The sequence below is a fragment of the Brassica napus genome, chromosome C7, assembly GCF_020379485.1.
Source record: "Brassica napus cultivar Da-Ae chromosome C7, Da-Ae, whole genome shotgun sequence".
Taxonomy (NCBI): domain Eukaryota; kingdom Viridiplantae; phylum Streptophyta; class Magnoliopsida; order Brassicales; family Brassicaceae; genus Brassica; species Brassica napus.
In genome coordinates, this window is record NC_063450.1 from 43,649,102 (window position 1) to 43,711,602 (window position 62,501).

The 62,501-nt window shown below is 33.4% G+C and overlaps 7 protein-coding genes and 1 long non-coding RNA gene across 14 annotated transcripts; 4 read left to right on the forward strand and 4 right to left on the reverse strand.

Moving 5' to 3' along the window:
* Positions 1–2,247: 2,247 nt before the first annotated feature.
* LOC111207525 lies at positions 2,248–8,326 on the forward strand. 6 transcript variants are annotated; one of them, XR_007325832.1, is made up of 5 exons: positions 2,248–4,070; positions 4,167–4,447; positions 4,758–4,812; positions 7,945–8,042; positions 8,231–8,326. XR_007325832.1 is itself a non-coding variant. In XM_022705672.2 (3 exons), exons 2-3 carry the CDS (start codon positions 3,007–3,009, stop codon positions 4,438–4,440), a joined length of 1,338 nt encoding a protein of 445 aa, XP_022561393.1. In that variant the 5' UTR covers positions 2,249–2,482; positions 2,579–3,006; the 3' UTR covers positions 4,441–4,812. The 6 variants fall into 6 exon arrangements, 1 of the variants encoding a protein (XP_022561393.1); XR_007325831.1 differs by having other exon boundaries at positions 7,945–8,307; XR_007325829.1 differs by lacking the exons at positions 7,945–8,042; positions 8,231–8,326 and adding an exon at positions 5,386–5,634 and having other exon boundaries at positions 4,167–4,613.
* A 13,281-nt stretch (positions 8,327–21,607) lies between these two features.
* Positions 21,608–23,294, reverse strand: LOC106409064. Its single transcript, XR_001281914.3, has 2 exons — positions 22,002–23,294; positions 21,608–21,909 (listed from the first exon to the last, which is right to left on the reverse strand). It is a non-coding gene; the product is annotated as an uncharacterized LOC106409064 (long non-coding RNA).
* A 6,099-nt stretch (positions 23,295–29,393) lies between these two features.
* On the forward strand, positions 29,394–32,666 carry LOC106407323 (cytochrome P450 714A1). Its single transcript, XM_013848164.3, has 4 exons — positions 29,394–29,900; positions 30,990–31,470; positions 31,563–31,953; positions 32,017–32,666. The coding sequence occupies exons 1-4, from the start codon at positions 29,597–29,599 to the stop codon at positions 32,440–32,442; spliced, it is 1,602 nt and encodes a 533-aa protein (XP_013703618.2). The 5' UTR covers positions 29,394–29,596; the 3' UTR covers positions 32,443–32,666.
* A 4,709-nt stretch (positions 32,667–37,375) lies between these two features.
* Positions 37,376–38,152, reverse strand: LOC106355293 (glutathione S-transferase T3-like). Its single transcript, XM_013795271.1, has one exon. It carries the CDS (start codon positions 38,150–38,152, stop codon positions 37,376–37,378), a length of 777 nt encoding a protein of 258 aa, XP_013650725.1.
* A 115-nt stretch (positions 38,153–38,267) lies between these two features.
* LOC111211316 lies at positions 38,268–39,598 on the reverse strand. Its single transcript, XM_048761961.1, has 2 exons — positions 38,834–39,598; positions 38,268–38,762 (listed from the first exon to the last, which is right to left on the reverse strand). Exons 1-2 carry the CDS (start codon positions 39,020–39,022, stop codon positions 38,580–38,582), a joined length of 372 nt encoding a protein of 123 aa, XP_048617918.1. The 5' UTR covers positions 39,023–39,598; the 3' UTR covers positions 38,268–38,579.
* A 7,289-nt stretch (positions 39,599–46,887) lies between these two features.
* BNACNNG28890D lies at positions 46,888–48,185 on the forward strand. 2 transcript variants are annotated; one of them, XM_013820405.3, is made up of 2 exons: positions 46,888–47,441; positions 47,522–48,185. In XM_013820405.3, exons 1-2 carry the CDS (start codon positions 47,125–47,127, stop codon positions 47,907–47,909), a joined length of 705 nt encoding a protein of 234 aa, XP_013675859.1. In that variant the 5' UTR covers positions 46,888–47,124; the 3' UTR covers positions 47,910–48,185. The 2 variants fall into 2 exon arrangements, with proteins under 2 accessions (XP_013675859.1, XP_013675924.1); XM_013820470.3 differs by having other exon boundaries at positions 46,896–47,441; positions 47,525–48,185.
* Positions 48,186–51,504: 3,319 nt separating this feature from the next.
* On the forward strand, positions 51,505–55,407 carry LOC106355318 (tryptophan synthase beta chain 2, chloroplastic-like). Its single transcript, XM_048764287.1, has 2 exons — positions 51,505–51,541; positions 51,621–55,407. The coding sequence occupies exons 1-2, from the start codon at positions 51,505–51,507 to the stop codon at positions 52,295–52,297; spliced, it is 714 nt and encodes a 237-aa protein (XP_048620244.1). The 3' UTR covers positions 52,298–55,407.
* A 1,431-nt stretch (positions 55,408–56,838) lies between these two features.
* Positions 56,839–58,518, reverse strand: LOC106371796 (cilia- and flagella-associated protein 251). The gene has a single exon (XM_013811902.3). It carries the CDS (start codon positions 58,291–58,293, stop codon positions 57,046–57,048), a length of 1,248 nt encoding a protein of 415 aa, XP_013667356.1. The 5' UTR covers positions 58,294–58,518; the 3' UTR covers positions 56,839–57,045.
* Between the last annotated feature and the right edge of the window lie 3,983 nt (positions 58,519–62,501).

Genomic DNA, 62,501 nt, shown 5'->3' on the forward strand with positions numbered 1-62,501 from the left:
GAGCCACTCAATCTACTTGATAAAATAATTTAACAGAAGTACTGTTCCAGGTAGGCTTGGGCATTTCGGGTATCGGTTCGGTTTGGTTCGGGTATTTTGGGTTTAGGGTAGTTCGGATAGGGGCTAGAGGATCCATTTAGTACTTGACCTATTTTCGGTTCGGTTTGGTTCGGATAGTTTCGGGTTCGGTTCGGTTCGGATAGTAAATGTAGGAACCGGAAAATATCCGGAAAAAGTTCGGTTCTCATTTGGATCCGGTTCGGGTTCGGATAGTTCGGGTAGTTCGGATAATTTGGATAAAATATCGGTTATTTAGGATAAAATATCAAATAATTAGGATGATTTAGATAAAAAATTTGGATATTTCGGATTACTTCAGATATTTCGGATAAAACTATCCAGATAGTTTCAGATACTTTCGGGTAGTTTGGATACTTTATAATAATTTAGCTATCCTCAATTATTTTCATATACTTTTAATAGAATTTTAAATTAAAAATATATATTTAGTGATGTTATATGTATATATAATTAATATTTTTATATATTTGGGTACCCGTTCGGTTCTCGGTTCGGTTCGGTTATTTCGGATATAAAAATATAGGAACCGTTCGGGTATTTGAGGGTATTGATCCGGTTCCGGTTTCGGGTATTTCGGTTCGGTTCCGGTTCGATTCTTCGGTTCTGGTTATTTTGCCAGGCTTAGTTTCAGATACTCTTAATCTCTGCAAGGTTGCCGGTTTGGAAATAAATGAATCCATACCATTTGCATAAGATTCTTTTTGTACTATCTGACAATGTAGGTGCCGCCATCTGCACAGTTCAAACAAATAACTTTCTGTCAGTTTCCAAGCTATTGTAACCATCCCGAGTTGTGATATATGGAAAAGGGCTTAAGAGAATTGATTTGGTTACCTATGTCACCAAAGTTGACTTACCTTTTCTGGAGCACATTCTGAAAGAACTTCAGAGTTAAGCGTGCTTGAACTGGAGTAGTGGAAGGATGGGTAACCTATCGGGAAGTGATTCGCGATAGCCTGCGAGTGAGACTAAAGCATGGAAAAAGGTCGGGTGGTGATTGCAGGGTCAGTAAACAATGATTTCGAGCATCTAAAAAAATTAACGGACCGATCGCTGGAACGGGATGGACCCACGAGCCGAGAGAGCGGGCGTGTGTGGCCCATTAGCTGTGGGCGGTCGGGGCGTTACAGCTATATACGTGTGTTGCACGAATAAAGAAGTAACTAACCGTAAGTCTGTAACCATAGGATCTATATTTCTTCAAGTTGTAATGGGTTAAGCCAATACTGGAAAAAAATTAGAAAGTAATGAAAAGTGTGTTTAAAGAATTAATATTGAGTTGGCAAGTGGCAAAGGGAGTGCTAATAGCCGTCTTATGCTGCTCGGATTCAATCCATTTTGGGAATGACTATTTACGATGTTTAATTCCGGCAAAAAAGTGATGCTAGTGACGGATCCAGAAATATTTTTCACCCAGAAACCATCTTTCTTCTTACCCAAAAAAAAAGTGTGTTTAAAGAGTTGACGTAACAAACTATTCCGCTGATTCTTCTTCCGACTCCGAATCACTCATCTGGAACAGAGCTTCGAGTCCGAGAGACTAATCATCTGTGATTCGCCTTAGAAACCCTAACTGGACGAATAGATCAAGAACGGTTGGTACGGGAAACCGCCGCACCCTCGTTCGGTTTACGTCCATTTCCAATTATAATTGGGCTGATTCATGTATTGGATTTTTAAATATATTAATTGATTGGGCTTACTCATAAACTGGACTTAAAGCATATGTAACGTTTTCATTTTAACTGAATTTAGCCCAAGTAAATTTTTCCTTCTTTATTATCGAGATATTTGATTGTGATTTGTGAATGCGAACGAAGATTCTCGGCAGCTTTCAAAAATGATGAAAAGTGGTAATCATGAAATTTACCCAAATTATTTTGCTTCCAGATCAGTTCGATTAGCCGATGCATTTATTATTATTCTTGAACTTATTTCTTCTGGTGATCCGTTATTATTTAATTATTTCGATTATAGATTTCGATCATGCAACAAATCTTCACCGTCATAGTTTGTTGCTAATGGCGACAAATTATAATATTTACTTGTCGCTAAAATGGCAAATCTATATAGCTCTATATATTGCGATGAATCTTATGTTTTCATACATATCCGTTGGCATCATCATTGGTCTCTGGCTATTTAATATGGTTACGTAGTCTTCGTCATATATAATGATTGTATTTGTAATGACCCACCTCCACTATCCCCACTATCTCCACCATCTCCACCATCCCCACCACTCCCACCATCTCCACCATCCCCAACTTCTTTAAAGAGAAAGAGAGAGAGAGGGAGAGAGAGAGGGAGAGAGAGAGAGAGAAAGCTCACCTGAGCTCGTCGCCGAAGCAACCGTGTGCCGTGATCACGTTCAGCTTGCCACCACCGATAAACGCCCTAGGTAACCGCCGAAAACCGCATTTCTTAAGCTCATTTTCGTTTCCGTTTAGTAAATCACCCATAACTTCCTAACCATTGATCATCTCGTACATCCAAGGCCATCATCGTGTTCCTCTCGTCGAGACGAAGCCGTAGACACCAACCACGCCTCAAACGGAGCCCGGACGAAGCCGCACGCGCCTCCCGAAGATTCGCCTCGGCGCGCGCGTGAAACACACGCGCCACCGCCTTCCGCCGGAGCCACCGCGAGTTCCGGCCACGCGCCGCCGTCTCCGACCAACGTTCGCCGGAGCTGCCGTGACCGACCACCGTCCGTCCGCCGCCGAGAAGCCGCCGCCGCGTCGCCGCCTCGCCGCCGTTGATTTTCAGGTAAGCCGCCGGGGACCGACACCGGTGACTCGCCGGTGACTCGCCAACTCGGCCGAGTCAACCCGGTGAGTCATCTCGGTGACTCGGTCAACCTGTGGTTTGACCGGTTTAAATCGATTTCGATTCGGTTAGGTTAAACCGGTCGGATAAAATCATATGAGTACGGCTTATCACCCGCAAACAGATGGTCAGTCAGAGAGGACTATTCAGACTTTGGAGGATATGCTCAGAGCTTGTGTTTTAGATTGGGAAGGTAGTTGGGTGAAGTATCTACCTCTAGCCGAGTTTGCCTACAACAACAGCTATCATTCGAGTATTGGGATGGCACCATATGAGGCTCTATATGGTAGGCCTTGTCGCACACCACTTTGTTGGACGGAAGTGGGAGAACAACGTGAGATAGAACCAGCCATGGTTCAAGAGACAGTCGAACAGGTCGAGATGCTCAAGATGCGGCTTAAGGAAGCCCATGACCGTCAGAAGAGTTATGCAGATAAACGGCGAAGAGATTTGGAGTTTCAAGTTGGCGACCTAGTATACTTGAAAATGAGGACATTTCAGGGAGGATCTAAGACCCGGAAGCTAAAGAAGCTTAAACCAAGATATATGGGACCATATCCTATTTTGGAGCGGATTGGAGCAGTTGCTTACCGACTAAATTTATCAGGAGAGTTATCAGATTTCCATGACGTGTTTCATGTTTCCGTTTTGAGGAAAGTAGTGAGAGAGCCAGAGCTCATTTTGCAGCAACCACCTAGAAACTTTGGCAAAGGGTTACGTGGGTTGTGCCAGCCAGTAGAGATATTGGATCGCCAAGTGAAAGCAGATCGTGGAATGATGACCATGTTGATCAAGGTTCGTTGGGAGGGAGACGGAATTCAGGAGGATACCTGGGAATCCGAGCCCCAAATGAGGATTGATTATCCAGAGCTGTTTCGGGATGTCATTGGAAAGTTTGGTGATGTGAATTCGGGGTCGAATTCCTTGTTAGTGGGGGAGAATTGTAATGACCCACCTCCACTATCCCCACTATCTCCACCATCTCCACCATCCCCACCACTCCCACCATCTCCACCATCCCCAACTTCTTTAAAGAGAAAGAGAGAGAGAGGGAGAGAGAGAGAGAGAGAGAAAGAGAGAGAAAGCTCACCTGAGCTCGTCGCCGGAGCAACCGTGTGCCGTGATCACGTTCAGCTTGCCACCACCGATACACGCCCTAGGTAACCGCCGAAAACCGCATTTCTTAAGCTCATTTTCGTTTCCGTTTAGTAAATCACCCATAACTTCCTAACCATTGATCATCTCGTACATCCAAGGCCATCATCGTGTTCCCCTCGTCGAGACGAAGCCGTAGACACCAACCACGCCTCAAACGGAGCCTGGACGAAGCCGCACGCGCCTCCCGAAGATTCGCCTCGGCGCGCGCGTGAAACACACGCGCCACCGCCTTCCGCCGGAGCCACCGCGAGTTCCGGCCACGCGCCGCCGTCTCCGACCAACGTTCGCCGGAGATGCCGTGACCGACCACCGTCCGTCCGCCGCCGAGAAGCCGCCGCCGCGTCGCCGCCTCGCCGCCGTCGCCGCAGTTGATTTTCAGGTAAGCCGCCGGGGACCGACACCGGTGACTCGCCGGTGACTCGCCAACTCGGCCGAGTCAACCCGGTGAGTCAACTCGGTGACTCGGTCAACCTGTGGTTTGACCGGTTTAAATCGATTTCGATTCGGTTAGATTAAACCGGTCGGATAAAATCAATTGGAAATCGGTTAGGGAAAACCGGATTAATTAATTAATTAATTAATTAATTAATTAAATAATTAATCTTTGACCAGCGGGTTGACTTTTCCGTAAATACCCGTTTTAAACCGTTCGAAAGGCGTTCTGACTCGAAATTTCGATCTGATTTCAGATTTGGAGTCCATTTGAGCAGCTGGAGTTCATAGATATCTCTTATTATTGCTAAGGTGAGGGTCTATTCCCTAACTCCTCTTATTCGGCTTAGGACCTCGAATAAGTATAGTTTATTTCTAATGTGTGAAATCGAGTCTGTCATTGCTTGTTTAGTTTTAGGTTCTTTGCATAAACCGGAACTAGGGGGTTAGAGGATTCAACATTGATTGTTTCACTTAATGTAAATTCTTAGCTAGGATTGTTTTTGTTTGGAGACGGATACAGAGTCGGACTGCTGTATGCCGGATTGTATGGAGGTCACGGCCAACTTTAGTCGACCGGTTGAGCCGTAGACTGGAAGTGTCGATAAATCGTCTACGGGCGTGTGTTACCGAGCACTTTTTCGGTGTGTGTATGAACCGAGCACCTTTTCGGTAGTGTTTTGGCCTGTTAGTGGGCGGCGAGTGCGCACCTCGCTAGGACCATTGTTTGTTGCTTGAGTACTTTAGGTACTGTGTTTGACATGCATTAGAATTAAATTATATTTATTTGGAGTGCTATGTCCGGGTCCATGGACTTCGGGGTAGCATCCCATACCTCGCTGAGCGATTCCCCTGTCGCTCACCCCTCATTCTTTCCCCTTTTAGGTGAGACCAATGAGCAGGAGTGATTATCGGACCGGTGCTATTGGGCTTTTGGGCTTCTATCGCTTTTACCGCTTTTATCTTTATCGGGCCTTTAGGCCTTTGGACTTTTATCGTCTATGTTATTCCTATTTCAGACTTTCGGTTTATATCGTATTTTATATTTCGGATGTTATCGATGATGGGCTTTTAGGCCTTTTGTTATCGTATTGACTTTTATATTATATGAAGATTATTATTATTTGAGTTGTATTATTATTTTTTTTCCACTTTTATCAATTTATTATATTTTGAAAGTGGCGGGTGTTACAGTATTGTTGCTATATTTTTTGTAATAAGTTAAAGAATTACATAGTCACTCGGCCAGCCCTTGATCTGCCCTTGATCTCATATATATATGAATAGAAACTAGAAATTATTGTTATAGTTTATCTATAATCTTTTTCAATGTTTTGTTCACGACTAAGCTAGTTTCCCCGGAGATGATGCATTGATGCATCTAGGGTAATAACTCAGCTCTAGATTCATAAAGAAAATTGTCTCTAGATACAATATCACTTTTCTTTACAAAGTGAGATAAGTTATTCGCCTCTTATTAAACAAGAAATTAAGCGAAGTCAAGAATCATATTACAAATACACACAAGAACGAAAATGACATGTTGCAAACAAGTTTTCTAAACCAAGTTACTAAAACTGAAAATAATGATAACGTAATAAACTACATTGAAATGATAGAAAAGTAATATATAATGTTGAAGTCTAAATTGTATTATTATATTTAACCAAAGAAAAAATGATATCGATGTTATGGTTTTTGTTGTTAAATCCCCCTATATATTAAAAGAGAAGTAACTTTAGTGATTTCTGGTGACGTGTCGTTCATAGGTGAAGTTTCAAGAAAATTGTTATAATTTGATTGGTCGATGATTTTTAATTTTTATTTATTTAATTTTGATCTAAAATTTAAGGTAAGTCAAAAATCATTTAACATCACTTGCCATATAATCTACAGAATAACACTTTATGAAAACTGATTCTCGAAATTATAGAAAGATTAATAATGTTTTATTTATTACTTTTAATATTTATAAACTATAAAATATAATGAACGAAATTTTATATAAGATAATTATAATTGTTTTATACTCTACTTGATGAATTGTATTCGAATATAAAATTATAATAATTATTTAAAATATTAAAAAATTCAAACATGTTTATTAATATTATTTTTAAATTATTTATCGTTGTTTAAAGAATAAATTTATCATAATTTTAAAATAATTTACAGAATGTTATAAATTATTAATAAAATTAAATTTACTTTATATTGAATATTTGTTTATTGTTAAATATTTTTTAGAATTTCTTTTTGATTTATTTTTTCCATCGACACTACTAAAAAGGAAAGCCTTCTAAATACTTACCTTATTTTGTAATTTCGATATATCATTTAATTCATCGATCCCACTATAATAGGAAAGTACCATTGAATACTAATTGCAAGGGAAAACATAATTTAATGACCAATTAACATCACTTTCCAAATGACTTACATAATATTATTAATAACTATTTATGGTAACTAATTGTCGAAAGTATGGTATATAAATCCATTTTATTAATTCAAATAAATATTTTGGATTCCAAATGACTTACATAATATTATTAATAACTATTTATGGTAACTAATTGTCGAAAGTATGGTATATAAAGTCATTTTATCAATTCAAGTAAATATTTTGGTTTATTATTTTATGTAGTCTATAGATATATTAGAATATAAAGTCATTTTATCAAATCAAATAATTTATTTTAATTCATCGATCCCCTATAAAAGGAAAGTAACATTGAATACTGATTGAAAAGGAAAAAATAATTTAATCTCTCTATTAACATTACTTGCGCAACAATATTAGTTAATACATGTAATAATTAGTTTCCTTATTACAAATGGAAAGAATTCTCTTGATTTTGTTGATTGATTTTTTAGAATTTCTTTTTCGATTTATTTTAATCATCGACACTACTAAAAATGAAATCACTTTAACACTTAACTTTTGTGTTTTCTTGATTCAAAGAACATATTTTTGCGATCATTTCTCTGTTTAATTCATTAAATACTCACTAAATATTTTAGATGTTAGAGAAACGAAATTAATTGACAAGATATTTTCTCTCCTAAAATCATACATTTAAAACTTAATATTTATGGTGAGACTTGTCAACCAAAATTGTGGTGCAATCTATTCACGAGATGTTCTCCTTTAGCTTTATTAACAAGATATTCCAAAAATAATATTACCTTATAAGTATAAGATTTATTGAGAATTTATTAAAGAATATTCTACTTCTTAGCTTATCATGCAAGCTAAATCAATGATAAATGTCTACCAATTTACTATAAATAAGACATTCACAGTAGAAGAAACAAAATAATTGAACTTTGTATTCTGAACTTTTAATGTTAATAATATTCTGAACTTTTTTTTCTTCTTATTTTAGAACATTAAGCTTTTATATTTCATGAGAGCTGATTTTTCTTTTGGTTTATATGCAGATACCCTATTATGACGATTTCTCCACTGAAGCTATATATGATTTGATTGTACACCTCTTTGATATATCATTTCGATAACATCTTTGTTCCTCAATCTGGTAAAAAAATTTTACTCAATTTGATAACATCTCTCAGCTAAATCATTTCAATAGCATCTTTTTGTGCTGCGAATATTTTTCTTTTTTTTGATTTGTAGATTTATATTATTGTTTAGAATTATAAGCTTATATATACACATATTTGTTTTTTGGTTTGCTGATTGTGATTTTGTTTTATATTTTTTCAGAGATGATTTGAGAGAAGTGGTCATATTTCAGACCTCTAAGAGTTCACCATTCCGATCCTGCAAAAGATGTACACTTAAAATGGTATTTTCTCTACTGTACATCAAAATTGGATAATCAATTGTATTTTTAAAATATCTATAGTAGGATGGTATTTTCTCTACTGAAATAATATCTTATTTTCTAATCTCATGCTTTAATATTTAAACTTTAAGGACAAGATTTGTTAATTAAATCATTAGTGTAAACTACTGCCGAGATATTCTCTTTTTTATATTTAAAATGTAATTTTAGTAACAATATATTCCATAAATAATCCTTAGGTAGATACATTTTTAAAATTAATTTGAGAACATTCTATTACATAGCTTATTGTGAAAGCTTAATATTTTAGTAAAGTCTAGCATTTTACTTATCTTTTGTGTTTTCTCGATTCAAATAACATCTTTTTGAGATCATTTCTCTGTTTAATTCATTAAATACTCACTAAATATTTTAGATGTCAGAGAAACGAAATTAATTGACAAGATATTTTCTCTCCTAAAATCATGCATTTAAAACTTAATATTTATGGTGAGACTTGTCAACCAAAATTCTGGTGCAATCTATTCACGAGATGTTCTCATTTAGCTTTATTAACAAGATATTCCAAAAATAATATTACCTTATAAGTATAAGATTTATTGAGAATTTATTAAAGAATATTATACTTCTTAGCTTATTATGTTTTTATCAAAAGAAAACGTCAGTAGATCAAATTAATTTTTACATGTTCTTTCAGGCTTGAGTTTATCAGAAGATCAAATTAAGAGTTTATCTTTGGCGGAGATTGAATCAATCATGCGTTTGAACGGAAGCTCATTTACATTGTTTAAGTTTTGAAACGTGTTATCAATAGTATACTCTTCTATTGGTTAAGATGTGGCTTTTGTTAGATTTTCTATTAATTAATTTTTTTTTGTTTTACTTTTGTGGAATTCGCGATATTGTAATGTTGTAAATCAATAATAAAGACATTTTTCTCACTATTAATAGGTGAGAGAGAGAGGGAGGGAGAGGGAGGGACGGAGAGAGAGAGGGAGGGAGAGGGAGGGAGAGGGAGGGAGGGAGGAGGGAGGAGGGAGGGGAGAGAGAGTGGGAGAGAGGGAGAGAGGGAGAGAGAGGAGAGAGAGATTAGTGTTTACGGTATATCCAAAAGTTTTGAGTTTATTGTTTATGATTTATCCGGTAAAGCCAAAGGGTTAGAGTATACTTAAGGGTTTAAGGTTTACCAAGAGTTTAGAGTTTAAAAATTAATGAATGTAATTTGTATATTTTACAATAAAAAATAAAAACCAACAGCAAAGTAAATTGCATTATATCTTGAATTAAATAATGTTAAGAAGATTTATAGTTTTCAACCACAAATAATGAATCATAACTATGTGATTATTATACATATAATGTATATTATGCATATACATGTCATTGTATGTAAAAATTAACTAACCATGTAAAATTAAACTAATCATAATATTAATATCCGCATATGCGATAAAATATCCGCATATGCGATAAAATATCCGCATATGCGATACCATATCCGCAGTCACTCCATAGAGAGCTGGATATTTAATCGTCGAGTTAATAGTTTTGATAAGCTGACAGAGTCTGATTCGAAAATCACCGACTGCAATTCGTATCTTCTCTCTGCTCAACCCATTTCTAACATTATTTATTCCATATTTATTACATATTTTGAACTTTTTATTCCATATTTTGAATTTTTTATGTCCTCAATTACATTCTGAAATGGTAAAAGAGTGTTTCAATGAGAATGTAGTGATAATATAAAATATGTTACCTCTGAAACTATATACTATTTATTCCAGATTTTGAAAATAAAATATCTTCTTAAACATACAAATTATTTTGGAACGTTGCAATTATACGTACACACAATAAATACCTCTTGATACTGAAGTTACTTTGTTCCATCTCGTCCATGTAAAATATTGAGCACCAACATTTTTTTGTACCTGATGCTTTCTCCCAAGGGCGGTGGTATTATGATATAAAATTTCTTACTTATAAAACTATGTACTACTTAGTTAATAATTTGAATATGTTTATGTCCGCACAGGGTGCAGGCCGGCCACCTAGTTTTACTTAAGTATAATTCTAGTTAGTGATAAAGTAGAAAGTTTAGTTCCCAAGTAATTCTCATTAATCTATACATTTCTCTAATTTTTTTCTAAATAACAAAATATTTATTTTCCATTTTCTTTTAGTTGATATATATAGAAAGATAGGATCGGATAGGATGTCAACATCATAGTATAATGTATCGAGAAGAAATCTATCTGTTATTTTCAATTAATGTTCATTGAACATCAACTTCCCTTTGTCCCTTGTATCATCACCCTTGTACTTTGAATAAGTCACTTCCTTTTTCCATTTCACGCTCATAATATTTTTTCTAAGACTGTAATTGTCTTTGAATTATATAAAACGGTTTGGTTTTATAAAACCAGTTTTTTTTTTTACTTTAGTCAATTGCTTTGTAATAGTACCTTATATGCATCATCCAATTTTTAGGTTTAAACCTGCATAATTCATATTATTGTTGTCTTTGTTTTTACTTAACACAAAAAATTTAATAGCACTGGCATATATAAATTAAAGATATATCTTTGTTTTTACTAAACGCACCAAATTTATTAAACTGACAGAAATAAGTATGTCTGCAAAGCAACATTTTTATTGAAAACTTTTATGTGTTATCAAAATGTTACTGATAAATTCTAGCTACAAATGTCAGTTACGTCTTTGTTATTAAACCTTGAAGAATATTTCTCATTCTTCCACTAAAAGAGTTCGAGACTTGAAAGCACCGTAGCCTAGTGGTTAAAGTTTAAAAGCTTCTACACCCAAGTCTGAGGTTCGAATACCAGACTATGCAATTTATTGCAGATTACAGAAAATCCAGGTTTCAAGTCTCGGAGAGAGCGATTTATTAAAATAATTATGCAGACTACGGAAGAAAGACTTACAAGGGATCTTTAACATGGTGCAAGTAAATTTGGCTAGGCGTGGATCTTCATAGGACGGCTTAGGTGATACAGTTAGACGTAGGTCTTCGTAAGGCAGATCGTATTGTTGGTTATCGAATCGTCTATGTAATCTTTCTCATATCGTAATTGTAAAATCATAATAAATCAGTGTTAAAAAAAAAGAGTTCGAGATGATTTTGGTTAGTTACAAAGACCAATATATAGTATATCTGTATATATGATATTTCTTTAAGCATCTCTCTCTCTCTTTTTCTAATTAAGAAAACATCTATCTTAATAATTTTGGCATCAAAAGCTTCCTGAGTTGAAAACTGTTTCGCAGTGTTTATTATTATAAACAATGTCTGGTAAAAGCTCATATTCGAAGGCTCATATTTTTATGTCTTTGTATTTTCTAGCCCATATTGTATTAGGGTTTCATACTTATATAATTCCCTATATAAAGAGCTCCTTATTGTCTAATAAAGATACAGACTTTCCCCTTATTTTCATAACATGTTATCAGCACGATAGCCTCTAGCCCTAAGCCCCCAAGAAATATTCCTCAACTCAGCCGAAAATCATCAAACCCTAAACGCAAATGAATCTGCCTCAGAACTTCAAAGAGGCCGTTCTCTCAAACCGTGAAGACCCAGAAAACGATCAAGATATCAACTCGAAGCCCTCGCCGAGACAAATCCGTCAGTGCAAACCGCTTGTCGATCTGACCACCGACGCGCCCTCATGCACAGATACAGTGCGTGCCAATTTGATTTGGAAACCAAATCCGATTCCAACAAGGATTTTCTAGCCAAACTCAACTCCTGTGCAAGATAAGTTTATCATACCTTAGTTGATTCATGTGATCCTGTTGGCGTTCATGTTATCTAATGCTCCTCGTGTTGTTTCATGAGACGAGGGAATTAAAATCTAATATCAACAAGGAGTTCAAGCCGAGAGGAGTTGTTGTCTGTGCGATCAAAGTCTCTTTTCCATTCAGATCAAAAGGAGTTCATAGGCGTTCCCGATTCGTCTCAGCTCAGCCTACAGACGATCTCAGTCCGATCCTAGCTCAGACGAACTCAGCCTCAGCTCGCATCCCGGACAGCTCGCGTTCCAGACAGCAAGCATCCCGTTCGCGACAACTCCAGCTCACAAACAGCTCGCAACCTCAGCCTCAATCCATTCGCGATCCGATAGCAGTCAGCTTGCGTCCCGTTCGTGTTCCAGTTTGCGGTTCATCCCTTTGGTGGTCCGTTCAACAAACATCTAAGGTTAAAGGTAATTCGAAACCTAAAAACTCATAATCGAATATGGATTGTTTGATAAAGAATTAAAACCATAAAACCCTATTCTTTTATGAATAAAAAACCATAGAGTAATAGATCAAAACCCCAAAGAGTAAATCGAAGCTCAAAAGTTCGATACCCTCAAACCCTAAATCGAGATTGATCAATTAAAATCGAAATCTTTAATGGTTTTGAATCTCAAATCGAATCTCATTGATCTAAGATCAAACTCGAAAACCTAAAACCCTAAAAAATATTCAATTTTTGCATAAATCCTAATTCGAAATCTGATTGATTGATTAAAACTAATTGAATGTTGATTGAGATTGAATTTGATCATGTTGAAATCGAAATTACTAGCTTTGATAGTTTGAAATTGAAAACCCTAATGCTTGAAACTTGAAATCGAATTGATTGTCTTGATCACATAGATTTGTTGCTAAGATTGTTTAAATCTCATACTCGAATCTGATATTGATAAATATGAATGAATTGAAATCGTATTGCTTGTTTTAATTGAAACCCTAACCGCCTGTTAGGATAAGTGTTTCCATATAACCTAGTCTTGATTGTTTGATATCAAATACTTGAATCTGAAACTGTATAATCCGGTTGAAACTGAAACTACATGCTAGGTTAATTGTTCTAGACTTGATCATACCTTGTGGCCGTGCAGCTTGTTGCATCATTCATACATAACCTATTTTGATCATATTGATTGATTGCAATTACACTTAGAATCTTATGCTAGGATGGTAATGAATTGATTCCATCAAGTAGCCGTGTGGCTTGATCTTTGACTTGACCGAGAGATTTGTTTGTGCATTACTGTATTGATTGCATCATGCATATTTCGTATTAACTGATAGAAACCACCTAATCACATGCTAGGATTATTAAAACTTGATTGTATGATCTGTTTGTTAATAGAAATTGCATGTTTTAGGTTTGTAAATCATATGCTAAACATTAAAATCAAAATCGCATGCTAGACATAGAAAATTAAATCGCATGTTTAGGTTTAAAATCTGATTTTTTTAATTACATGATAGGATTGATAAAACCTAATTGTTTGATCTCATCTCTAATAGAAATTACATGTTTTAATTTTAGAAATCGAAACACAAACATTAAAACGGAAATTGCATGCTAAAACCTAGAACCCCTAAGTTATTAGGGTTTTTGTCTTAGCCGATTTTATGCTTGTATAACTTGATATTTTTCATTCATAAATACATGTTTGAGGTTGCATAATTAGACTAAGAATAATTACATGTTCTTGTGTCTAAATCCTATTAGAATTAAGATTTGAAATTTAACCTAAAATCTGATCGCATGTTTATTGGAATTTCCTGAAAATTTAAAACTTAATAAATTTAAATTAGAATTCCAGAATTTGATCATATGAAACCTGGGGATAAAATTTGATGATTAGATTGAAATTATTCATATGCTAATTGATTAAAAATCGATTAGACCTAGGAAATTGAAATCACATGATTAAATCCTATTAGAAATAGAAATTGCCTTGATCACATGCTATTGATTGAAATCTGATTTGGTTGCTTGATCACATGATATGTTTAAAATCTGAATCGTATGTCTTAACCAAATCTGATTCGCATGCTTCAAACCCAAAATCTGATTTGTTTGATCGCCCAGCTCGCATGCTAAGAAATTAAAATCTGGATTGATTGTTAAAGATAAAATCCGATTGCATGCAACATGGAACCTAGATTTAATTTGCTCAGTCACATGCTCACATGATCCAAATCTGATTTGCTAGCTGATTACTTGATTGAAAATGATGCCTTGCTTGTTTAAAACATAGAGATTGCATGAAATCATATCCGCATGATTAAAAGCTTGGCCGTAGGATCAAAACTTCATCATATGCTAAACTTGATTCAATTACATTGTCTGGCCTATATGTGTTTTTAAACCTTGAATCATATGAACATTGGTAGGTTCGTTTCTCAAAGCCTTGGCCAAATAAAATCTTAGCCAAATTTTAAGACATGATCACTTGTTTAAAACTTAAAATCTGATCATAAAATTACTCATTGGACGAAATCTATAAGCATCCTAGAACCATTCGGATTTGGCCTGGCCGAAACTTATGTTTGGCCTAATGAACAATCGCATGATCTTTAAAGCCTTGGCCAAATGTAGAAGCTTGGCATAGCTTAAATCTTAATCAAATGCAAAGTCTAAATTCTCTTGGCCAACCTTTAAAAGACCTTAACCGAAGGCAAAAGCTTGGTCAAATTGAAATTTCTATTGGCCAAATATGAAATCTAGTCAAACTAATAGAATCCCTTGGCCAAAGCATTTTGGTAAAATCATCTTGGCCGAATCCCGTTGGCCAAAATTCCTTGGCCAAAGTCTTTTGAATAATCTATCTTGGCCGAATTTGAATCCCTATTAATCTAATCAGACTTAATTTATTTCTAGCTATTTGTTGCACATTTTGATTTATTTAATGCATGATATTTTCAAAATTATTGTCTAAGGGAACAAAATTTGATATTAAATTACCTAAGTTTGGGATTCAATACGAGATAAATGAACATTAAGTGTTATTATCTCGAGGGGGAGAATCAGAGAATCCCAAAATCCCTAAATATGCTAAGCATCCACGACAACAATAGCCCAAATAGAACTCGGCCAAAATCAAATCTGAAAACAAAACTGCACAACAGAAAGATTATATGGAGATTAATGATTGGCAAACCGGTCATGCCATTCCGGTTAAGTATGTGACATTCTATTGAATGGTTTAAGATATGTTGCCCCTTTGAATAAGGGAATTGATAATATGAGTATTCACCGTGATATTTCGAAAATAAGCAAGGAATTTTGGGGGCTTGATCACCCACGGATGGACTGATCATCCATCATAAGTGACGACATATGGTTGTACATATCCTTGTCAAAATCTGCAATACGTTTGCAAGAGTAATTGGTGATACCGGTGGATTTATGAATCCTTATAAGTTGCAGCAAAATTTGTTCGCATAATGCCAAAGAACAAATAGAGACTCTCCCATGAATTTGATAAAGTGTCAAGAATTAATGTTCTCATATAGAGAACTTAAATAAGTTTCTCCACTACAAAGTTATAAGATGAGATCTGAAATTAAATTAAGTGTATACGTTGGATATAAATCTCCATAAGAATACATAAGGTCACGAGAGATATGATTAAGGCTAAGCCATGGATTAGATAAATCCGTATATCCAACATCAGGGAGAGAAATAATAAGTTGGTAAACGATTTCGAGAATGAATAATGATCTTCAAATATGAATATAGAATGAGAGTCCAAAAAATGGATCATTCTCAGAACTTAAACAAGTCAGCGGGTTATGCTCTAATAAAATTGATATTGAACTTAGTTAAGATAAGACAGTTCCATACATGTGTTACTCAAAAACGAGAAGAGCATAAAATTGAAATGGCAGATCCAAAATTAAGGTTGTCCAAAGGAAACCTTAAACATAACCATGAATAAAGATCAGGTACCTGAAAATAATAAGATCTAAATGCATTATGTCATGTCTGGATTATAAATGGAACCGGTAAAATAATATTGACGTCGATGATGATATAATATTTGAATACAAAAGCGCTTAACAAAAGCGAGGATCATGAAACCAACGTCTATCATAGAGTGCACTCAGAGAAATTACTCAGAGAAATTGATTAAGCAAATTGATAATGCTATAAGACGTGGTATATGAAATCTCTTAAGAGAAGAGATGTAGTCAAACCAGTTGGACATAAGTAAGTCTTTGGTGAGAAAACATAATAAGAATGGCAAAATTGCATAAGGTTCTCACAAAGACCTGAAATCAATTATAAAGGAGACATACTCCTATGTGGTGGATGCAACGACATTTTGATTCCTTATAAGTCTGAAAAATAAAATACATATCTATATGGTCCACTGGATAACGAAATTATGTGAAAGTTCCAGAGGGTATCGAACTACCGAACACATCAAGTTCTTGAGAACAATATTGAATATCTTTATGTGAACAACTTGAATATCCTAGGAACTTCTGGAGAAATTTCCCAAAGATAGAATACATCAAGAAAGAATTCGAATTCAACATGAAAGGTTTTGGGAAAACAAGATTATATATTGGATTATACATTGAGCACCTTGAAAAGAAAATCCTTATGCATCAAATGACATACATAGAGAACGTGTTCAAGAAGTTTGATATGGACTAAGCTTACGAATTGACAAGTCTCATAATTATAAGGTTCCTCAGTTTAGAAAAGATAATTTCGGCCCTAATGAAGAAAATGAGGAGATCTTTGGTCCCGAAATGCCATGTCTAAGTGCCATAAAGTTTTGACGGATTTGGCGAGCCATACAAGGCTAGATAAATAATTTGCCGTAATCTATTAGCTAGATATAGCTCATGATCGACCCAAAGGCACTAGAACGGGATTATACATATTTTTGCTATCTACAAGGAACTAAAGACTTGGGTCCATTTGATAATAACCTACCTGAAGAAGGGTAAATTATTTTGGTTATACAGGTTGTTTGTTCGTCCAAGTTCACTAAAGCGAAGATTTGGTGGATCTAATTACTAAGGCGTTACTGACATCCAGAGATGTACTCAACAAGGGGAGTAATACGTGTTGTACTCGTTTTCCTTCAACATGGTTTTATCCCATTAGGTTTTTCTGGTAAGGTTTTAATGAGGCAACATCCAAAGCGTATTACAAACCACTTCGGAGATGATCTTCCAAGGGGGAGTGTCTTCGAAGGCTCATATTCTTATGTCTTTATATTTCCTAGCCCATATTGTATTAGGGTTTCATACTTATCTAATTCCCTATATAAAGGACTCCTTATTATCTAATAAAGATACAGACTTTTCCCTTATTTTCGTAACATTTATCAAATTTTCCCGAATAAACCATAAATTTTGGTAAGCAAAGATATTATTTCATTCCACTGGACCACAAGTAGTTTTCGGGTTGGCTTTTTAATTTCGATTTCTTGAAAGCTAAAATTAGGAAAATATTTAATTCCTACAAATCTATTTCACTATTTCAGTAACATGCGAAATCTATCGAATTCGAAGATGTAATGGGCGTATTAACATACTTGATATTTTTCTCTTTTGATTTGATCTAATTTCTAACCAGCCCGATAAAATATCAAACGTTTGAAAAAAATATACATATATACAAGAACATGAAGCTTTTTAATTAAGAGTTTAATTAAACCGGGCGATATATGCAACATTAGGTAGGGTACGCCTTGATAAATCGTATCCAAAACTGTATCTAAATAATAGAATCCGACAATCAAGCAGGAATGCAGAATGACCATACATACCACTGGACCCCTACAAATTGAAGAATCCTAGTTAATGTTCCAGTCATCGTTATCATATGGCATCACCAATTTTCACAGATTTTTTTTTTTGTAAATACAAAATAATATTACATAAAAGGGTCAACATCCTCGGCTCGTTACATCATGCAACACCATAGACAACATCATAATATATAGTACTGTATTTATATTATTTGCTTTTTATTCTTCTGATCTTAGATCGAAATCTAAATAAATCATATAGTTTGTAAATTTTTAATATATTCTAAATTAAGTAAATGTTGATTGTTGTCTTATTATCTTTCAATTTATGTTTGGAGAGAAGATCTCACATTAAAAATAGGTAAAAGATTTGAATAATATATAAAAAAACTTATGCTCTTCCATTTACTGCCAATTAATTTTAAATTAGAAATCCAAGAAACTTATCATGATATCAGAGCGGGCTCATGCCCTGATCCCTTAATTCGGTTCGAAAAATGGTTCGAGCATCTCACAAATTAATGGCACAAGAAAGACTCAATTTCTTCGAAATAGTTAGAAAAAGAGCATTATCTTAGAGCGGTATGATGGATTCTGCGAGATTAATGGTCATACGTACCATTATCTCGAGAAAAGATGTTGAAGAGAAGATTTCACATCGAAAATATGTAAGAGATTTGAATAATATATAAGAGACTTTGGTCATTCTACTTACCGCCAATTAATTTTTATCAACACAAAAGTATTTTAAGGAGGCAAAAAACTCGAGAATTTCTTAAACGAAAGGAAAAAACTAAAGAATTTAAATCTTAATGATGACATGTTAGATATTGCGTATCTACTAGTAAATTAATATGTCTATGTTCACTACACAAGAAAGCTCGCTAAGAAAATATGTCTATGTTGAACTTTGAAATCTTATTGCATTTTAATCTAAATGCAATTACAGGGAGAGAGACATACGGCCATTACATGATTTGATCACACCACCTTTTAACACAGTTGTTTATTTTCATCCTTAACGACCAATTATATGTGCACTCAAGAAACTACCAATTATATATAATTTTACATGCTAAAGAAATAATAAAACCAATATAGAAAAGGATACCTGAGTTAGTTTAAAACGATAAATAATGTATCTGTTCCCCCCCCCCCCCCCCCCCCCCCCCCCCCCCAGTATCATTGAACTAGCCCTTCTGTGTCTGTATAACATTATAGACTATCAAGCGATATTATTTTGAAAACAAATTGCAATACTATCACGTTCGTCACCCAACTGCCTGTCATAAATTTGAGTTTGTGCCTTCTGATTTTCACATAATGTTCCAAACTAGTGACGCTGGACTGGCCCTAGTTGGGTATCTTTGATTAATGTAATATGTATCTGTCACACGTTATATGTAATTTACATTATTATTCGTAAGACTCAAATAAAATACTCCAAGTTGCACTTAAAGAAATAGTTTCGTGTGCGACTGCATACACATAATTATATTATTTCTCTGTTCGACCCAAAAAAGAAATTTTTTAATTTCAAAATTAAACTTATCAAATGAAAATGAAAATACAATAAAATGTCTGTAATCGAAACTGATATGCATAATACATAAACTCAATAAGAATCATATATAGCCATAAAACCTAGCACAAACAACAAAGTCCACCGTTTGAAGTGTTCGTACTATTTGAAGAGACTGCAATAATTAATAATCAGGAAACAAATTCAATGAATGTGTTCCCTAGGCCATGTTTATTGAGGATGAGGTTAATATGTTGAGTTAAGAACTCCACCTTAAGAGCATCTCCGAAAAACAATCTATAATTTCAAATATGAAATTTTTTGCTTTCCAAAAAGAAACTTCAAAACTTCAAATTTGAAGTTTTGAAGAGTGACACTCTATATTTGAAGTTTCACTATTCAAAACTTCAAATTTGAAGTTTCATATTTTTATTTGCATTTTGGTCTCTACAATCACACATCACCTTTATGATTCATAAATATTTTTTCGTTTATTGTTTTAATTCTTAAAAAATTTATATCTCATAAATATTTTAAATTTTGTTTACATATTTTAAATTTTACACATAAAATTAAATAAAAATTTAAAATAAAATTTAAAATATTTTAAGCTAAATTTAGATAACAATAATATACGGAAAAAAACTTAACAAAAATATTTAAAAAAAATACATGAAGACATAACTGTTACACAAATTTAAATATTACAACAACACTAATAGTCAGGTAAGTATGATCCGGAACCTTCAAAATTTTCAAATATTGTCCAAATTTTTTTGTGTAACCGAAGATGGTTGTTGTTGTTGTTTTTGATGTCCTTTTCGTACAATTCTTTCTTGTTCATATCGAATATATATTCACAAGTATTAATATCATCGAAAATAAATTAGCCTTTTAGCAATATTTTATATTTCTCTTTTATTTTTTTGTTCCGGTCTAATGTATTTACAAGTATCAATATTACCCGATTTCAAAAACTTTTAGCTTGTAATCTACAACGTAAAAATGATGAGAGCCATTTTTACTTCGAAATGCACTAATAGATCATATATGCATTATGAAAATCATTTTATGAAATAATATGGTATTTTGTTTGAAGTTTAATATTAATTAAGTTATTTTTATTTAATTTTTTATATTTTAATAGAATATTTTATTAATTAATATTGTTGTAATATGTTTATATATGTGCTAGTTATTTACAAAAGTTTTAAGAATTCAAATTAGTTATGACAAATATAAGGACCATAAAATATAAATAGTTTTGAAGTTGAGTTTGAAGTTTTACTTTTGGAGAAGAACACCTTTAAACTTTAAATATAGAGTTTTGGAAACTTCAAAATAGAGTTCTTTTTTGGAGATGCTCTAAAAATCCCTCGATAAACATTCCTAAGAGCATGATTATTCCATGAAACCCAAGTGGGTTTCTTAATGATAATTTAATGATATAAATGTACTTAAGTGGGCTTAAGAACTCTAGTTAAGAAATTCTCATTTTGAGTGGTCCAACGGGAGTTTATTAATTAGGGGTTCTTAAAAAAAATAATTTTTTTTTAAAGATAAAATTTATTTATTAAATAAAACATATTAAAAGATAACATTTAAAACATAGATTTAAAAAAAAACATAAAAATAAAGATTAGTACAATAAACAAGATTAATTTGAAAAAAACATCTGAGCTCATTAGTTGTCTCCATCACGTCCAAATTTACTCCATAAATGTTCAACCAAATTAGCTTTGAGTTGTTGATGCATTTGTCTATCACGAATTCTAGTTCGAACACCCATCATATTGGCGATATTTGTAGGCATATCTGTAGAAAAATCGAGATCAACATGTGAACTTCCGGTGTCTTCTCCTTGTTGGAACTCTAAGACATCATATTGAGTGTATCCATCTCGTTCGTCTTCTACTATCATATAATGGTTGGAGATACTCTAACTCTAAGTAATGAACTTTCTTTTTTGGTAAAGTGGAAAAGTGGACATATAAGTTGGTTAATTACAAGATATAACTTTAAATCAATTGTCTATGGGAAGAAGAGGGGACCCAAGCTATAAACAGGTTTAGTTTGCTTTGCGTTAATCTATTACCGGAGCTCCGTTAGTCTCTACGTTGTTTTTTTTTCTGTATCAACTTCACAAGTCAAAAACAAGAACACTCATTCTTCGGTGAAACACAACAAGCTCAGTTGCAATCAGAGTTGTATTTTCATCTTATGGCTAACGAGTAAGAAAAAAAAAAACTGGGTCAACTATGCATGTTGCAGAACTAAACATGTAATAAAAGATCTACAAAACATGCTCCTGTGAGGTTAAGGTAACATTACACAAGACTACAAGAGAGAGACTATCATTCAACTTCTTCACAAGCCAATACACAAAGAACACTCGCTCTCGTTTCTGGTCTCAATTCCCTTTCCATGTTCTCTTCAAGTACTCTTTCATGCGACTTTGGTTTGTCTCGAATATGAAAGGCATTCCCCGTATCTAGCGCAACATTCAAGTTCATTAATAAAGGACATGGGAGTGCGGTTATTATTTAGTCTAATATGATCAAAAGGTAAAATAGAGGATCAAACCCCAAGCAGACAATCAGATTTGAGGATTAAACACTTCCCCAGGTTTTCATATGAAACAATCCGTCATCACCCAACCGGATGATCACATGTCCCACACACACACACAAAAACACATGGTTGTTAAGTTTCAGTGTTTTGTCCCTTATCATACAATCTGGCCAAACATAAAACAGAAGCATCTACTTTATTTAACCAACATGGCGTCGAGATATTTTGATGCCACGCTTTTCTCTACCCAAGTCAATGTCCACCGAGAGATCTTCTGTTGATCTACCCACCAAGACATGTGCCAAGAAGACGTGATGTTAACAAGTGACTGAGGAGGAAGAAGACGAACGCTAAGGAAGAGATAGTGGATGACTCTGATCTTCCAAGTATCGACAAACGCTGGCTCAGATCCTCCAAAAACGGAAACCAATTCGACAAACAAGTCTCCAGACGGAGACAATTCCGATCCTCCACAAACGCCATCGTCGATTTCGACGGAGAAAACATGAGAGAAGAAGAAAAGAGAAAGAAAAATAAAAAGAAAAAAAATATAATCTGAGATTTATTCTCTTGCTGACACGTGTGCTCTTCCTTTCCTTAAAGATCGGTCACAATTTTATTTTGGTTTTGATTTAATTAAATGCTCTAATTAGTTAAAAAAAAAACCAAACTCCAATAATGCTGCTCTAATGATATGTTCAGTCCTTCCTTACACTTAGGTTGGAATTTTTATACTGAGAAATATAAATATGATTTACGCTTTACAAATATCATTAAAAACTGGTTCCTGACTAAAGGAGATTCGGATATACAGCTAGGTTTGTTATCAATATCACTAGTTACTTTGTTTAACAACCTTAACTATAACCAGCTCTTAAAAAAACCTTAACTATAACTAATTATCGCTCGAAACAAAGAAAAAAACAAAATTTCATTTCTTAAATTTTTGATTATATCTAAGTCAAAAACATGTTTTGTACCGTGTAATTCATAGCATCGCTTTTTGAGATTTTACTAGCTATACCACCATAACTAGACCACCATATTGTTACTCTTTCATTATTATTTTATAGATCCACATACTTCACTATCTGACCATCAAACGTGCTCATTCAACTGGAATAAGTTTAGTTTAATATTTGTGACAAAAAAAAGTTTAAAACTATTTGTTAGTGGTTTGCAATCCAACGTAGAGCACCTCACATGTAACAGTAGCTCTGGCCATTGATGCGTCGAAGTTGACCAAATTTTTTATTCTCTTAATAATTATGACAATAATGATGTTATTGTTATAAGATAAGCATTGAAATGATCATCCACCTCTTTACCAAACTCAAGCACTATGATCATCCACTCCTTTACCAACTCAAGCACTATGATCATCTACTCATCAAACACTATGATCACCCACTCATTTACCAAATTAAGCACCATCTTTGTTATTTTATGTATTGTTGTTCACTATAAATACCATCACTCATCTCACTCTTTTGTACACCAAAAACAAGAACAAGAGTTTATAATCAAAGAATCATTACATTTTTTTCTTCCTTCTTATAATAAACTCTCTCCCTTATACTAGTGTTATTTGCTTCCTACGGGTATTAAATTCTACTCTTATTTAAATTTCTCGATACTATAAATTATAAGTTATTTCATAACACGTTATCACCACGATCGTTCTGCAATTCGGTAAAATTTATTGTATCATATATACTCTGCTATAATGGTCGGTATACCGCATGTACTATTATTTATATTATGTTATAATGGCCGGAATACCGCCTATATTATTTATTAATATTTTAATTAATTTATTGGTCGGCCGAGCCACCTTATATTCTATTTATTGTTAACTGGACGGCCGAGCCGCCTTTATTTTCTGTTTGTTGTTAACTGGACGGCCGAGCCGCCTTTATTTTCTGTTTGTTGTTAACTGGTCGGCTGAGCCACCTTATATTTTGTTTATTGCTAATTGGTCGGCCGAGCCGCCGTATAATTTATTTATTATTCTGCATTGACCGGCTGAGCCGTCGCATAATTTATTATCATAACAAAAAATATTTATTCACCATAATTTTTATTTTTATCAAAATTTTATGAAATTTAATAGATTTGATTGATCGTTTAATACGATATTTTCAGACTGATTTTTAGTGCACTCGATTTAACCCCAACGGTCACAAAGAAAATTTTTCAAAAATTTCCCCTTTCTCCAACGGTCATGAACAGTGATTTTCATCTATAAATACAACTCATTTTCACTCCATTTCATCATCCAAAACATTTCATCTTCTCTCAAAAAAAAAAAAATTCAAATCGCTCTCCTCCGATTTTTCATTTCAAGAAAGATGATTCGCGCACTTTTGTTTTAATGTGTCATTTTTATTTGTGTTTCTATTTATGGTTTATTCGTTGGAGAATTTACTCCGAGTGAATTTAAGATGAATATCGGTTTAATTTTCTTTACATCGCTTCTCCTTGTAATTGCTTGCATGATTAATGTAAACGGTTTTTAAATTATGAAGTTCATAATAAATGGTTCATTTTAAAATTGCGAAATTCTAAAAAAAATATATATATATATATATATAGTCATTTTAGACGATGATATATATATATATATCAACGCTTGTCTATATGTAAGAATAATAGTTATTTGATGAATTAAATTTTGCTTATTATACTTTAATATGCTTCATCGTTTAATGGTATTAAGGAAACATACTTTATGATTCATGGTCTAACATCATAAAAGAAATTATTTGTAATCGGTTAGTTTTGTAGTCGATTAGTCTTTGGTCTAATATCATAAAAGAATTTGGATTATATGTTGATATTTACTAATGTAATGGCCATGTTTATATGAGCAAAATTTAAAGTTTTCAGGATTGTGTATTCTCTCGGAAAGATATGTACAAGTTATCAGCCAATTCAGAAACGTGAACAGCTGAAACTTTCATCGCCGATATACTTCTGTTTATAAGATAAGTATTTTATGCTTTATATACAAGTTTAACAAACTTGATTAGATAAATCAATTTGCATGAAGTTGGCAGTGATATAAATTTGTTCATTAAATTGATTGATAGGTTAAACTTTGTTAAAAAGCATGAGAGTAATAATATAGTCTATATAATAATTACTATGAAAGTTTTATTTATTTTCTGATATAATAAGACACCTTTGTTAATACATATTTATATATATTTGAAATATTTTGATTTTATTACCATTTATATTGAGGATTTTAAGTTTAAAGCTTGACTCTAAAAGATCCATAAGTTTTGGAGAATAATATATATAAAAAAGGTATTATCACCTGAAGTGATTACCTAAAGCTCATTTTGTATTTTGCATTTAAAGATTACAAGACCTGAAGTCTGTAAATAAAGCCAACTATGTTGGATGTTAAGTTTAAAAGTAAAATTTCTTCAAGAAATTTTTTATGATGCATATATATGAAAAATATCTATTGATAAATCACGTCTAGTTGATTATGATTCATTCTCCTGAAGAGAATATGACATTTATAAAACGTGAGCATTGGTCAAGAAAATGAACATAAAAGTGGTTTTAGACGTAAGCATAAATGAGGTCAAGGTCCAAAGAGTTTCTTTATAGAACTCATACTCTCACTTAAAGTTGAGAAAATAAACATGGTAATAAAGAAAAGAAATTATGAATTCATCTGAAGATGAAAGAAAATTTATTGTGTGTACAATACAAGGTAGTAAAAACTTATAGAATGCTTAAAAAGAGGATATATATGATGCTCCAGAAGTGTACATAGTATTACTGCACATAAAAATTCAATTTAAAGTTCTTAAGAATGCAATTTAAAGTTCTTAAGGTATTGTATTTTTATAAGTATCAAAAGTTAAAAGGATCTACGAAAAATACATAACCCATGTAGGATATGTGTTGATTAAGAAAATGAGATACATTCGAGATTGATAAACCTGTAGTATTATCATCTCGAGGGGAAGAGTTAAAGAATCTCACTTTTTATGATAAGTCAAACATCCAGAAGATTATGTTTACACTAAAACTAAGATTGATGAATTTTTCTCAAAGTAAATCCATGAGATTTTGAGACACTTATGTTGAGACAATAAGCAAACGAAATGATATATACATTTCAATCAGAAATAATTCTCAAAGCAGTATAAGTATTTTAGAGAAAATATCTACAGCCTCTTATATATTGTACTACACAAAGATTAGTATAATGAAGATAAATGTATAGTAAACTAGAAGTTTACATTTGGCATGAATCAGTTAGACCATTTTGGTTCATTAATAATGCGAATATATAGGTCATATGCATAGTCATATAAGAACCAAAGATTCTTCCGAATGATTTGACATATGTTGCTTACCCATAAGATAAAAGGGTAATATGGTTTTCACCAGCCAAAATAAGATATTGGCATAAATAACGAAGATGTTAGTGGACTGATCACCCACTATGCATTTTTATAATATTGGTGAATTCACTTCTTAAAGTCTTTAACGACTATAGCACATTCACTGAGATAAGTGCTAAACATTTTGAGCAACACTGGTTCGCATCAAGCCAATAAATATTCACTAGTTCTCCCCATCATTGGTATAGAATCAGAAACCAATCATTTTCATCTAAGAATGTTGGATGTTGCTCCGCCACAGAGCTTCAAATGAAGATGTGTTTTCAAATGAGGTTGGAAATATATGTTGGATATAAATCTCTATTGACACTTAAGAATCCAGAGCCATCCCCGAAAAATATAAGTAAGGCTATACATGAATTCTAAAAGTGAGTTAGTACTTCCAACATAAGGGGGAGAAAATAAACAGCTGGAAAAGAAAATAAGTTGAAATGAATTATCATTGATCCTCGGGCTAAACACAATGTGAAATAGAAGTCCAAAAGATAATTCATTTCAAAACTTACTAAAGCAGTTGCCAGACACGACCCATATAAATATAGTGATCAAGTCACATATACCAGCTGTAAATGCTCCAATAAGAATAAATGTTCTACAAGAACAATATCAAACTGCTAGTCACGCCTGCAGCGTGGTAGACAGATTGGTTCCCAAGATAAATCCTCGTAAATGAAAAGGAGCATATATTGATAATGGTCAAAACGAGGCAATATAGTTTTGTATGATCTCCAGAAGAGAAATTAAACATGACTGACGAAAATTCAGGTACCTGAGACAAATGAAGAGATCTCAATAAGTTATGTCATGTATGAAACAAAATGGAACCGATAAGAAAATTGACGTCGATGATATTATACATGCAAAGTAGCAGTTGATATAATAAATGAGAAAGAGGATCATGAAAGAAAGTCTATTGAAAAGTGTACACAAAGAAATGATTGGCCAAATCAGAAAGATGCAATAGACAAAGATATAAACTTCTTGTGAAATAGAGAAGTATTTGGACCAGTAGTCCATACACTAAAAGGTGTAAAACAAGTGAGATGTAAATGAACCGTTGCACACAAAGAAGGATCAATATGAAATTGATTGTGAAGAGACATAATTTCATATGGTAGATGCAACTAGTTTCAAGTTCCTTATAGTCTGGTAATAAAGGAAGAACTTGAATAAAACAATCCACTTGAAAAATGTTAATCCCTGAAAGTATAATCCATGAAGGATTGATGATATCAAAATCATGTTCCCGGGAACTCTGCATATTCGATCGAATTGAAACAAACTATTTTATGGGATATATGAAATATTATAAGGTTAACAAATGTATCCATTTGTATTTATCAAGAGATTATAAATCAATAGAATCATGATTTGAATATAATCAAAACTCCTGAAGAGTTATAGAAAAATTATATTTTGAAAGAAAACTCTTGACAATACTATATTGTTTTTATGTATTCTAAACTGGAGATCTAAAACTGAGATGTTATCATAAAGATCCTTAAAGTATTTTATTTAAGACGCTCGTATATGTTTGGTCCTGAAATACCATACGTAAGAGTGTTATTTAAGAAAATTATTAATCTTTTTCATTACTGAAAGATGTAATTTCATATGAAAAGAAAGAAAATCATAATAGTAACTTCTATAGTTACAAATGAATAATTCGTATGTACGAGACGAATTTCTATACGATTATATGTAAGAAATTTGGTTTGAAATCCAAATAGACCAATAAACTATTGTCTAAGTCAAAAGAGAATTATGGACAAGAAGTCTAAAGGCCCTAGATATCATAATAGAAATGAATAGAGTTTATTCTCTTAAGCTTAATTCTCTGAAGAGAGTTGATTGGAATGCATATCCTGAAGATATTGTTTCCAGGGAAAGAAATATGATAGTAAGTGTGGTTGTACTCTTTTTCCTTATCATGGTTTTTTTTTTATCCCATTGGGTTTTTCCATGACAAGGTTTTAACGAGGCAACAAAGAACATACAAAAGATAGACACCCAAAGAGAATGTTACAATTTGAGAGATGAAAATCTATCATTGTTCTAAAGGTTCTATGACTACTCATTCGAGGGGGAGCTTACGTAGTTGTACTCTTTTTACTTTTAGTACGGTTTTTTCCATTGGGTTTTCCATGACTAAGTTTTTAACGAGGCACCACGTAATACAAGATGGATGATCAAGGGGGAGTGTTATAAGATAAGCATTGAAATGATCATCCACCTCTTTACCAAACTCAAGCACTATGATCATCCACTCCTTTACCAACTCAAGCACTATGATCATCTACTCATCAAGCACTATGATCACCCACTCATTTACCAAATTAAGCACCATCTTTGTTATTTTATGTATTGTTGTTCACTATAAATACCATCACTCATCTCACTCTTTTGTACACCAAAAACAAGAACAAGAGTTTATAATCAAAGAATCATTACATTTTCTTCTTCCTTCTTATAATAAACTCTCTCCCTTATACTAGTGTTATTTGCTTCCTACGGGTATTAAATTCTACTCTTATTTAAATTTCTCGATACTATAAATTATAAGTTATTTCATAACAGTTATGAGTTAATCTAACTTAAACCAAAATACAATCTTTCTATATATTTCTGGCATTTTTGTAGTGATATCTAAACCTATAATTCGATCATTTTCCCGACCTACATTCTTCTTCTTCTTATTTTGAGAAACGACAATTGTACTCCGCATTAATTACAACAGACACACAGTAACAGGGACCAAGAGATGGGAATATAGAGTGCACGAGATTCCATATTGTTCATGTTTAAATTACATACGTAACAGTTTAAGAGTTATATGCAACAGTACCGCATAAGTTAAAAGAAAATAACAGTACCGCATATGCAGAATGGACCACTAATTATTCCTCAAAAACCAAAGTACAACTCTCTACTTCATCCCATACATGTGTATGTAAGTTAGTGTAAGGACCGAGGGCTAAAATAATTGCATAGGCTATATGGATAGACACAAGGGCTACATCATACATTTGTGAATATTACAATTATTTCATCAAAAGTAAAGTACTCCTCATCTATATATGTATATCATTATAGTTGTTTAAAACTTCGCTGGTGAAAAGACTAGCAAGAAAATAGAAGTTGTGAGTTTAGAAGCTACTGCAAATTACAAAAAAAAAAATGGAGAGTCTGATGATGATGGAAACGGCCAAGACCATTTGGTGGATAATAGTTATAGGAGTGCTAGGTTTAGGGTTTCGTATATACGGCAAAGCCATGACGGAGCAATGGAGGATGCGGAGGAGGCTGACGATGCAAGGTGTGAAGGGTCCTCCGCCGTCGCTATTTCGCGGAAACGTGCCGGAGATGCAAAGAATTGAATCACAAACAATGATCAATAAACACTACTCTGGTGATAATATCATCGCACATGACTACACTTCTTCTCTCTTCCCCTATCTCGATCATTGGCAAAAACAATACGGTATGCTTACATTTTTTTTGTTCAAAGGGATCTATAGTCTCATAATATAGTCTATAGTTCTAATTCGAGGCGGATTAGTCCTTTTGGATTACATAAAACTTTTTATTCTGGACGGATGAAGCAAACAGAAACAAACTAATAAATATCTTCATAGAATCTATATGCGGTGCGGTGGTCAAGTTTTCTTCTTCTTTCAATCTGTTTGATTGTAGACTACATCTTGTACATATTGATCGAGAATCGGAGATTTAAATCTACTTGGTTATATATAATTACGTACACACATATAATATGTAACTATCGTTGATTTACATACATGCGTCCATTTTTTTGCATACATATATGCATATTGATTGAGAGCTTATATATATATATATGTGTGTGTGTGTGTGTGTGTTTGTGTCAGTGTGTGTAACATATGCATGGACTGACAACTAATGCCGCAGAATTTAAAATTTGAGAAAAGATGTCTTATTCATTAGTTAGTTTATAGAAAGCCAATAAGATTTTTGTGATCGGGTCAACTTGATCAAAAGCTAGCAGCTTATATTATATGATTTCCTACCCAATGATTCATTTTTATTCCTTTTTCTGGTACTCTTTCTAAACATATAATGTTTTAGGAAGTTTTTGATGTTTTAAAATAGATGATGTTTTCACATATTAATACACTTTTTAACTTTATCAAAAAACTGTGTAACCAATGATATTTTGTAGTGTGTTTTGTGATTGGTTAAATAATTTTTAATTTATATTTTACTCACATTTTCAAAATAAAAAATAAGTTTTTTAATAGCCGTGCACAATTCTAAAACTTCATCTATTTTGAAAAGAGAGAGTAATAGACTAGAGATATCTTTTAAATTATTTTAAATTTGTTAAATAGAAAAAGTTGTCACTTCGCCAACACGCGTGGAACCGTAATTGTAATTTATCATCATTTCAGTTGATTAAAGAAGAACCAATCTTGGATCGTCGCCGAATCCGATATATAATTTCTTGTCTTTTGGAATATATAACTAATTTTTCTTTACATTTATTGTATATTCCTTTTACAAATATAATTTATAGAAAATAATTATAATGAAGGGACGGTGTACACATACTCGACGGGGATGAAGCAACACTTGTACGCAAACCACCCTGAGGTGGTGAAAGAGCTTAACCTAGCCAACACTCTTAACCTTGGCAAAGTCTCCTACGTCACCAAACGCCTTAAATCCATTCTCGGCTGTGGCGTCATCACATCTAATGGGCCTCATTGGGCTCATCAACGCCGTATCATCGCCCCTGAGTTCTTCCTCGACAAAGTCAAGGGAATGGTTGGTTTGGTGGTTGAATCGGCGATGCCAATGCTTAGCAAATGGGAAGAGATGGTTAAAAGTAGAGAAGGTGAAACATTTTGTGACATAAGAGTGGACGAAGACCTAAGAGCTGTCTCTGCTGATGTCATCTCTAGAGCTTGCTTTGGGAGCTCTTTCTCCAAAAGCAAAGAGATTTTCTCTAAGCTTAGATGTCTTCAAAAGGCCATCACTCACAATAACATCCTCTTCAGCCTCAATGGCTTCACGTATGTGGATTTATAAAACCATTTAGTTGTTTATATACATTAAGCAAATATAGTATTGTTGAGTGATTATTATGTGGGTATATGGTTGCAAGTGATATTGTGTTCGGGACTAAGAAGCATGGGAATGGAAATATTGAGGAGCTAGAGAAGCATATCGAGTCTTTGATATGGGAAACCGTTAAGGAGAGAGAGAAAGAATGTGTGGGAGATCACAAGAAGGATCTAATGCAATTGATACTAGAAGGAGCAATGAGTAGTTGTGATGGTAGCTTGGTTGACAAGGCATCATCTTACAAAAGTTTTGTGGTGGACAATTGTAAGAGCATCTATTTTGCTGGCCATGAGACCAGTGCGGTTGCTGTCTCTTGGTGTATTATGCTCCTCGCGCTAAACCCTTCTTGGCAAACTCGGATTCGTGATGAAGTCCTGAGTTTCTGTAAGAATGGTATCCCCGACATAGATTCTATTTCCAGCCTCAAGACGGTAAGTCAAGTCTCTCGTCCTCAAAATATAGACCATTTTCAGAACCTAACATCTCTTATATAGGTGACAATGGTTATTCAAGAAACGTTGAGGTTATATCCACCAGCAGCATTTGTGTCAAGAGAAGCACTTGAGGACACAAAACTTGGAAACCTCGTGGTGCCAAAGGGAGTATGCATCTGGATATTGATCCCTACGTTGCACAGAGATCCCGAGATATGGGGAGCTGATGCAAATGAATTTAGGCCAGAGAGATTCAGTGAAGGAGTCTCTAAAGCTTGTAAATACCCTCAGTCCTTCGTTCCGTTTGGCTTAGGTACAAGGCTGTGTTTAGGAAAAAACTTTGGTATGATGGAGCTCAAGGTTCTTGTGTCTCTTATTGTGTCAAGGTTTAGTTTTACTCTGTCTCCCACATACCAACACTCTCCAGTGTTCAGAATGCTTGTTGAGCCTCAACATGGTGTTGTCATTAGGGTTATTCCAAATTAAATAAGATCTTATGATATATATATGGTACTAGCTTGTGGCTTTAGTTTTTACTCCCTTAATAGTAACAGTATTTTCTTTCATATGTGATATTGTAAATAATGATTTACAAATATATATCGAAAAAAAAACTTGTACTAAGTAGGGTTTACCAATACTCATCGTTTTCGCTTTTATAGTGGAAGTAACTTGTATTTATTGGAAAAATATTGTTTGACGGTGATGCATTTTTCTCTTCATAAATCTATTTATTGCTTAAATTCCTAGGCCACACTTTGGTAACAATGTTAGCTGAGTGGATCAAAGTTCAAGGATGTTGTAAATCATAAACAAAATAAAGAACTCTCGATTGTTATCCTACCATTCGCACGTCCAACTCTTTTGCACTCTCTTTTCTTTTTAACACTGAAAAATTATATTTCACATTAGAAACAGATTACACAAGATCAAATCCAAAGCCCACTAGTTATACAAACCCTTCAGAGTCCAAAACCAGCGGATAAAGATCAAATCCAAACTCTTTTGCACTGTCATACAATACATCCCGAACAGTAACGATTCTACTTTATAAAAAATTTCTAGAATATATAGTTAGACTAGTGTGATCTGGGATGGATTCAGTGATATCATTTTTGATTAGTACACATAATCCAACAACCCACGAAACCACAAGGCCCACAAGGCCACAACTTTTGTAAGCTTCGGAACTTTGCTCACTTATATGGGTCGATACACAAATGTGTTAGTTATTTTATTTCGAGTCAATTAGCTAAAAAACCTCAAAAAAATTATAAATTAGGTAAATACACGTGATATGACAAGTTGTTTATCTATCAACAAAGATACTATGGTGTGGAATTTAGGGTATTGAGTTAATTATGGGAAAAATTGTGTATATGGAATGCAATTTCACTTTTATTTTCTTTTTTAATTTATTTTTATTCTAACTTCAATATATTAGTATTGGTTTATTGGGTTTGATAATCATAGTCTGCTTGTTGGAAAAGGAAGAAAAAGACAATCGTAGTATGCTACAAGTGAAAACGACATTGTTGGTTTAGTTTTGATCTATAGTTTAATCTGGTCATCACATAGAATTGAACTTTCAATCAAATGGTCTGCAAATGTTTAGATCCTTCTTGAAAAGAACTTGTTTCATATAAGGAAAAGTGATTGCTAGCTACATGAAGTATTGGTCACCACATGGCTAACCATGCAAACTAAATTAATATATACCTAGCCACACGAAGTATATGTTATGCATGACAACATCCCTCAACTTTATGATGTTATGTAGTTAACATCACGAGTTTAATTTCATTTATCCAAAAACCTATGTGGATGTTAGAGATCGTTTAAATATCTTGTTTCCACAATTAAAATATGACCCATCCGACTATAATTTAACTAAAATTAGATTTTGACCCACATTTTAAAAGTGAAGAATATTTTTAACAAAATCTAATTTACAAAATCAATATGTTTTAACATGATAAGTATAGTGTTTTAACATTTTTATTTGTAGCTTTAAAACTATATAATTGTATTTCTTTTATTTATATTAATCTGTTTTGTTATGAACTTTTAATAAGTAATGTCTTAACATTTTTATTTTAGTGTCTTTTAAAACTATATAATTCTATTATTTTTATTTTTATTACTCTGTTTTATTTTTTTTTTAAATTATTTTAATCTGTTTTGTTATGAAGTTTTACTAAAAAAATTGTAATTTGTTTGATTAATTGTGGGATATATAATTCTTTGAATTTTTTTTAATTATAAAACTTATTTGCTATCAATTTACTAACTCAAAAATTTTATTTGTTTAAAACTTATTTGATGTCAACTTATACCAAACATAATCTTGCGTATATAATTATTAATTATATACTTTTAAGAATAAAAATAATCAAATAATAAGAATCTAATATGAAAGGTTTACTTAGTTTAAATGAATGGAATTTCTGTTTATGAAAAACTCTGTTTTGATTTTGTAAATTAGATTTTGTTAAAAATATTTTTACGATTTTAAAACACTGGTCAAAATCTAATTAGGTAAATTACCATCAGGTACGTTACATTTTCGTTGTTGTAACGAGAGATTTAAACGGTCTCTAACATACACATCATTTTTTTGATATGGAATTAAACTCGTGATGCTAACTACATAACATCATAAAGTTGAGGGATGTTGCCATGCATAATAAATACTTCGTGTAGCTAAGTATACATTTGTTTAGTTTGCATGGTTAGCCATGTGATAATCAATACTTCATGTAGTCAGCAATCATTTTTCCTTCATATAATTATTAGATCAAACTTACATAAATGGAAAATCCCAACAAACTCGTGTTTAATTGATTTGTTTTGTATTTTTCTAGATTGTGGGTGGAAGCATGATAATTAAGCTTTCTATAAAGTTTAGCCAACCACACCAACCCACCTTGCCTTTTTTTCTCGCGTTAATAAATGAAAAGGGAAAATAACATTTGATTTCAAGATTAAAAGCTATGCAAAAATATTGAAAATAAAATTGATAATAAGAGCGACTCCAATATTATGCAGTATGATACATGTTCTCATAATCTTTCCTATGAGAGCATGTATCATACCCACCATTGGATTTGGAGTCCTTAGCATTATAATAGTATTTTTGTTGCTTTTTGAATAGTTAAGGATTTGAGTCTAAAATGTGTGTCAAATGGTGTTACTCAAAATGAAATCTTTAGGAATTTAAAATTATTAAATTTTTAAAAAATTTTAATTTTAAATATTTTTTATTCAATGATTAAAAGCAAACATACAATAATTATGCATCTTCATCATCACCAAACTTGTTCCAAATATTTTCGATTAAATCATTTTTCAATGCTTCCTGTGTATGCCTATCTCGAACATGATTCCGTAGACCAAGCATATTACCGAAATGGGTAGGCATGTTGTTAATATGCTCAACATGTGAACTTCTGCTCGAGTCTCCTTCTTCAAATTCAGATGTATCGTACAGAGTGTATCCACCTCGTTCATTTTCGACAATCATATTATGCAGTATGATACATGCTCTCATAATCTTCCCTATTTTTTCCTTGTCCAATGACAGCGCCGAGTTTTTCACTATCGCAAATCGAGCTTGCAATACACCAAAAGCACGCTCCACATCTTTTCGGGTAGCTTCTTGAACTTTAGCAAATAACTCTGCTTTAGGACCTTGAGGGAGTGTGATAGATTGGATAAATGTTGACCATTTTGGATATATACCGTCCGTGAGGTAGTACGCCAAATCATACTGGTGTCCGTTGACCATGTACGTTACCCTTGGAGCTCGACCTTGATAAATGTCATCAAATACAGGTGATCGATCAAGGACGTTAATATCGTTTAAGGTACCTGGAGAACCGAAATAAGCGTGCCATATCCAAAGATCTTGTGACACTACAGCCTCTAAAACAAGTGTCGGCTTTCCTGATCCACGTGTGTATTGTCCTTTCCAAGCGGTTGGGCAATTTTTCCACTCCCAATGCATACAGTCGATGCTTCCAATCATCCCCGGAAAGCCGCGGATCTCTCCAATATCGAGTAAACGTTGAAGATCCTCAGGATGGGTCTCCGTAGATATTCTTCTCCAAATAATAGAATGACGGCATCTGTGAAATGGGTTAAACATGAAAGTGCGATGCTTTCACCGAGTCGGAGATACTCGTCGACGGCGTCAGCCACACAGCCATAAGCAAGCATACGAATAGCCGCCGTACACTTTTGTAGTGTAGATAGACCCAACCGTCCGACTGCATCTCTTCTTTGCTGAAAGAATGGAACATTTGCTGAGAGGGTGTCGATAATACGCATGAATACTTGCTTGTTCATGCGAAAACGACGTCTGAATAAATTTTTCGAAAATGAAGGATTTTCACTAAAATAGTCATTCCATAGACGGTTGTGGCCCGCTTCGCGGTTTTGTTCGACATATGCACGTTTCTTCTTTTTATCTGTTCGATTCTCCACGATGATGTTGTATGTGTCTTCAAAATATTCATCAAAAGCCTCATTGACAGCCGCATCGAGTCTTCGGTCGACTTCATCTGCCATATTTGCCTATCCTTCCTTCAAAAATTATTTAGATTAATGAAGAAAACATTTCAATCTTACAAAATTGTGTTTTAGTATATTTTTTAAATCTAAAACCGTTCTCTAAAATTATAGAATGTGTTTTTCTAAATCATTAGCTCAATTACTAGGAACACTTTAAATTTATGAATACAATTCTACATGAAATTTTATATTGAGGCTCAATAATGTTGTAGTTTATCATGTTGTCAAAATTTTGAGGCGACATAGATGTAGAAAAGTCAGCATACAAAATGCAAAGCACGTAAATATTATATGAACCTAAATTGTTTGAAGGCTTACAGGTTGCAGTGGGATGAGTGGAGCCTTTTGTGTATCGATTGATTGTAATGGTTGCTGTGTATCGAGCCTTGTTTATTATTTTGGTTTGTAAATATGTAATAGAAGGCAAAGAAGAGCATAGGAAACAGAAAACACTAAAACATCATTTTACATACGTTTTTGAGACAATACAAGGAAGAAGAAGCACACTTGGTTCACTTAAACATCCGAGTCTACAAAGAGACTTATAAAGGCAACATGGTACACGACTTGGTCCACATCAAAATACAAACATAAAGATACAAATAGCCCGTGACTTGGTTGATTTCTAAATAACAGGAGAAAGAGACAAACCACCCGTGACTGAAAATACAAACAGAAAGATACCAGCTTTAGTCTTCAACAAGCACATGGTCTTGTACTTCACCTGAGACAGAGGAAAATCACGTGTGTAAGCAGAGGATAATTACGTATGTAAAAGTGAAATGACAACTACACTTGAAACTAGTCTAATGCAAACATGTGAAACTAAGGTTAGAGATAACAAACCCTACAACAACTCAGATAGAAGTTTCATTTTGAGAGCTGAATCCATCTCAGAGAGAGGCTCGGACTTCGCAAGCAAACACTCTAGCAAACTTTGCTTTGAGATTTGTTTTTTGATCTCCAACAAATTCTCAAGCTTTGCCAATTCTTCTTCTTTTCCAGTTTTCTTCCTCTTTTTAGCAGCCTTCGCAGCCTTAACCCCAACTGGTCTCTCCTCTGGCTCTGGCACTGCCCCTTCGCCATCAACAGGATCCACTGGTTTGCGCTTTTCCTTCTCAAGATAGGTGTAGCACCACTTCACATCATGCCTAAGCTCTCTCCACGCGTGTTCCAAGTTGAACTTCTGGTTCTGGTCGCTGTGGAAGATATCCAAGGCTGACTTCATCACATCGTTGTCATTTTGCCCTCTCCCCTGCTCCCTCAGTGCCATGTCGTAACATCCAGCAAATTTACAGACCAAATCATTGATCCTAGCCCATCTTTGCTTGCATTGCCCAAGTTCTCGAGGGATAGTCCCAGCCAGAAGAGGACTAGCGTTGTAATACTCTACAATTCTCTTCCAGAAGGCTCCAGCTTTTTGTTCATTACTCACTATTGGGTCTTTGCTGGTGTTGAGCCACGAACCTATGAGGATTACATCCTCTTTCGGTGACCACTTTCTCCTCTCTTTGACACTTGACTCATCACTACTTTGACCGGAAAAAAAAAGAGGTTGTGATGAGCCAAGGTCAATTGACCATTGGTTCGCTAATAGGTTAACATAACCATTGTTATTTGCCATTTACGAAGAAGTCTGTGTTTCTCTAGTAGAAACACAGAGGATTAAATAAGGGATTCTCCATTAACAGCATTGAAGTGTAGTGGAAATCTGTCCTATCAGAACAGCTCACGACCTTTAAATGAATGTTTTAGTCTAAAAAGAAGCAGTTAATGCATAATTTAATGATCGTTTGGTGGGAATTTAAACTACGAAGTTAACCTTATTTTCAAACTACAACGTTAACCAGTGAAAATCCTAGTTTGGTTTCAAACTACAAGGAGACACACCCCACTATCCTAGTTTGTTTTCAAACTACAAAGTTACACACACATGATCCTACTAAATATTTAAACTGTTGATTTAAAGTGTTCAAAACACTAACCTCAGCGGACTCTCTCAAGTTCACACACACGCTCAAGAAGCATCTTAACCTGAACCTGAAGAGACCTCAGAGACAAAACAATATGTTAGAAAGATTGTAAAAATTAGTTTCAACGTTAAGTAAGAAACTAACCTTAAGCGCCTCGCACTCGCGCAGGAGCTTCTCCTGCTCGAGAAACTTTAGTTTGAGCCTCTCAATCTCTTGTTGCACACCCATTACCCATGGCTGCCTAAAATGCAGCCCGTCGTTCTGCCAAAACATAAAATTCGTAAGCAAACAGCAAAACAATTTGGAGTATAAAGAGACAGAACATTTCGAACCTGGTAGTCTGTGCAGATGAAGTATCTTTTCCCCGGGAGGTAATCATATGTATCATCTTCGTTGACGAACTCCTTTGTGATAGATCCACAGGGGCACAGCTTCGGAATTCCCTGTTGGGCATCTGAAACGAAATGAAGCAAGTTGTAGTACGCTTTGTGTGCTTTCATGTCTCGCAGTTCGTCCTCCATTTAGAACCTACAAGAACAAAAAAATATAAGCGAATCATCAAAAGCCCCAAATTATAAAACCCTAAATCGATTTATAAAACCCAACATCGAATGACAGCTCAATCACGGACCCTTAAATCCTCCGAAATAACCAAGAACTATATCGAAAAGAAGAGATTGGCAAACCCCGACAGAAACCCTAATTCGAATTTAATCCCCAATCGATAATGAAACCCGAAACCTATTCAAACCCATGAATCGAATCCATAAAAACAGGAGAAATCTACATGCATCTACTCCATAAGAAAGAATAGTGAGTTTAAACGGTCGGATTTGGCCGGATTTACCTAAAACGAAGCAGATCGCCAAATCACCTTTGTCGTCACCTTTAGAGAAGGAGAAGTTTTTTTTTTTAGCTCGAGCCGCGTAAATGAAACTTTCCCTTCCCCCATACGAAACGCAACGCTTCACCCCACCAATCAGATGTTGCCAGCTCATTTAGGATCAAAGCCAAAAAATCTTTATTTAAGGATTTTTTCTTAGCGTAAGTTAATTTAATAATATTATTTTCTCCTAAATTGCCTAAGTATTAGCGCTAAGGAATAGGTTACATCCCGCGTTGCATGTGCTCTAAGAGCTTTGACCCAAAAAAAAATCGATAATAAGAGAGAGATTCATAGGTGCGGTGTGTATCTGAGGGTGATTCTCTGCCACCAAGAAGAGCAAATGGTATTAAAAATTAAGAAAGAGATAGATTAGATTATACAATTATGTTGTTTCTCTAGACCTCAACCTCATACCATCGGACCCCTGCTTTGACTTTGACCTATGACTTTTTAAGATTATATGTTATTACTTGTTAATTATCATTTCTACTGATCTATTTACTTGTATATATATATATATATATAAACTGCAACAAAGAAATGACATTTTTAAACCAGAAAAGAAGAAGAAAAGACGTTAAAACTGAAAACTAATTCATCCGTTCCACAAAGATAAATCATTTAGTATTTTCACACATATTAAAAAATCTACCATAATAAATGTATCGTTTTCTGTAATTTTCAATTTTCAATAATTTTTAATCAATAGTTTTTCAATAAAATCAATTAATTTTCTTAAAGTTTACAATTTTTTTCGTAGAAACCATAAAAATACTTCTTTCTGAAATAAACTTTTTTTCTAAAAAATCTATCTTATAATAGTTGAGTTTTTGCTCACTCCTCAGCGGGCCACGTTAGCGTTTTGTGGGCCTCACTTTTAAAAAGTGTGAAAAAATGTCAAGTCCATGGCTCGAACCCGGGTTATTGAGATATAAACACCAACATTTATACCACTAAGCTAAATGATATTTTATACATTGATGGCCAAACCTAATATATATTTATGAAGGTCGGAAGCCCTTACTTATTCGGCTTCCTCTGAGGGTCGGGCCTACAAGTGTGTTATGAGTTTCATTTTTAAATGGAATGCATCACGTTATATGAAAAAAAGCTCAAGTTTGCAACAATTATAGTTTTCTCATATTGTAAAATGTTGTTGTTTAACATGGGTTTGAGTTCTTTTCATCATTGTCTCAAACAAATCTGAGTTACATAGTTGCGCCGTGTGTCTGTTCGTAATCTATTTTTTCACCGGTGAACTCTTCATGTCCACATCTTAAATCGCGTGATCATATTTGTTCATGATTTGTAGCCACTCTGTAAACCATATATATATGATTTTCTTCTTTGATGAACCCAATCTGCATCTCCACAAAACTCATTGATTCCTCTTAGCTTTAACCATCTTCTAGAAAATGTTTCTCTTTGCCTCTCCAGTTCGTTAAACCGGCGTCTCGGCGTCCGTCACTCAACCTTCGAGTCTCTCCGTCTTGGTCGTAGTTGTCATAGCATAGCCTCTGGCTTCCTCCAATTCTGGGATTCCCTGAACTTCAAGAAAGATAGAGACTTTGTGGGAATCACGGTTCTCTTCCTTGATGAAAATGTAAGTTAATCTCTGATCTATCACACTTATTTAACATAATTGTTTTAATTGATTTCCTGATTCTTTGTTGAATAATATTATTTGCAAATTTCATGATTCATGGGTTTACTCCCGTCGGACGTGCTAATCATTACATGTCATCTTTGAAAGCAGGTTTCATTGTGAAAGTCGATCGTTTTGAGGTTGCTAGGTGCTAAGCATGTACAAGATAACTGATCATCCATTCCTCATTGGTTTCATCTCACTAACCATTATTGATGAAGTCATCATGGGTGCTCCTGAGATCAATCTCTTGTCGAGATTAGATTGTTCGACAATCTCCAAGTGATTGCGAACACAAACCTAGAACTCTCATGTATATTATCATATTGCAACTGGGTTTATATTAAGTTTCGATATCATAACTGATATTTAAACTCTCAGATGTGGTTGGGCAAATCCGTTCTGTCCAGGGCTCTGCCCTCACCAAAGAAATAACTCGAGTCGTTATCTGTCTCCTCATTGATACGTAAGAAACAATCAACACATAATTCCCTTTATATTACTGTCTATATTGTGCTAACATCAATAATCAAAAATATTTCATACCCAAGATTTGTGGTCGTCTATTTATCTCTCTTACTTATCAATCTAATTTTACACAAATCTTTATTTTACAGCTTAAAAGAAACCACAATAACCCAAACAATCAAAACACCAAAAACTAGAATCCCAAAAAAAGACAGAATCATTAATGATCAACTCTCTTTTTGTCTAATCTTACAAATAAACTTCAAAACAAATATAACAAACCAATCGACTCAACTAAAACTCAACGACACATACATTGAGCCAGCTAAACAAATACAAACTACAAGGCCAGCTATTTAACAATTTACAAACTTACTTTCGCAGATGCTTACGAAGACGACAACCAAGATCAGTGAAATTACCTAAACAAAAAAACAGAGTAGGTTACAAACTTTGATAAATACAACTAACAATAATTTTTGTTTACATATTACCCATCAAATAAAATAGAAATAAACACAACCACACCAACAGATACAGGAGACAATCTCAACATATACAAAAGCGACAACAACATCTCCACCTGCTCACTCCTCTTGTCTTATGAAAATAGCTTACATGCTCAATGTCAACAGGCCAATGCTATTGTCTTCTTATGAGAAATATATATATTCGTTTTAAGACCCAAATACTAATTATCACTCATTTTATAGTTATTTCTACAAGTCTTCATGTATTTGTTTTAAAGTTCCGGTAAAATCAACAAGTTTAAAAATAAAATAAAAAACATATAACCAACATAATAAGGATAAAAAAAAATTAGTACTCAATACACACAACTTACACAACTAAACTGGAGAAAAAAATATCCAGAAACAAAAGGTACTCTCAACATCCTTAATATAATTTATGTAATCTCAACAGTACAAGTAAGAAATTAAAAAGACAAACAAACAATAAGTCTCAGTGACACAACAAGTAACAATACGAACTATATCAATCACATTACTAACACAGTTTAGTCATTCATGAGTGGAGAACAGTGCATACACAGTTCATCATTAGAACTCTAACCCTATAACAATAAAAGACTTGAAAAATAATGATCAACCCAAAATTGCAATATGGATTCTTTGGAGGATCTGGAAGAGTAGAAATCAATTAGTCTATGGGCGGCAGCAATCTAGTTGGCAAATGGACCTCAAACATGCTAAACAGGAAGCACAAGAATGGACGTTGGTATTGTATAAAAATAAAGAGAACTGTGGAGTAAGTCCAACTGGAATGGTAAGACGATACTCACAATGGCATAAGCCAATACATGGTTATGTGAAGATCAATTATGATGGAAGTAGGCGTCTTAACATGTCAATTGGCCGTTGACGATCAATCGGGTTAAGAGCTTTATTATTTACAGAAGAAATAATGGCTTTAATCTTAAGCTCAAAACTGATATTAGGGTCAATAAATGTGTGATCAGATAATCCAGCTCCTCTCCAAATTGACTTAGCGTAAGGACCTGAGAAGAACAAATGTTTCATGTCTTCTTCAACCACACAACATCTTTTACACACACCATCTTGACAAACTCGACGTCTCTTTAATATTGAACACACTGGCATGGCCTCCAATAACACTCGCCATAGAAAGTGTTTAAGTTTAGTAGCAGCATTCATTTTCCAAAGTGCCGCTTTCAGCTCTACTGATCCCCTAAGTGGATTAACTTGATAAACATTACTATGCATACTCAACCAGTATCCTGACTTAACCGTATACATACCATCATCAGTATAGTTCCATCCTAATAAATCTTGTCCTCCAAAACTGCTTACTACTATATGTTTTACCAAATCCACATCTTCCGGAACCATAAGTTGCGCTAGTAATTCAATATTCCATTGCCGTGTACCTGGTAAGAAGAGAGTATTGACGGTATGATCATTAATATCAATGTGGTTCCTCTGTCTTGGTGCTCGTGGGGGATGAGTAGGTAGCCATGCATCTCGCCATATTAGGGTCTCTTCACCATTACCAATCTGAACTCGTAAACCCGTCGTAAGCAATTCCTTCCCTTCCATTAGAGACCTCCAGATAAACGATGGTTTATTACCATTCGTGGCATTTAGGATGTTTGTGCCTTGATGGTATCTTCCTTGCAGTACCCTCGCAACCAGACTTGACGGTGATTGGGCTATTCTCCATACTTGTTTAGCAAGTAATGCCAAATTGAAATTTTCTATGTCACGAAATCCTAATCCACCTTCTTTTTTCGGTATGCTCATTCTCTTCCAGCTCAACCAATGCATAGAACGTCTTCCAGTTCCTTTGCTCCACCAATATTCAGCAATCAGTTTCTCTATTTCTTCACATACTCCTTTAGGAAGCTTAAACACATTCATCGGGTAGACTGGAATGGTTGAGGCAATGGTTTTGAGTAGAATTTCTTTCCCAGCTTCTGATAAATATTTATTTGACCACCCTCTGGTTCTGTTTTTGATCTTTTCCAGAATAAAATCAAAAATCTCTTTCTTCTTTCGCCCAACTACTTTCGGTAGACCCAAATATTTGCCACAACCTCCATCATTATGAATTTGTAATATAGAACGAAGCCTTGTCTTCGTAGTATCTTGAACTCGAGATCCAAAGGTGATGGCTGACTTGTTAAGATTGACCGCTTGTCCAGACACCTTTTCATACGTTTCCAATATCTTCTGAATCGTCTTACATGATCTTGGGTGGGCATGACAAAAAAGAGAGCATCATCCGCAAATAGTAAATGATTTATTGTGGGACAATGATTACTTATCTTCATTCCTTTCAATCTTGTTTCTGCACTAGCCCTTAGTAGTAGATGGCTAAGTATTCACTACAGATAATAAACAAGTAGGGCGATAGCGGATCACCTTGGCGTATTCCCCTTTGCGGTATTATGTTTCCACATGGAGATCCATTAATCAAGGCCGAGAAGCTCACTGTACTGACACACTTCATGATCCACTCAATCCACTTAGCATCAAAACCCATACAGACCATTGTATCTTCTAAGAACTTCCATTCTAGGCGATCATAAGCCTTTGAAATATCTGTCTTTACTGCCATGTAAGATTTTGACCATCGTTTCCTACTCTTAAGGGAATGCAACATCTCATGAGCAATGATTACATTGTCAATTATGTTTCTGCCTGGTATAAATGTCACTTGATTTTCAGTGATGATATTTGGCAGATTTTGCTTCAATCGTCCAACAAGGATCTTACTGATGATCTTGTAACTTACGTTGCATAGTGAGATAGGGCGGAAATCACCCATTGATCTAGGGACTTCTATTTTTGGTATTACACAGATATTGGTCTTGTTAATCTGAGGATCAAGAATACCATGATCAAAGAACTTCTGGACTTCATATATGACATGATCCTTTATAGTTGGCCAAAACTGACGATAAAAAGCACCGGTGAAGCCATCTGGTCCTGAGGCCTTATTTGGACCGATACTAAACACAACTTTACGAACTTCATCCTCCGTAACTGGCTTAATAAGGTCCTGATTCATTTCCTCTGTGACTCTTGCAGGAAAATTGTTAAAGATACCTCCATACTCAAAATCTTCATCTCTTGTCGTAGTAAACATATCCTTAAAGTAGTCTTCCGCAGCTCTTCCAATAGCTTCATCCCCTCGTTGAACCATTCCATTCAAATCCTCAACAGCCATTATTCTATTACGTGCCACTCTTGTTTTTGCACATGCATAAAAGAACTGAGTATTTCTATCTCCTGCCTCTAGCCACTGATTTCTACTTTTGAGTTGCCAAAACTTCTCCTCATCTTTGTAGGCTTGACTTAGCTCCATCCTAATTTGGCGAATCTCATTAGTCGAACGACTTCCATAAGACATCGCAAAATCTAGTTCCTCTTTTAGATGAGAAATCCGTATGGTTGCATTAAACGTATGACCCTTCTTCCAACGAGAAACAGTACCTCTGCATGCTTTGATTCTATCTTGCAGCGTAGTATTCGGGCTCTGTTCTGTCCAAGCTAACTTCACAGAATCTTGAAAGCTTTCCTCTCTAAACATTCGTTTATCATATCGAAATAACTTCTCCGGCCGATTGGTTGTTTTGGATATAGTAGTAACTAAAGGGCGATGATCAGATGCCTCAAAGGCAAGAAATTCTGTCTGTGCAGACGGGAACTGGGCCAACCAACTTGAATTAGCCATACTCTGATCCAAACAACATCGTATGTCATAGTTATGTCATTTTCCATACCAAGAAAACTTGTTTCCTACCGCTTTTAGATCATGAAAATCACATGACGCTATATATCATTCTTCTGAAATCAACAAAAGATCTTTCCGAACATGCAGGACCTCCAGATTTCTCATCATTACTTCTGATTTCATTAAAGTCGCCCATAATCAACCAAGGCTCTTCCCGAGTAGTGGTCATTCTCTCCAACCGTTCCCATAGTAGATGCCTCATAGATTGATCCGGGAATCCATAAATGAAAGATAGATAGTAGAAAACATCAGTCATTTCAATAAAACAATCTACAAGGTTGGGAGACTGAAACAGAACAGAAACATATACATACTTCTTCCATAATACAGCTATTCCACCACTCATACCCTGTGGAGGGACAATTACACATCGATCATAACCTAGATCACATATCAAATCATGCACATAGTCATCCTTTTGCTTCGTTTCCAACAGGCATAGTATGTCCGGGAAATACTTCCTTTGTATTTCCTTAAGGCGTCGAACTGTAGGGTCTACACCCAAGCCCTGACAGTTCCAAACAGTTGTATTCATGGTGGAGCTGGTGGATTAGGGCCCACCGCGCCTCGCACATGGTCTTTGTTACTGTCATTGCCGCTTGATTCACCTTGCTCAACCAACGGATATTTGAGCAAACCTTCTTCCATCAGGCCGTCTTCAGCCTTTTTCTTGCGCGCTTGTTGGTAACCAGAACATGGAGCTGGATTGTCATACAGCGTCTGCATTGCCACTCCATCATTGTCTGGCATGATCTGCTTTCCTTGGCGTGCATCATCTCTTGGAATGTCTCCAGTAGAGTTGGAGAAAATAGGCACCGGATTGAAGAATTCGTTGGTTTCCAATTCACCCGAGTACATACAACCCAATGGTGCTTCATATTTTCAAAACTGCATTGGAGAACCATCCTCATTATGAACAAGAGTTTCCGTTCGAGTTATTTCCCAAATTTTCTTCTGAATTATTTTTTTCAAGTGTTTTAAAATACCAAAAATACAGAGATCTTAAGCGGAAAGGACAGGAGATACATTTGTTTACCGTACTTTGTGTCCGAAATCACGCATACGCATATATAAATTTATATATATATATATATATTTAATCTTCCAATAGTATAACTATTTTATCCAGTTATCGTCCTTTATCGTCTTCCTTCAAATAAATTTGTAAAAATAGATAAAAACCTTATCCTTTCTCTCTCTTTCCTTCTGCCATGGCGATTTCTACTATTCTCCTAGTCTGTGATTAGAAAAAAAAAACGGAAGTGAAGATTTTAAGAACCGTAACTTTCCGACCAAATCGGTAAGAGATTCTTGATTTGTATCTTTGTGATCTGGAAGATACGGTGATGGAGATGATGTCAGGAGGACCTTCGTTCTCAATCGAGGTCTCGGAATACGGTAACGATCCGCCGGCGACGGAGAAGGCGTCCTCCTCCTCCTTCTCTTCCGGTGACACGGTGAACGAGGATGAAGCCGGTTTGAGTCGTCTCGGAAGCGGTATCTGGTCGGGAAGGACGGCTGATTACTCGTCGGAAAGTTCATCATCGATCGGAAGTCCGGGAGACAGAGAGGAAGACGAAGAGAGCGAAGAAGAAAACGACGAAGAGCTAGGGCTTCGAGGGTTGTCTTCAATGAGCTCTCTCGAAGATTCTCTTATCAGCAAGTAAGTTCATTTGTGTTCTTTTACTTAACTTGCTGAACAAGACTGGATAATAACTAATTAGGGTTTTTTTTTAATTCCAGAAGAGGTTTGTCGAATCACTACAAAGGTAAATCGAAATCGTTTGGGAATTTAGCAGAGATCGGGAGTGTTAAAGAAGTACCAAAGCAAGAGAATCCATTGAATAAACGAAGAAGGTTACAGATCTGCAACAAATTAGCAAGAAGATCTTTTTACTCGTGGCAAAACCCTAAATCTATGCCTCTTTTCCCGGTCAACGAAGACCACGATGAGGATGAAGACAATGATGAAGATCTCAAATCTAGTGATGAAGAGCGAGGAGGAGCGAGAGGAGTTAGTTTTGCTAGGAAACCTTCGTTCAAGAACAGAGCATTGAAGTCTAGGAGTTGTTTTGCACTCTCAGATCTACAGGAAGAAGATGATGACGATGATGATGATGAAGGTCAATAATGCAAATCGTTATATTTTCTTTGTTGATAGTTATTTTTCTTTGTTCTATGCATGTTCGAAAACGCGGGCGCGGAGAGCGATTACGCAGCGTCGAAGCGTTCGGCGGAGGTCAGCCGCGGCGATTTCATGAAAATCGGTTAAGAAATCGGGTTCACCAAAAAAGTTCGATTTTTCAGATTTTAAATGCTTAAATCGAATTGTACATGCTAGATCTGTACATGCTAGATCTACGAGTTTGATGAAAAAATAATAAGAAAAATGCAAGATTTGAGTGAATGGTGATGGATTTAAATTAATGGCTATGGTGAAAGTTGCAGAAACTCCGAGCGACAGTAAAAGAAAGAATAAGGTTTAATTTCAGTTTTGCCATTATTAAAAAAAAATGATTAAAAAACACGCTTCTAGGGATTCGAAGACGTGAAACAATGCTTTTAAAGCAGCTAACTTTCCACCAGACTACAAGACAATATCCGTTTTATTTATATAAATTGATTAATCATTTAAAACTAGGCACCGATTAATGTCCGATTACTCCCCGATTTTTTGTTAACTCGCTAGGTTTGGACCAGCCGCCCGACTCACGCCTAGCGTAGTTTCGAACATGGGTTCTATCTAACTTTTTTTTTCGTCGCGCGAATTAATGTTTCTTTATTTAATTCGGGGAATTAATTATATAGTATTATGTCGACGGGAGAAAAGTAATCAACCACGTTAGTGTTTGATTCTTTAATCGCTTGCTTACTAGGTGATTTTTCCGTCTCATGTGTTTGATTCTTTAATTGCTTACTAGGTGATTTTTCTGTCTCATGCACTGGTATAAATATTTTTAAAATAAATATATTATAATAATTGATTGTTATGTACTTTTAATTTTAAATTAATTTATAATTTATATGCATCATTTATATTAATAATATTATGTTACTTTAATTATACATATAATTTTATATATGTTATATATAATCGATTTTGTTGTTTTTCAGTCGATTTAGTTATCATTTGAGTAAATTAGATTGCATCTATAAATTCAACTGTAATATTTTTATTCCATATACTAAAATTTTGGTTAATTTCTTATTTGCATTTAGGTGGTTGTTGTCTTAGATATGTGAATATATTTTATGAAGATTATGTATAACTTAAGATATATTGTGCTTAGAATAAAATAAAATAAAATAAACTAAAGTGTCTAATTCCAAATTACATAAATTAATATAACGAAAAGATAATATTCTGAAGTCTCATGCATATATATATAAATTTTACAAAATAACTAAATTGTAACAGTTGGTTAATATTCTATTTTCATTTTTAATATGCTTTGAGTTGTCCTATGATTTATATTTATAAAATAAATTACTATGCTTATAAAATTATATATTTTTATCGTAGTTAAATCTATGATATTAGATATAAGTTGGATTAGTCGAATCTCTCATGTTGTGAGTACATTGAGTTACATATATTCTTTCAAATTCAAAATGAGGTATAATTATTTTTTATTATAACTAAGTCAAACGTGCATGTATTTTCATAATATTTATCAAATTATATGTTGATATTTGTAAAAAAAATATTAGATAATAAAACGATGATCAATAGGCATGCGTAAGTAGCTCATACATTTTTGAAAGCTCATAAACACATATCAATATTTACAATAATTAAAATATTTTATAAATTCTAAATAACTTTATGCCTTTGATTTATTGAATGGAGACTAAAATTTATTTTAAATAATCTTAAAAATGAGAATTCAGATTTGCTTTGGTATTTTGATTATGGTTCTATTAAGTTACAAACATAAAAACATAAAATTTAAAAGCAAATTTAATATAAAGAAAAAATAACTTTAATAACGATAAAATATAATATATCTACCTCATTAAACTATTTTGCAACTATTTGATCAAACGATGTTTATTTTGAAAATTATTTTTAGTTTTTTTTAATATCTTTTAAAAATAAGCAGTAAAAAAATTGTGATTGTATTTAAAAATGATATTATATAAGTAAAATATAATTCATCGATATTTTTTGCTGTAATTGAAAGATATTATAGTCAACTAAATATATGAAAAATAAATAAAAAATTTAATATTACTAATTATAAACTATTTTTAGACAATTAAACATATATCAGTTTATGTTACTTAATTATTTTATGTAATCATCTAATAAAATATATAGATATATAAAAAATATTTTTATTACTTTGAATTTTTTTCGTATTGTTTAAAAATATGTTTTAAAAGAAATAAATTTCTTTTTCTAATATCAAGATTATCTGTGTAATTTTTTTTTAATGAAATCACATTATATCTAAATTTATAATTTTCATCTAAGAAAATATAGATATAAAGAAAGTATTTTATTACTACAAAATTATATTTTATGCTATTTAAAAATATTTTTTAAATGTAATATTACTATTTTGTGAACTTTCCTTTTTCATGAAATCATATTATATATACATATATTTTCGTTTTTCAATTCTTTTTTTAACTTTATAAAAAAATTATTTTTTTATTATATGTGTAAATTTTTCGGAAATTTTTTAAAAGGAAACTAAAAAAAAAAAAAAAAATCGTATTTTAAATGTAAATTAATTCATTAAGGGTATTAGTGTAATCAACCATCGTGAGAGTTAACGTGAGAGCGATACATAGGAAACTGACTTTTCAAATCTATATATCTATCTATATATATAAAAATATGTTTGCCTCCTTCCTGTGATGCCACGTCACTAAGTACTGCAAGGAGAGCGTGACACCTGTCCCTCTAATAAAGTGTTGCGTTTCATTTATTCCCGAGTGATGATGGGCTTTGATCGTTGTCTGTCATCGCGTTGGCTAGAGTTTGATGGTTTTTGCGGCCCGAGTAGATGAAATCGTCTCTAACCCTAATTAGTGACTACGCGAAGAAATGGCCATGGAGTTCGTAGAGCATCCGAGTTCGCCTCTCCTCTTCGTTCTTCAATATCAAAACTCAAATCTATTTCTCCTACCTGTCATACTCATTGATGATTTTCTCCGTTAAAGTCTCATGGGCTCCTCGATCTCGAGTGCTGCTTCTCACGCCGTCTACGACCGTCTTGATGCCACTGCGTCTCTGTCTCCGCCACTGCGCCTCCAACTACTACGCCTGTGTCTCCTCCTTTGTTAGCGGCTCTATATCTCCTCCTCTGCCTCATACTGATTATAGATGTTTTGGGAATCCCGTAATACGAGAAAGGCGGTGATATCATGGGCGTCGACGTGCTCCTCCTCGATCATAAGGTATTTCCGGCGACCAATAGCCCCTTCTGAGTACTTTATATGGTTGATTACATATTCCGGCATCCCAGCCCCTTTTTGTCTGAGTTGAAGCAGTAGACCGACAATATTTAATTAGGTCTCTCCCGTTGACGGTAGCTGAAATCAATCCAGACTCTGTCTTGATCCTTTAAGCTGATACAATCATGTAAGTTTGTTTAAGCTCTGATATTGTGTATTTATGTTTCAATCATGTAAATTGATTATGTCCTTAAGATGATATTCATAGCTACTTTCAAAAGCTCAGGGTCATTACAAAAGTTGACCATAAAATGCATAAGATGGGTCATTCAGTGGAATTGCTTTATCACTTTCTAAGTGAGTTTAGCATAGAACATTGTTGTTTCTTTTGAGTTATGTTTATTTGTATTCAAGAACACATGTCTCTCAGACTGAGATAAAATTTTGGATCTTCTCGCCAAGCGTTTGGGGAATAAGAGGATCATCGCTGAGACAGGAGCTGGTCAACACGGTGTTGCTACAGCCACTGTGTGTGCCCAGTATGGTCTAGAGTGTATTATCTCTATGGGTGCTCAAGACATGGAGAGGCAAGCACTCAATGTCTTCAGAATGCGACTTCTTGGTGCCGAGGTGAGAGGAGTTCACTCTGGAACAGCCACATTGAAGGACGCGACATCCGAAGCGATAAGAGATTGGGTGACGAACGTTGAGACTACACATTACATATTGGGATCTGTGGCGGGTCCTCATCCTTACCCTATGATGGTCAGAGACTTTCACGCGGTGATCGGTAAAAAAACGAGTAGACAAGCGTGGGAGAAATGGGGCGGGAAGCCAGATGTCTTGGTGGCTTGTGTCGGTGGTGGCTCAAACGCGATGGGACTGTTCCATGAGTTTGTGGATGACAAAGAGGTCAGGATGATCGGTGTGGAAGCTGCAGGGTTCGGATTGGACAGTGGCAAACACGCTGCCCCGTTGACAAAGGGAGATGTTGGTGTTCTACATGGAGCTATGAGTTACTTGCTGCAAGATGATGATGGTCAAATCATTGAACCTCAGTGCAGGGTAAGAGCCAATCAGAACATGCCTAATCATAAGTTTCCAGATTGTTGATTTGATCACGGTTTGGTTTTCTCTTATAGATTGGACTACCCTGGAGTTGGACCGGAGCATAGTTTCTTTAAAGACATGGGATGGGCTGAATACTATAGCGTTACGGATGAAGAAGCGTTGGAAGGTTTGTATCAATGTATAGTCTCTGTCTTTTTCATTAAAGTAAAAACGTGTTCGTTAACGCGAAGGTTTGTAGCGTTCAATAGAGTCTCAAGGTTAGAGGGAATCATTTCAGCACTGGAGACATCGCACGCTCTAGCACACCTTGAGAAGCTATGTCCAAAGTTACCAGATGGAGCAAGAGTCGTCTTGAACTTTAGCGGAAGAGGAGATAAAGATGATCAGACTGTAGCTAAATATCTTGAAGTTTGAGGGAAAATAAAATATTTTCTGCTTTAAAAAATTTAGACAGTGAAATCTTTTTGTACTTGTAAGCTATTTGTACTTGTGCATCTCCGGTCGGGACGTTTACAAAAAGAACGGAAACAGAAAAAGAACTACCAACCAAAGATAACAAAATTTGAATAAAAATTGTAATTCTCAATAAGAAAAACATTCCATATTTTCTAAAAAGGTGGACTGAAACTCTTCTTCAGTATGATGTTCTCTCTTTTGTGTTCAATTTTGAAGATACAAGTAGCTCTGGGAATTTCGATTTTGGGTTCAGTGTTCAATCTTTATTTTAGATAATTATGACTTTTTTGGTTATTTATGAATTTCAATTTGGTTAATCATTGGTTATTTAGGTTTTCAATTCGTTTCGGACAATAAAATTGGAAATCGGCTGATTTAGAGAAAGTTTCAGGTCTAATTAATTCAATTATGTTTTTAATATAATTTTGTTAATTTAGATACTTTCTGTGGATAAATTAGATTTTTTCAAAAAAAGTAATTAGGTAGTTCAGAATTTTCAGATAATATTGGATAATTTAGATAATTTGAAATATTTTGGATAAAAAGACATTTGGATAATTCGGTTTAAAAGTAAATTGTTAGGATATCTGGTTATTGTTAAACTAAAGAAATTAATTATTTTAGATACATAAACTATGTTTTAACATTTGAGTATTCATTCGGTTTCGATTTGGTCTCGATTTTTTTTATTTCAAAAATGTAAGATATGTGTAAATATTTATGAAATTTAGTTTGGTTCTTCGGCTCTGGGTAAATGTGTCCATGTCTACATGCATGATATAGTTATTTTGTAAAAATATACGAAATTTGTAAAAGCATTTTCCCTACGCAGTCGATGATTTATAGCTTATGTTTATTAAATCAATTTCAGCTTTGTTATTTCTGACATTGCAGCTGGACGTTAGCCTAGGCTAGAGCTCATATTTATCCTCGCTATTTCATACATAATACGTGTTAGACAGTAAATGTTTTGAAATCTTTCCCTTCTTCTCTTTTACATACTAAAGGTGTTGTTTTCTAATGTTCTGTTATTTAATTTATGTGTGAAACATTTTCGCACCAAAAGCTATTTTCATTATTATGTAACCCAAACGGGGTAAGTCGTGACCAAATAATTTTTTCACCTCAAAATTTTTTTTTTATAAAAATATTTGAAACAAAAAGATATTTTTCTCTTTATCTCAAAAAATGAATATTGATACATTAATTTGTAATAAACTATTTTTAACCAATAGCATCTCCAAAAGACAATTTCTTTTTTTAAAAGTTTACATTTTACCAATAAACAATGGATTGAAAATGTAAAAAAAAAATTTGAAATAATGTGTATTTTTTTTGAAATGGAAAAATTTACTCATATATATTTACTAGATCTATAATTACAAGTTAGTTTTTTTCCTTGCTAGATTCTTTAGATTTATCCAACTCGAGAAATTACCAAAAATGATGTGATGGCACTATGAAAAAATAAGTAAATCAAAACTAATTATCAAGACAACATGATATATTTAGACTTACATACATAATTTAACTAATATATTTATTTTTAAATATAATGACTTATATTAAATATTTACTCTAATTATTTATATTTTTTTAAAATTATCATTCCGCCTGTGCTGGTATTATAGAGATCTGTTTGTTGTCCTTTCAGTCTCCACATTATCGATTCTCTATTTTATTTTTAAAAAGGACGAGTCAATAGTTGGCAAAGACATCGTCAAATATTTTGTGAATATTTTTTCTAGAAAAATGAGCATACATGTGGTGAGTGGTGGGGGTGAGAAGTGAGAACTAAGAAGGATTCGATTTCAATACCTCATTTTTTTAATCATACACTTAGTGTTAAACCAAATATGTTTTGGTTCCAGGCCTATAACTTTTGGGGATGGAGATTAAAGTAGGTTAATTAGTCTCTTTTCGGTTGTTGATGTTTGAACTTCTGAGTTCCTTTTCAGTGACCTAGCTACAATAGTTGATATCGTCGATGCTGAATACCACCTGACATTTATTTCTTTTACAAGAGCATCTCCGAAAAGAAAAAGTTTCTAAAACTCTATATTTGAAGTTTAAATGTGTTCTTCTCCGAAAGTAAAACTCTAAACTCAACTTCAAAACTATTTATATTTTCTAATATAATTCTTATATTTGTCATAACTAATTTGAATTCTTAAAACTTTTGTAAATAACTAGCACATATATAAACATATTACAACAATATTAATTAATAAAATATTCTATTAAAATATAAAAATTTAAATAAAAATAACTTAATTAATATTAAACTTCAAACAAAATACCATATTATTTCATAAAATGATTTTCGTAATGCATATATGATCTATTAGTGCATTTCGAAATAAAAATGGTTCTCCTCATTTTTACTTTGTAGATTACGAACTAAAACTTTTTGAAATCGGGTAATATTTATACTTGTAAATACATTAGACCGGAACAATAAAATAAAAGAGAAACATAAAATATTGGTAAAAGGCTAATTTATTTTCGATGATATTAATACTCGTGAATATATTCGATATGAACAAGAAAGAATTGTATGAAAAAAACATCAAAAACAACAACAACAACCATCTTCAGTTACACAAAAAAAATTGGACAATATTTGAAAATTTTTAATGTTCCGGATCAAAGTTACCTAACTATTAGTGTTGTTGTAATATTTAAATTTGTATAACAGTTATGTCTTCATGTAATTTTTTAAAATATTTTTGTTAAGTTTTTTTTGTATATTATTGTTGTCTAAATTTAGCTTAAAATATTTTAAATATTATTTTAAAGTTTTATTTAATTTTATGTGTAAAATTTAAAATATGTAAATAAAATTTAAAATATTTATGAGATATAATTTCTTTAAGAATTAAAATAATAAACGAGAAAATATTTATGAATCATAAAGGTAATTTGTGATTGTAGAGACCAAAATGCAAATAAAAATATGAAACTTCAAATTTGAAGTTTTGGAATAGTGAAACTTCAAATATAGAGTTACTCTTCAAAATTTCAAATTTGAGGTTTTGAGGTTTTGAGGTTTCTTTTTGGAGAGCAAAAAACTTCATATTTGAAGTTATAGAGTGTATTTTGGAGATGCTCTAGGAAGCCTGCCGTAACACCAAAGTAGCCTGCCGTAACACCAAAGTAACACATACTATTAAACTTTCTCTGCGAACCAACTAGAGAGGAAATTTTTAGAACCGCAATCATATCAAAACACAATCAAATGTTTTGGAAGAATACTTGTTTTGAGATTATATATTACAAAAATGTATATATTTTTTAAATAACCAATGAATGTTTCTACAAAAAAAATGTTTCCATTTTATCAGATTCTTTTGGAAGGTTTGGTTCTCTTGTTTCCGAATATTTCAGACATTTAAAGAGGATTAAAACCTATAAATGAAAATTTTGATATAATTTTGAATTTTATTATTGTTTAAATACTGTCAAAATATTATTTTAAGAATTAAGATATTAAATAAAAATATCAGAACTTTCTTATAATTTTTTAATTGCTGAGGGCCTGGGGAAATAAATGTAGTTGCGGAAGACGTGAAGTGAGCCCTCTTCTTTTTGTTCTTACTTTGTTTTTTTGCCACAAGAGCGATTGCTTGTTTGATGATCTCAGCTCATTCCGACAACTGTTGGGAGTAAACGAGGAAGAGGCTATGGACTTAAAAGAACACGTGTAACTCAGTCTCACTAAATTTGTGTCCTGCCAATTTTGCTTGTTTTGTTATTATAAGATGTCAAAGTTGATAGGAACTCTCATGTGGGACACTTCCTCACTGGAAAGGCACCAGCCACTTGTACCCTTAAGTTGTAATTGATCTAGGTAAAATGTGATAGTAGGTTGAGTAGCATTTAGGTTATTTACTTGTTCAATCCTAAGATTCCTAACAAAGTTTCCTATAGTACAAGAGGAGCTTTTATTTGTATTTAGAGTTTGATAACACTCACTTGACCATAACAAGTATCGTATGATTCGTGTTATATATATCACTGTTGTATTCTTATCAAACTTCAAATATGTACAGTGGTATATGTTGATTTAAAATTTTGCTAAGACAAAAACAAAGTTATGGAGTTAAAAGTAGCTAGCTAGTCTTCAAGCCATTGCATATATACACAAATTCATCCAATACATTCAAACATATGATTAGGTGTGTATAAGTTCACTCGAAAAGCATACAATCCACGACACAAAAATTATAACAATGGCAAATAGTAATTAGACAGAAAGAAGAATACAATTCAAAGCTAAAGAGATGACATTTTGTTGTTGTTGTTGTTGTTGTTGTGTCTCTTTGGGACATATATCACTTAGATGCGGCAGTTTCATAGTCAATAACAGTTTGAAAAGCCCCAGCAAGAGCCAAAACTTTGTTCTTCCTTGGGTTCTCTTGCATCTTACTTGCTATTACATCGTTGTAAGCTGATGGAGATTCCTTTTTACCTTTCACAACTTCCCTCTTCTTTCCTTCTCCTGTTTCTCCTTTAACTTTATCCTTTTCCTCATCCTTAACCTCTTCCTTCTCCTCTCTGTTCACTTTTTTTTCTTCTTTCACTTCTTCTTTTTCTTCCCTAGTCTCTTCCACACTTTCAACTTCTTCGACCTTCTCAACTTCTTTTGTATTCATGTCGGCATCGACCTTCTCTGAAGTCTCATCTCCATCAATCTTTGGTGTAACCTCTCCAGTGAGTTCACCCTTGTCCTCTTTTTCTTTCTCTTCCTCTATTTTCTCTTCTGAGATATGTTCATTGATCAATCTTTCTTCTTCTTCTTCTTCTCTTTCATTTTCTTTGGCAACATCAACAACAATGTCTTCCACAACAGGAACAACCAATGTTGATCCACTACTCTCATTCTCTTCACCAGAAGTATCCACATGCACAACCTCTACATGCACCTCTTCATTTTCCTTCTCATTTTTTGGTTCTTCTACATCCTCAGCAACTTGTACATCACTCTCAGCCTTGAGAATCTCCTCTTCATCTTCCTGAGCAGATGACAATGAAGCAGTATCCAAGGCAATCTCTTTCTCAGGTGCTTTCTTTTCAGCAACATGTTCAGGACCTTCCTTTTTGCTCTTCAAAGAAGTGCTACTACTCCCCAACCCGCTTTTCTTTGGAGCAACATGAGGCGATTTCACAGAAGTGCTTCCTCTTGGAACACCTCTGCATCCATGGAAAGAAGAAGACCGTAGAGCTGTGGCAGGCTTCTCTCTAGGAACCGCGGGTTTGTCTCGTGGCAGAGAAGGAGAGGCGTTGAGGGTTTTTTGGACACGTGGTGAAGGAGTAGAAGCAGAAGGCAAAGAAGGTGGAGGTCGATCAAAAGATCTTCTACGGAGAAGCTTCTGGTTATCCTGATAATTCTTCTTCAAGAACTTGACTGGGTCAGGTCTTGAACTGATTGTTGGTTTCAGATAGTTTGGTAAAGGCTTCTGATCAGATCCATCTTCTGATGATACCGATGAAGGTTGCTTTGGTTTTCGACCGGTAGATTTTGTTCTGGTTAGGTTATTGTTGTCCGCCTTTGCTTTTGTCGTGTTTGACGTCGTTGCCATAACCTCAAGAAATATGAATCAAAGGGGAGAAGAACAAAGAAATATTATTTTGGAAGGAAACGTGTATATCAAGGAAACGAATCTCCTTGGAAAGAAACTAGGGTTTCTTTAAAATGAGATTTGGTTACTTGTGTGTTTGTAAAACAGAGCTTAAATCTCGGAGATTTCTTGGGTGGTGATGATGGTGGAGGCCATCAATCTCTTAACAAAATAAAAACACAAAAAACTAAAACTAAATTAAACATTATAAAACGATTCCTGTCGTTATGGAGAACCGTTGACTTTTGTTTGAGCCGTTTCTATTAATACAAAGGACACCAACTGTGTTTTCATTCTGTTGTCTCTCTATTTGGTGTTGGACCGTTTCAATGTCAAAAGATAATTGTCCTCACGTCATGAACATGTACGCCTTAGGTGTTATGAGTTATAAGTTATAACTGTTAAACTAAAGCAGACCAGAAATAGTAATTAAACTAATTTAAAACAAATATACATAACGAAAGATGGGCCTGCTCAACTTCCTTGGAGGCCATCGTTGAACGCTTCCAGCATCAATCTACATGCCATCCACTCGTGCCATTTCCTTGCTCACTTACTCTCCCCTTGTCAATCATTAAATTAAAGAATATAAAGTTGAAAAATCGAAGAATATTCTATGTTAAACCTAATGTGGCAACCGGCAGATTCAAAATTCTTGGTAGAAAATAACTAGTTCTGGAATATGTCCGAATAATTTTTTTTAACATAAATATCACCTAGACTATATCTACGAAGTGATTTTGCCACATGTCCTCTATACAATCAATTTTACAAAACAAATATGACATGGCCATGACTACTGAAATTGATGACATGGCTTCCGAAAAAAATATGATATGGATAATTTTATTTAATATTGATTTATATCTTTTGCAAACTTATTAGAATATAGTAATAATTTATATATTACATTTAATATTGATATTTCCTTTTGGTAAACTTTTTTTAAATATGGTAATAGATCATACATCATCTATAAAATAAATATATTCATATATAGCATTTCAAATTTTGAAATATTATTATTTTTGTATCATTATACAATTTGTATTACTAAAACTTTCAAAAATTTCTGCAATTTTTTTAAAATTTAAAAATCTAATCGTAAGATCATTAGTTTTTTATATACCTACAAATTTTATAAATATTGTTTAGGCTAATTTTTTGATAATTATACAATGTTATATCATTTTTATTAGTTTTATACAAATTGTTTTAATATATACCAAATCTATATTAAGTAAAAAAATAGAAAAATCTATAATATTTAATAAAATTTATTTCTAAATATAAGTCTGATTTAAAAAATTCTTTCCGCACATGGTGCAGGAAAACACCTTGTGTTTTTATAACATCGATGTAATGTTATGTTTCACGGCAACATGTAAACATTTGCGTGCTGTATTTTACGGAGATTAATGTGTTTGGTTAAACCAAATTTGTAGAAAAAGTTATATCGGAAACTAACTACATATATTAAATCAAACAATCTATATGTGATCAAGTGAAAATAATTAATAGTTTTCATATCAAGTAATTAATAGGTTTGATATGAGAACTAGTGTGGAATGCAGAATGAGGTAATGAGCCCAAATCGAAACACAAAGGCTAAGGCCAACTAAAATTCCGTCATAAAATTAAAGACCCAACTCAATTTCAGACCATAAGCAGGCAACGACTACAAATTTCTCATGTGTTCTTCGAATATTATGACAAAAAGTGCTGTTGGGGATGTGTTAGTGCCGCCGTTGTATCATCACCCGATTTCAAACTAACAAATACATGGTATTGAAAGAAGGAAATTCTAAGAATATGCCACTAAAATAATAACGATTATTTACTCTATTCACCCATATAACTCGCTTTGAAGTTCTCTCTTCAGATTTTGATAAATATAATCAGCTAAAAAGTACATTCAGAGTAACATATTCATATGTTTATATATTTATTTCAAAAATGCTAATATATAATTAAGTCGATTGTTAGAGTTCGTGGGATACATTTCTTCACATACACTTTTTTAATTAATCGTGTGTCGAAAGAGTGGCATGTAGCCGCATATAAGCTAGGGAACCATTCGTATCTTTAACCGGAATCAAACATATATTATTTGTAGCGTAACCATAGCTCTTTTTTGGGTTTTAACTACCATATACCAACGTTTAGAAGTTTTGTATGAATTTATCATATAATAATGCGCCTTGCGCGGAATAACCATTATATATAAAAATTATTTTATGTATTATATGTTCTTATATATTATGAAATAATAAATATATATTGAATAATTAAAAATCAGTAACTATTACATATATAATTAAATTGGTGCGAACGTATAAATCAATTTTATTAATCCAGACAATTTTTTTAAAAATTTGACAGGATATGTAATTAAATTTAAATGATATTAACATACAAAGTATATTTTTAATATTAATGTATATTAAATGATGCTTTCTACTCATATGTTTTTATGATCATGTGCATCTTTAATAGCAAAAATTTTAAATTACTGATAACAAAATTTTCATTGTGGGATTAATAATTTTAGTAATTTATAATTTAACAATTATCAATGTTAGTTCAAAACTTTTATCAAAAAAAAATTATTCAAAGTAAATTTTGAAATTAAAATATTTATTTATTCAATATGGTTTATAGTTTAATTTAGAATGATATATATACATATATATTTTAAATGTTAATGATTAATTAAATTAGATTTTTATTTATATGATTTTGTAATCATTTGTATTTTGTCATAACAAAAATTTTAAACAATGGATCGCAAAATTTTAATGTGAGACTTTTAACATTTTTAGTAATTTAAAGTCGTTTTTAAAATTCAAAATATAACATATACAGAAAAATCTAAATTTTTATAATATGGTTATTGTGATTTTTTTAATTATTTTAATAGTTTAAAATTAAACAAATTTGATAAAAGATACATTATTTTTTTATCAGATCTTTATTATTCAAAATCATTAATTGTCATTTTTATTTTAGCCACATTAGGCAATTCCGAAATCTTTATTAAAGAAAATAATAAATGACATTAATAGTGAATTTATGGTTAGTTTAATAAAAAGCTTATTATATAATTAGATAGACCAACATATTTCTTTAATTATTCTAAGAATCATTTTAGCGATGACACGTGGATACAAAAAGAAGTTGTAATGTTTCACAAATAATATATAGGGATATATGTCATTCCTTTATAAAAATTTTATACAATACATGCGTCGCATGCTTCTCCTTATCCGTGTTAGGTACGAGATAACGAAGGAGAGTATGTAAACATAAATATATTTATACGCAACACACATACGGTGAGAAAAAGACGTATAACGTAGAAAAGCAGCTTGAGCATGATTCCAAAAACTTTTGTTTCTTCAAGTTGACATTTTACAGATAAGTATAACCCTCTCACGTCTGGTCGTGATGACGCGTGCAACTCACGCTCACCCTGATTTCTTGTCCAGTAAAGGTGGGCCCATTGTGCTTCGGCTTGGACTTGGGCCCCATTCAATAACCTTTCTCCCTCTTCCATTATTATTCCTTTTTTAAATGGTAAAGGTCGATTAATAATATTTTATTTTAATAAACAAACCACTGATTTGATGTTTTCAATTAATTATTATTTTTAGTACATGTATCTATATTTTGTTTATATTTCAAAACTCATGATAATGGTTTAGTTCCTATCATGGATGTGGATCTTAATTTACTTTTTGGCACGTCGCCTTTCCTTTAATAGTTACATCTTATTTTATATAAGAAACGACCCGTTTAAATAAATATCGACACCAAATCAAAATTAATGTAATTTATATCTTCTCAGAAATAATTTATGATTTATACTATTATTTATAAAGTGATTTAGTTTATTTGTCATAATTTCCATAATTTTAGGTAATTTTGCGTATTTGTCATATTTTAATTAGGTTTAAACTGAATCATTAATTTATTAATAGTTTTTAGTTGAGTCTATAATTTATTAATTTAAATAATATAACTATAAAATATGTAATTATATATATAATTATTTTGATTTTGCTTATATCATGTTTTCCATGATTTTATTCAATTTTGCTTATTTGTCATGTTTTTATTATGTTTTAGTTTAGTCATTGATTTATTAATAAGTTTTAGTTGAATCACTA

Coding starts and splice junctions, on each gene's coding strand:
- LOC111207525 (XM_022705672.2), top strand. CDS start 3,007: ATGAGTACGGCTTATCACCCGCAAACAGATGGTCAGTCAGAGAGGACT. Junction 4,071..4,166: donor ACCACCGATACACGCCCTAG/GTAACCGCCGAA, acceptor CGTACATCCAAG/GCCATCATCGTGTTCCCCTC.
- LOC106407323 (XM_013848164.3), top strand. CDS start 29,597: ATGGAGAGTCTGATGATGATGGAAACGGCCAAGACCATTTGGTGGATA. Junction 29,901..30,989: donor TCATTGGCAAAAACAATACG/GTATGCTTACAT, acceptor ATTATAATGAAG/GGACGGTGTACACATACTCG. Junction 31,471..31,562: donor TTCAGCCTCAATGGCTTCAC/GTATGTGGATTT, acceptor TATGGTTGCAAG/TGATATTGTGTTCGGGACTA.
- LOC106355293 (XM_013795271.1), bottom strand. CDS start 38,152: ATGGCAAATAACAATGGTTATGTTAACCTATTAGCGAACCAATGGTCA.
- LOC111211316 (XM_048761961.1), bottom strand. CDS start 39,022: ATGGAGGACGAACTGCGAGACATGAAAGCACACAAAGCGTACTACAAC. Junction 38,763..38,833: donor TCATCTGCACAGACTACCAG/GTTCGAAATGTT, acceptor ATGTTTTGGCAG/AACGACGGGCTGCATTTTAG.
- BNACNNG28890D (XM_013820405.3), top strand. CDS start 47,125: ATGGAGATGATGTCAGGAGGACCTTCGTTCTCAATCGAGGTCTCGGAA. Junction 47,442..47,521: donor GAAGATTCTCTTATCAGCAA/GTAAGTTCATTT, acceptor TTTTAATTCCAG/AAGAGGTTTGTCGAATCACT.
- LOC106355318 (XM_048764287.1), top strand. CDS start 51,505: ATGGGTCATTCAGTGGAATTGCTTTATCACTTTCTAA. Junction 51,542..51,620: donor ATTGCTTTATCACTTTCTAA/GTGAGTTTAGCA, acceptor TCTCAGACTGAG/ATAAAATTTTGGATCTTCTC.
- LOC106371796 (XM_013811902.3), bottom strand. CDS start 58,293: ATGGCAACGACGTCAAACACGACAAAAGCAAAGGCGGACAACAATAAC.